Source organism: Zea mays, chromosome 8 (genome assembly GCF_902167145.1).
Source record: "Zea mays cultivar B73 chromosome 8, Zm-B73-REFERENCE-NAM-5.0, whole genome shotgun sequence".
NCBI classification, from domain to species: Eukaryota; Viridiplantae; Streptophyta; class Magnoliopsida; order Poales; family Poaceae; genus Zea; species Zea mays.
Genome location: NC_050103.1, coordinates 27528727 through 27589674, shown reverse-complemented (window position 1 = coordinate 27589674; position 60948 = coordinate 27528727). Strand labels below are relative to the sequence as shown.

General features: G+C 52.6%; 3 protein-coding genes and 1 non-coding gene across 4 annotated transcripts; 2 read left to right on the top strand and 2 right to left on the bottom strand.

Annotated features, from left to right (window-relative positions):
* Window positions 1–9133: 9133 nt before the first annotated feature.
* On the bottom strand, window positions 9134–9207 carry TRNAP-UGG (transfer RNA proline (anticodon UGG)). Its single transcript has one exon. It is a non-coding gene; the product is annotated as a tRNA-Pro (tRNA).
* A 3545-nt stretch (window positions 9208–12752) lies between these two features.
* On the bottom strand, window positions 12753–15713 carry LOC103634994 (G-type lectin S-receptor-like serine/threonine-protein kinase At2g19130). The gene has a single exon (XM_008657567.4). It carries the CDS (start codon window positions 15266–15268, stop codon window positions 12863–12865), a length of 2406 nt encoding a protein of 801 aa, XP_008655789.1. The 5' UTR covers window positions 15269–15713; the 3' UTR covers window positions 12753–12862.
* Window positions 15714–18163: 2450 nt separating this feature from the next.
* Window positions 18164–20333, top strand: LOC100383812 (uncharacterized). Its single transcript, NM_001176444.1, has one exon. It carries the CDS (start codon window positions 18325–18327, stop codon window positions 20128–20130), a length of 1806 nt encoding a protein of 601 aa, NP_001169915.1. The 5' UTR covers window positions 18164–18324; the 3' UTR covers window positions 20131–20333.
* A 1543-nt stretch (window positions 20334–21876) lies between these two features.
* On the top strand, window positions 21877–25977 carry LOC100382649 (putative leucine-rich repeat receptor-like protein kinase family protein). Its single transcript, NM_001175373.1, has 2 exons — window positions 21877–23382; window positions 25063–25977. The coding sequence occupies exons 1-2, from the start codon at window positions 22056–22058 to the stop codon at window positions 25752–25754; spliced, it is 2019 nt and encodes a 672-aa protein (NP_001168844.1). The 5' UTR covers window positions 21877–22055; the 3' UTR covers window positions 25755–25977.
* The last annotated feature ends 34971 nt before the right edge of the window (window positions 25978–60948 follow it).

The following is a 60948-nucleotide window of genomic DNA, read 5'->3' as shown; positions in this document are numbered from 1 at the left end:
TGAAGCTTTCTTCGGCGCCATAACGAAGGTTTATGATCGCCGAAGGTGTTCCGAAAACTCAAGAGTGTGGAAGTGAGTTCACCGGAGGTGGGCGCCAATGTTGGGGACTTGTTCTCAAATACTATGAGTCAAGAACAAGGCAACATAGAAAATGTTAATCGGTAAAATCCTTCGTCCTTCGAAGCATTATTCCCCTTAGGATATAATGGTTTTCGGACGAAGGTTATGAAGGGCGTACCTTCATAAATACATTATATAATGACGAAGGATGAATTGTAAGGAATATAATGAACAACATAAACAATTATATATTATTATTATGTATAAACAGAAATAACGTTGGATTACAAATGTACCTTCAACTTGAAGGAGATGAAAGTACAAGCGTGACGCAAAAGTGAATGCCAAATCAGCGTGAACAGTACAGGGGAACTGTTCACCTATTTATAGGCACAGGACACAGCCTATGCAAAATTACATTCATGCCCTTTACATTTGATAATAATACTATTGTAATCTATCGAGGTCTGAATAGCCTTTTCATCTTTAAGTCGGTTTCATTTTGTTGCTATCATGCCGAAGCTTTCCTGCTCACACCTTCGGCGCTGTATCAACCTTCGTATTATTCTGGTCTGCTGTGATACCGACTCGAGTCCGAAGACGCCTGTTCACACATTAAACTCCAGAAATACTGTTAAATCCTGTTTTTGAGGACCTTCGTAAGCCGAAGGCCCCCAACAATGCATCAACCCATTAATTCAAGATCCAGAGCCCAGGAAAGCTTTCCGGCCCCACCCAGGAGGCCAGAAAGAAACGATCAAACCTATGACCCATATAGGGTAAATGAAAATGCACCACGTAACTCAAACCAATGGGGGGAAAGACAACATGCTAATATCCAGCCAACCCCACCTATGTTTGACCAGAGAGCCGGTGGTCTTGCACCGGCTGCCATTGATATAGTAAGGGAAGAAATAGCCGGGGCGTTCCGAGATAAGCTCGGAGTAAGCATGGTCCCTGGGGGGCAATCATATCGGAAACCTTATGACAGCCGATTTGATCACCACCCATACCCACAGGGAACCAGGATACCCGAATTCGCAAAATTTTCGGGTGATCAAGGGAAAAACACACGCGAACATATAGGCCAGTTCTTAGCACAATTGGGAGAATTGGCCGACACAGAGGCATTTCGCATACGTTTATTTTCATTATCGCTAACAGGAACCGCGTTTGCATGGTATGTCACTTTACCTCCTAATTCCATTTCATCATGGGGGGATCTAGAACAAAAATTTCATGATCATTTTTTCTCCGGTGACTATGAGTTGGATTTGGTAGATTTAGTGTCGTTGCGACAGACAAAAGATGAATCGGTTAATGATTACATCCGGAGATTCCGAGATACAAGAAACCGATGCTTTCAAATTCATTTAGCAGAGAAACAGCTAGTAGGATTAGCCTTTAATGGTCTGCGATATTATTTAAAAGAAAGATTAGAAGGCATCCAATTCTTTACACTAGCACAATTACACCAGAGAGCTTTGGCTTGTGAAAGCCGAAGCAAAGAAACTGCTAAAACAATTCGTCACAACGTACATGTAGTAGAATGCGACCAAAGTAGCTCAGAAGACGAATCGGCAGAGGTGTATGCTGCCAAAATGGTTTGGCCAAAGCAGACCAAATCTTCGGCTTGTGCCTCCTTACAGCCGGTTCAAAAGAAACGGCAAGAGGAGGTTAAGTTTACATTTAATGTTGGTAAGTGTGATAGAATATTTGATGAATTACTTAAAAATGACAACATTAAAATAAATCACACTGTTCCATCCGCCGACGAGCTAAAACGTCGTGCATATTGCAAGTGGCATAACTCATTTTCTCATGCCACTAATGATTATAATGTATTCCGTCGACAGATTCAATCGGCCATTAACGAAGGACGATTGAAATTTCAGGAAATGCAGGTGGATACAGAGCCCTTTCCGATGAACATGATTGACTTCGAGGGCAAGAAAGTCCTAGTTCGGCCAAACACAGCCGATAAAGACAAAGGCAAAGAGACAATCATCGGCAATGCTAAATAGGCCGATGGGGATCGTAAAGTTTCTTGCAGGAAAGTGGTGGCCGAGAAGACTCCCGATGGAGGGGAGACCCTAAAGGTGACCATCACAGCCTCCAGTACTGGGGGGCAAGCGCAGACAGGGAGACAGATGTAGGAGCCCGTGCTGCGTATCCCGGACGGTCCGGCACGTAGGCGCGGACGGTCCGGGACCCCACCGGACGGTCCGGAGAGCTCCGGCGGACGGTCCGGCCGTACTCAGGATTCACAACGTCCACGTACTTTCAAACCACGACGACCAGAGATAGGTACGTGGAAAACAAATACATTCAAAGCAGCTGGTCGGTTGGTTAAAGCCGGCCCAACTTTTGATCAATTATTGTCTAAATACGTAAAAAAGAAGGCCGGCCCCAGTGACCGGCCAGCAAAGCGACCCCGCTCACCCATTCATGAGCAGCGTCAGGTCAGGCCGATTGGACCACCCCACCAATCGGAAGAAATGAAAGGTCATACTGTACAAGTGAGACCTAACGTACCTGCATGGACACCTCCACCTCCATATCCACCTATGCCATATCCATACACATATTTACCTCTGCCATATGTCCCAAATCAAATGTGGGGCATGCCACCATATCCATTTGGGATGCCACAGTACCCCGCCTGGGGGGCACCCCAAACATCTGTTTTTGACAGGTTGACGCCACCAGTACAAGACCGATTGAGCACTGCTCAATCCGGTCACCAGGCACAAACCCAACAGGATTGCCGGACTACTCGGCCTTCCAGGCCGACCAATCCGGCAGGGGGGCATATGCCTGTAGCAACTCAAAGAACAACAAAAAAGGACATCATCAAAATAGGCACTGCAGATGTTGTCATACGAGGAGACAATAAAGGGCCGATGATTTTCGGCGAATCGGCCAACACAACCGAAAAGGATACGACTACCATCAAAACAGCCGATCCAAAATACTCCATGCCTCGATGGTGCCCAGCGGGATTGACACGATCCCAAAAGAGAAAATTACAGCGCCTAAGAGCAAAGGAGAGCCAGGAGAAGGAGGCGGAAAAGACATTTAATGACACACATCCACTATACCCGCCACCACAAAAGAAATGGAGACCGAAGGCCGTTGAGAAAAAACAAACGGCCACAGAAATAGAAAGTCAACCTGCACCAGGCGCGGACCGTCCGGCCCCCGCGCACGGACCGTCCGCTGTTCACCAGGAAGCCTCTGGACAACCTGCACCAGGCGCGGACCGTCCGGCCTCCGCGCGCGGACCGTCCGCCGTTCACAAGGAGGCCTCCAACGACACGACAACATCAATGGAGGAGGACGACCTGCTGGGAGAAGACCTGGTCGACTATGAGGCTTCTCCAGAACGCCCAGGTATGGATGTAAATATTATTACATTTTCTGCCGATTGTACTATTATCAGCGACGATGAACCTGTTGTTGCCCAGTTTGATTTTGGTCCTAAAGAAGTCGCCTTTACTAAACCAAAAGAATCGGTAAATCATTTAAAGCCGCTCTTCGTGCGCGGCCACATTGATGGGATACCGATTGCTAAGATGTTGGTAGATGGAGGGGCGGCTGTAAATCTAATGCCTTATTCATTATACAGAAAATTAGGTAAACAAGATGACGAACTTGTCAAGACCAACATGACCCTCAGCGGTGTTGGAACTGATAGTTCGATCAAAGCCAGGGGAGTCACGTCCGTTGAATTAACCATCGGGACTAAGACCCTTGCTGCTGCATTCTTCGTCGCTGATGTAGAAGGAAATTACAGTTTAATCCTAGGCAGAGATTGGATTCACGCCAATCAATGTATACCTTCTACATTACATCAAATGCTGATACAATGGGTAGGCGATGACATAGAACAAGTACATGCTGATGTATCGGCCTGCATCGCTGTGGCCGATGCCCCAGTACTCTGGACTTATGAGACTGCTACATGTCTCACAGGAGTAGACTTTTCTGATTATCAATTCATAAGTATAGATAAGAAAGGTTTCATTCCTGTAATGCTAGAGCCGATGGAGAATCGGCTAAATCCTAAATAAAGTTAAATGATGAATACACACAAAGTTCTTGAGTCTTTGGTCACGGATAGTTCGGCCGCCAAGGCCGGATGGTCTGGTCTTTCACAAAAGAGTTCGGACTTTAAGACCGAACATCTACCACAGCGAAAAGACAGTATTACGGATGATCCGGTCCCCGAGACCGGAAAGTCCGCCATCACACAAAGATCATCTGATGCCTCTGTGGGGGACATGATAGAGGAATTCAGAGATCTTGATAAACTAGGACATGGGTTTACATCGGCCGATCCTTTGGAGGAGATTGATATAGGAGATGGTAAAACTCCAAGGCCGACTTTTGTAAACAAGACCCTGGAGATCGATTCTAGGAATGAGATGATCGGTCTATTGAAGGAATATTCAGATTGCTTTGCTTGGAATTATACTGAGATGCCTGGATTAAGCCGAGAGATCGTAGAGCATCGGCTGCCTATTAAATCTGGTTTCAGACCTTTCAAGCAAAGAGCTAGAACATTTCGTCCGGATCTTCTCCCACGCATCAAGGACGAAATCCACCGGCTGCTAGAAGCTGATTTTATCAGACCATGCAGATACGCAGAGTGGGTCTCCAATATTGTGCCGGTGGAGAAGAAGGAGACAGGTAAACTTAGAGTATGCATTGATTTTCGCAATTTAAATAGAGAAACTCCTAAAGACGAATATCCCATGCCCATAGCCGACACATTAATCAATAATGCATTAGGAAATAGAATTATTAGCTTCCTTGATGGTAATGCCGGATATAATCAGATTTTTATGGCCGAAGAAGATGCGTCTAAAACGGCCTTTATATGTCCAGGCTTCATTGGTTTATTTGAGTGGGTTGTCATGACATTTGGCCTGAAAAATGCTGGTGCTACTTATCAGAGGGCTATGAATTTGATCTTCCATGAATTGTTAGGAAACACTGTGGAAGTTTACATTGATGATATTGTAGTCAAATCGGCTGAGTTTAGTTCTCATATAGCTGATTTGCGCAAGGCCTTTGATAAAATGCGTCAGTATGGTTTGAAAATGAACCCACGTAAATGTGCTTTTGGAGTGTCGGCTGGTAAGTTTTTAGTATTTGTCATACATGAACATGGTATAGAGATAGACCCTGGCCGAATCAAGTCTATTCGGAATGTGGGGCCTCCGACCTGTAAAGTCGAGGTACAGAGGCTCCTCGGCAAGGTGAATTATTTACGAAGGTTTATTTCTAACCTAGCCGGGAAGATTGACGCGTTTACCCCTATTCTTCGGCTTAAGAATGATGCCGAATTCGCTTGGGGGGCAGAACAACAAGAGGCATTTGATCTCATCAAAAAATACTTATCTTCGGCTCCCGTATTAAAAGCACCACAAGCAGGAGTGCCATTTCGATTATACATTGCAGCTGAGGATAAGGTCATTGGGGCTGTTCTGACACAAGAAACTGAGGGGAAGGAGCATGTGGTGGCATATCTAAGCCGAAGGTTGGTGGATGCTGAAACAAGGTACACTTTTATTGAAAAGTTATGCTTATGCTTGTTTTACGCATGCACCAAATGTAGATGTTATTTACTATCTAGTCATTGCACTGTTTCTGGTCAAGCCGATGTGATCAAATACATGTTGCATAACCCAATTATGAGTGGTAGAATTGGTAAGTGGGCTTATGCACTAATAGAATATGACTTGGCCTATGAACCATTGAAATCTATGAAAGGCCAAGTCGTAGCGGATTTCATTGTAGAACATCGGGTTAATGATATTCATGAGCTAGACATGTCATACCTCACTATTACTCCTTGGACTTTATATTTTGATGGATCGGTTTGCAATGAAGGGCAAGGAATTGGCATTGTACTTGTTTCACCAAGTAATGTCTCCTTTGACTTCTCTAGCCGATTGAAAGCTTATTGCACTAATAATCAAGCTGAATATGAGGCCCTCCTATTCGGTTTAGAACTTTTAAATGGTATGTGAGTAAAACATGTGATGGTATTTGGTGATTCTCAGCTGGTTGTCCAACAAGTGTTAGAAGAATATCAATGTTTTGATGGTACTCTAAATAGTTACCTTGAGAAATGTTGGAGCATAATCCATTCTTTTGACGAATTCAGTATTCGGCATATCTCTAGAGTTGAGAATCATAGAGCTAATGATTTGGCACAAGATGCATCAGGTTATCGGATAAAGAGAGGGAAGTTTCACAAAACTGAAAATCTGATAACCAGTGCAAAGCCAAATTCCCAGGTCGCGGACCGTCCGCGTGATGACGCCGGACCGTCCGGGGTTACCAGAAATGTTCTTTTCATTAATTCGGCTGACAATGAAGCCGATGCAAGTGATTGGAGGACACCTATACTTAATTATTTACGAAATCCCAATATCAGGACAGCTAAAAACATTCGGCGAACAGCTTTCAAGTATGTTTTGATGAGTGATGAACTTTACCGCCGAACAGTCAATGACATCCTGCTTAAGTGCTTGGGCCCAGATGACGCTATATTAGCCATGGCCGAAGTACATGAGGGAATTTGTGGTACTCATCAATCAGCTCCAAAGATGAAGTGGTTGTTGCGAAGGTCTGGTTTTTATTGGCCTAGTATGATAGCTGATTGTTTCAAGTACTACAAGGGTTGCCAAGTGTGTCAAAAATTCGGCGACCTACAGTTGGTCCCTGCAGCCGAATTACATCCTATCATCAAGCCTTGGCCGTTCAGAGGATGGAGATTAGACTTTATTGGGGAAATTCATCCTTCATCATCAAAGGGGCATCGGTTTGTGTTAGTTGCCGCTGACTACTTGACCAAATGGACTGAAGCCGTTGCTCTAAAGAACATGACACACAAGGAGGTAATTGAGTTTATAACTGAGCATATCATTCATAGATTCAGCATTCCTCAGACCTTAACTACAAATCAAGGTACTTCTTTTATGTCAAAGGAGGTACGTGAATTTGCTGAATTATACAAAATTAAGTTGCTTAATTCATCTCCATATTATGCTCAGGCCAATGGTCAGGCCGAGTCTAGCAATAGGACATTGATTAATTTGATAAAAAAGAAAATATCTGATAATCCTAAACATTGGCATAAGATTTTGTCTGAGGCTTTATGGGCTCATAGAATATCTAAACATAGGGCTACTAAAGTATCTCCTTTTGAGCTTGTCTATGGGCAGGAAGCAGTGTTGCCTGTGGAAATAAGTTTGAATGCTATCAGGTTCGCCAGACAAAATGATCTAACTGCTACCGATTATTATGATTCAATGATGGATAATATTGATGAGGTGACTGACAAAAGGATGATAGCTTTGGGAGCTATAGAAAAAGACAAAATCATGGTAGCCAGGGCCTACAACAAGAAGGTCAAAGCAAAATCTTTTCAAGTAGGGGACCTGGTGTGGAAGACCATTCTGCCTCTAAGGAGTAAAGACCGGAAGTTCGGGAAATGGTCACCAAGCTGGGAAGGACCTGGTGTGGAAGACCATTCTGCCTCTAAGGAGTAAAGACCGGAAGTTCGGGAAATGGTCACCAAGCTGGGAAGGCCCTTATAAAGTAAAACAGGTGATGTCTGGCAACGCCTATTTGCTACAAACATTACAAGGCAAGGACTTGCCTAAGGCTTTGAATGGGCGTTTCCTCAAACAGTACCATCCTAGTATGTGGCAGGATGCCTAAGAAAACCGATGTAATCACATCGAGTTAGTTGCTTTTGGTTTGCTCAACTCCACCAAAAGGCAGGGGGGCATATGTTGAGCGCCATATTGAGCGGCCGGACGGTCCGGCCCTGAGGCCGGACGGTCCGCGGTCCGGACAGTCCGCGCCTGTGGGCCGGACGGTCCGCGCATGCGCAGAGCAGTTTAGGGTTCCGAGTTTTGTGCTATGTTTGTTGGCTAGATTTGCGGAATTAACCCGGAATCCAGTCGTGTAAAGGGTCCAGCCCCCCTCCTCTATATAAAGAGAGGTCTACGGCCGATTTGGAATCAACAATCGAATCAATACAACTTCTATTCGCATTTATTTCCAGTACAATTAGGAGTAGTTCTAGTCTAGTTCTAGTTTAGACTCTCGATCCCCAAATTCTCCGCCTCTCCTCGACTCTACGTCGATTAGAGGAGTCTAGGTCGGCCGGCCCGAGCCTAGACAACCCCTAGGATCTCTCCTCCCCGACGGGGTCCCTCCCGGGAGCGAGATCCAGGCGCCGCCGGCGATCTTCCGCCGCCCCTGCACACGCGCGGACCGTCCGGCCCCAGGGCGCGGACCGTCCGGACGTTAGGCAGGAAAACCTAGCCCCTGCGCCAGGTCGCGGACCGTCCGGCCCCAGGCCGAGGACCGTCCGCGCCTGACCAGAGAGCACCGCCGCCGGTTCTTCTTGAGTATTTGGCGCTCCGAAAAGGCGTCAACAATCACATTTGAAAATGGAACCATGTACATGCATAACTTCAATTCGAAAAAAAAAACCTAAAGATTACAACGGCATCGGTCGCACGATGATCGTTATCGCGATCAAACAAGAGGGACATACGTGCAAAGCTCCGAGTGGGGAAAAAACAAGTATTTACTAATATGGGGCATTAGTTTTATGTATTCGATATAATTAGTCCACGAGGCCTAGTGCAAGAGCAAAACGACGAATATAAATATCCCGAATCATTTGTTTTTTTAGCATTTCCACGGTTATCCACGAGAAGCCGCAGTGCTTTGGAAACGGGACACTTCTGTCTCTATAGCTTGGTCTCATTTCCTTCTCTTAACGTGGGGCGTTCTTGCTGTCTGTCCTGCCAACATTGCATTGCCCAGTCTAAAAAAGAAAGAAAGAGAAAATTCCGACCATCTATCTCAACGTTCTCTTGGTTTCTCCCATACATCTTTTCCGGTACATTTGGATCAATGCCTACCGGTACACCATACTGCACCTAGAGCCATGTAAAGTCGTCTGACTCTCAGTGCTACTATACTCCTATTGATCCTTCGTTACTGCCCATAGAAGTAATAAGTAAGGAGAAGTAATAAGTAGGGATGACAGGATTTGAACCTGTGACATTTTATATCCAAAACAAACGCGCTACCAAGCTGCGCTACATCCCTTTTCCAAATTGTTGTACACTGTCATTGTACAAAAAAACACCGTCTTGTTTTCCACATCGTAATTTTATATTCCATCTATATACAACTTTCTTGTCATTTCTTCTTTTTGGTTCCATATAAGAAATGATATACATCGTGCGTCCGATTTTTTTATTTTTTGGTAATTCTTCTGAATTTTTTTTATGTTTAGACCCTTGAACGAATTATTTCTGTGTTTGGACCTTTTGCTCGGCGTCGTAGTCCATAGCGTCGAAGTAAGACATCTCGATGTCACAGTCTATGGTGTCGTTGTATCTATCTCGCTGGCGACAAGGGCTGATGCAAAGGCCTACGTGGTACCTAGTTTGGTGCCACATATCTTGGCGCCGAGCTAGAAAGGCCTATAGATCGACCATTTCCTCGCCGAGAGCTCCATCTAGCCATTTGAATCCCTTGTTTCAATCTGTTTCCATACCGCCGCAAAGTGCTCCAATCTTCATATTGGAAAATTGTTTGTTACGTATATTACGTTGTATGGTTCCGGATAATTAGTTTTGATTGGTTCATATATTGCTATTAGTTATGATTCATAGGATATATGGTTCATATGATGACTACAATTTGTTAGATAGTTCGTGAAAGACATGTTTTTATAAGTTAAAATTATTTATGCTATTTCTATATAGTTGTGTTAATATATAATCGTTTGTTAGATGAAAGAAATGTATCGGGAGTCGTTGTGCTAGAAGATAGGTTGTCCTCGGGAGTTTATATCCGGATGTATTTAGTAAGGATGCTCCTATTCCTCTTGATCTTTCTGTGTCTAATTGTGACTGTGGTAGACCGGCTTGGGTATGTCAATCCAAACATCGGGACATGGTTGCTCGCTGCTTCTACACTTGTGGCGGTTTTAACGTACGTGGCTTAAGACTTGTGTGTTATTGATGTTTACTAGATATGTATTAATGCTTCGTTCCATTCTTGTAGCATCACTTGAGGTGTTTTTTCCCGTGGATCGATGGCCCTGATAAATTTGACCCTCGGTATCTACTTTTTTCTAATTGGTTGTGCAGAAGGAATACACATGACCATTTTAAGCGTTGGATGCCTCCTCCCGCGAACCCGATTCCTGTAGGATCACTTGAGGTGTTTTTTTCCCGTGGATCGATGATTATGATAAATTTGACCCTCAATATTTATTTTTTTCTAATTGGTTGTGCAGAAGGAATACACATGAGCATTTTAAGCGTTGGATGCCTCCTCCCCAAACTCGATTCCTGTAGCATCACTTGAGGTGTTTTTCCCCGTGGATCGATGGTCCTGATAAATTTAACCCTTGATATCTACTTTTTTTCTAATTGGTTGTGCAGAAGGAATACACATGAGCATTTTAAGCGTTGGATGCCTCCTCCCCGAACCCGCCACCAATGACCGATGAGGAGAAGAAATTAGCCACATAAAGACGAGTGGAGTCTGGTGAGATTGCAGATATCATGCTATGATATATGAGGACACCGCGAAGTACTTCATGTGTCCCAACAATAATTATGTGAGTGCATACTAAATGTCCAGAATTTTGTTATTTTTTCCCACAAATTTACTAATTTATTCTTCTGCAACCATACGGTGGGCGTAAGTGTAATTTCAGAGAGTGGTTGTATGGTCTTAGGTCCCATTGGCCTGAGCTAGAGGCGAAGGAAAAGAAAAAAATGATTGGACGGAAGAGTTGAAGTGCGATCCTGTACTTTGCAAATGTGGTATTGAAGTTAAGTATGGATTAGTTCTTCCGAGCATGGTGTGGGATGTTTTTGTAGACATATGGTAGATTACGATGAGGTTGGTATTTCTTTTTTATTGCATGAGCTATAATGTTGTGTTCATACTTAGTTTTGCATGAGTCGTAATGGATTAGTTCATTCCGAGCTTGGTGTCTGGCCTCCGGGCGTGGCGAGCTGGCGAAGGTGCAGCGCGAGCGGCACAGGCTCCGGTTGCGGCGGCGAGCGACGGCGCGCGGCTCGAGCAGGCGGCAGTGAACAAGCGAGCGAAAGAATGGGGAAAGAATGTCGGATCCTAGCTCGGCACCAAGATCTGTGGCGCCGAGCTATGTGTCACGTCGGCGCCGTATCAGCCCTTGCGTGCCAGCGAGTCAGGTATCTCGGTGTCATAAGCTGTGGCGCCGAGCTGTATTAAGTCGGCGTCAGGGCCTACTACGCCGAACAAAGGGTAAAAAAACATAATTAAATCGTTCAGAGGTTTAACCGTATTTTTTTCCGGAAAAATCGGAAAAAGAACTAAAATACAAAAACTTTTTTTTTCAGGAAAACCCAAAATACAAAAAAAAATCGGTACGTACGTGTGAGCCTTCTGCGGTTTTTACTCAGCTCGCTGCGACACCGACTTGCAGCCGCAGCGTGGGCACACAGTAGTCTACTGGCCCGCAGGCTCCAGCCTCAACATCGCCGTCGTTCTAGTCGTCGTCAAAAATTGCGAGAAGATGGATGCGGGTCGTATCTCCGATTCTCAGCTGCAGCCTGCAGTCAGTCAGGTCCGATCCGTGCTCGCCGGCGGCCTCGTCAGCTCGATCCAACAGAGCTGAGTGCTGCTCATGTGAGGTGAGGAAGGGAAAGAGCACGCAACGCAACGCAACGCAACGCAACGAGAGGTATAGGTGTACATTTGGGCCGGGCCTGATGGGCCGGCCCGAAGCACGGAAAAAAAAACACGGCCCAGGCACGACACGGCCCGAAATAATTTAGTGCCGGGCCGGCACGGCCCGTTATATCGGGCCGGGTTTGGGCCGAGGTCACGGCCCATGGGCAGGCACGAGCACGGCCCGTTTAAGGCAGGCACGAAAAGGCCCATATATTTATCAAAACACACTTCATTCCACACTTTCATATACTTGATAAAAAAACACAAAGCTAGAGATAATGCTAGTTAGATGTTTTTTTTTTATCTTTGAATTAGAGTGTGTGATGTAATTTTACTTTTGTTATGAACATTAGACAATAAACTGAACTTACGAACTTTGTATAGAGCTGATTATACTCTTTTTCTTCTAACAAAATGATTTATAAATGAGGTAGTCATTGCATAGTTGTGGTAACTTTAATACAAATATTAAGTTTAATTTTGTTCAAATTTATTTGTCTTATCTTTTATTTGTTTTATTATTTTTTTGAATTTAGGGCTCTAATGTGAATTTCGGGCCAAAAACTGAATTTCGGGCCAAAAATTGAATTTCGGGCCCTAATGTGAATTTCGGGCCAAAAAATGAATTTCGGGCTTTTATAATTTCGGGCCGCCCGAAATAAGCCCGGCACGTTTAAGCAATTACGGGCCGGGCCGTGGGCCGAGGGCGAGGCCCATGGGCCGGCCCGGCACGGCCCGAAATTCAAACGGGCCGGGCCAGCCCGAAATTCAAACAATACGGGCCTTTTCGGGCTTGGGCCGGGTCGGGCCGGGCGGCCCGAATGTACACCTATAACGAGAGGGCATCTTCCAGGATACATGCAGAGAACTAAACCCCTAAATTAGGCTAAGCGGTGTTCGTTTTCACAGGAACATTACGAAATGCCCGCCCATGGATCGTGTATATTTGCAGCAAAAACTATTTAGAACTAGCGCTACGGTTCTGTCTGTTTGCCTTGAATTTATTCATCCCTAAACAGAGCCCTCATTCTTCGTCAGAGTATATGACGCTGCCCTCGCCCTCCACGAGGTTCTGAAAGGAAGACGGGATCGGAGGGACTGCAACGCTCACGACGCCTTCCAGCATGCGAACGACCTGCCCCATCGACGGCCGGTCGCCCTCATCGTCCTGTACGCACCAGCAGGCGACTCTGCAGGCGACGTCCAGCTCCTCCACATCCGCGTCTCCTCCCAGCCTACTGTCCAGCAGGCACAGCACGTCTCCCTCGCTCACCCGCGCCGCCGCGTGGAGAGGGAAGTACCGGTGGCTCCCGGACCCGGACCTCAGCCTCGCCGTGCTCCTCCTCCCCGAGACGATCTCGAGGAGCACGATGCCGAAGCTGTAGACGTCCGCCTTCCTCGTGACCGGCCGCCCGGAGATCCACTCCGGCGCGAGGTACCCCATGGTGCCCCGGACGGTGGTCAGCGCCGAGTCGAACTCGCGCCCGAGGAGCTTCGCCATGCCGAAGTCGGCGATCTTGGCGCGGAGCTCCGAGTCCAGCAGGATGTTCTCGGGCTTGATGTCGCAGTGTATGATGCGGTCCTCGCACTCCTCGTGGAGGTAGGCGATGCCCTTCGCGATGCCGAGCGCGATCTGGTAGCGGAGGCTCCAGCTCAGACGAGCGGATCTCTCCGAGAAGAGGTGCGCGTCCAGAGACCCGTTCGGCATGTACTCGTAGACCAGCAGCCTCGTGTCTCCTCTAACGCAGAAGCCCAGGAGGCGGACGAGGTTGGCGTGCTTGATCACCCCGAGCGTCTGCACCTCGGCTCTGAACTGCTTGTCCGCCTGCCCGCTGCGTTTGAGCCTCTTCACGGCGACGGCGGTTGGTCCTGCCATTGTTCCCCTGAAAACGCTTCCAAACCCTCCCTCGCCGAGTTTGTCGGAGAAGTTCCTTGTAGCCTTCTTCATCTGCGCGTAAGAGTAGAACGCGAGAGAACCTCCTGCTTCAAACTCTCTGCGACTGCAAGTAAATACACCTCTCCAGGTCCGGGATCGCCATAGGAGCGCCAGTATCACTATCACGGCAGCCAACGCTACTGACCCGACCACCATGGATACAATCAGCCCTGTGCGCAGACCACTCTTGGGCCTGAGCTTGGAGCCCCAACGAACATAAACCTTGCTGTATGGAGGAGGTCCTCTGGAAGCGAAGCTCAGGTTGTACAGGTTGTAGTACCACAGCTTGCATCCGGAGTGATACGCATACGCGACGCAGTAGCATCTGCTGAGACAGGCTTGTTTGCAGTCTTCATCAGTTGCTGCTAAACCATCCTGGGGATTATACGGGAGCCCCTGCAGCTTGTCTAGCAGGATAAAGGAGTCGTCTTGTTCAGTCTGGCCGTTCGTCTGGCAGCTCAGCGGAAGAGATCTCGGTCTCGAGCAACCGGTTGCGAAGTATCCGAGGCTCCACTCCGCTGGATAGGAAGGCTCAAATCCGCGGACACAGCTGCATTCTCCATTGCTCCTGCAAGCACCAAAGCTACCGCAGAAGAAGCCACTGGATTTGCAATCCGACGGGAAGGTCCAGCGAGCCACCCAGCCACTGCTGTTCGTGTTCGCCGCTGCAGACCACCGCATCAGGCTCACTTGCCCCAGGCTGAACTGCAAGAACTCGGTCAGGTTAGAGCTGTCCGGAGGAGGGTTCAGCACCAGCGAGGTGCCGTTGTCCTGTGACGTCACCATCCAGTCCGGGAAGGTCCCCAGGCTGCTGGGATGCCCGTCGGTGCTGAGCACGAAGCCGTTCCTCCTGCTCGGGTCCACGCTGAGGCTGCCGTTGTGCGAGAAGTCCCTGTACGTCAGCGAGACGTTGGCCCCCGTTCCCGCGGCGAGCCCCAGCCGGGCGCCGGGGAGCAGCGAGTCGCCGGGGTAGTCGAAGCTCTGCCACAGCACCCGCGACGATGCGTCGTCGGCCTGGTCCCTCACCACCAGGTTGCCGTTGCCGAGGAGCACCGCGGCTGCGGCGGCGGACGGCGGCGGGGGCCCCGGCCCGGCTCCCGCGACGGACGAGCACCAGAGGGTAGACCCGGCCTCCGTGATGCACAGACTGCCGCCGAAGACCTCCAGCGCCGCGGCTGAGATGTCGGAGATGACCACCCTGTCCCCGACCCAGAACGTGGGGCTGGTGCCCGGCATCTTCTTGAAGCGGACGCCGAGGAAGCGGTGGATGCCGGCGCCCGGCAAGAAGAAGCCCAGCTCGAAGTCGCCGTTCTTGGACACCAGCGTCTGGTTCCCGGAGATGCCCGCGCCCGGGAGGATGGTGTCCGTCACCGAAGCAGCGACTGCCAGTGCCAGCAGCAGGACGATGGAGAAGAGGAAGGTGGGCGTCGCGCACCCACGAGGCCCCGACGGGGAGCAGCTACGCTTTGGTGCCTCCATTGCGGTACCGGGCATCACTTGCAGGGGGGGACGAGCACGAACACGGCAGGGAAGAAGAAGTCACCAGCGAGGTGAGCAAGAATGAATGAGGTGACCTGAAGCTGAGTGCTCGTGCTGCCGTACACGATAGCTCCGAGCTCCGGCGAGAACTGCCGCCTCGCCTTTGACCAAGCCTTTTACTTTAGTGCGACTTCACCGCTGGATCTCCGACCTCGCGCCACGCCACGCCACGCCGTCGTTTCTCTTTGACTCCCTCAGAAAAATGACACGGGAGGAACAGGTTAGCAATGAATGCCGCGACTGGATTTTTCTCCTCCGACGGATGTGTGCACGTTTCTAAAATCTAGACTAGCTAGTGTATCCTTATGACCTTTTGGAAAAGTTGTGGCCATTTGACACCAGTAGTTACACATAGATACTATCACATGTTAGAAATGATTTTATGATTTAATTAATATTATATTTATATGGTCTTTGCTTTATATTTTAATCGACAATCTTTCTTTTTCATTACTTCTAGGCCTCCTAATGGTTTGGGCTGTAATAGATTTTATGGGTCGGTATTGATATAACTTTTAAACTATGGTATATGTGTAAATCTTCAAAAAAATCAATATAGTTTAATCAATTGTTAAACTAAGTCATTCCAATAAATATTGGTTGATTTCGAGAAAATTTTAAGATATGAATGCAAAGCTTAAATTTTAAGGTCATGCTTTTTAAAAGTGGGTTCATCTGTTACACAAATTAGCAAAATATCATTCTTAATCATTTAAAAAATAATCAATTTCGTAAAATTTTTAAGATGTAAACGCGATGTTTTAATTTTAAGGTCGGACATCTAAGTTGGGACCCGCACATGAATATAACCATACCGTTACACACAAATTAGCATATTATCGTTCTGACTCGTTTCCAAAAAAAGATCGATTACTTTTGTGAAAATTTTAAAGTATAAACACAGCGTTTTAATTTAAGGTTCGACTTGTAAGATGAGACACAGATGAATCTAGCTATACTGCTACGCATAAATTGAAATATTATCATTATTACTCGTTTCCAAAAAAACAATTGATGCTGTGAAAATTTTAAAGTTAGAACATGGTAGTGAATTCACTCTAGTATATATGGGTATGTGATTGTGTAAGATAATGGAGATAGCCTAATAAAATGCTACTATAAAAGCTTTCAAACAAATAATGGATTCCAGTGTGATCGATGCACATCTCTCTATATATGTTTTTAACTACATGGTGTCCGGCTTTTGTGAAAGCGGGAAGTAGCTTTCACTACTAGTTAGGTAAAAATGCCAAAGCTTGTTGTGGAGCAGCTTCCCCGTTAACCTTTTGCTGTCAAATGTGGAGGCAGGCAACGCAACATGCAAAGTGTGGCTTTAGTGGAGGAAAAAATAGTAGATTAGTAGGGGTGGAAGCATGAAAAATGGCTACGGCTACAAATCAAAAGCGAACCGACCAAACAACATTTATTTGTTTTGTTTTTATTCGGTAGACCCAGAAAATGCAGAGACGAGACGATAGGAAAGACGTGATCACGTGAACAGAGGTACAAAAAAAAATACAAAAAGAAAAACTGGCAGTGGCAGTGTGGACAGAGCGCAGTTTTTTTCTTTGTTGGGCCTGGGGACTTCTCTTGGGGCTTTCTCTCGGTTGGGCCTAGGGTGGGAAATGGATGTGTGTATCTTGCTGGGCTAAATCGGTAGTATTGGGCTGAACTATTGGTGGTGGGCTCGTCAGGCACGAGGCCTTGCGGTTCCATGCGCAACTGGCATAAAAAAACCAATTTACCTCCCTGGACCATCTCCGTCGTGGTACCGATTTTTTATTTTTAAAAAAATGACTCTGTACTTTCATTTATAGACAACATTTTTGTGAGTACACTGCCATGTGGTGTCATGTGGGCCCTTGGAAGGTGGCATGGGGTATTCTCTGCTATAAAATGGAGAAGCTGCGCAGACAATAGGCATCAATGAAATATTCAGAAGACATCCATTCCATATTGTGCTTCTACCTCTTCAGTCTCTTCCTCCTATCTTCTAGAGTTCTACTTCTCCGTATAGATCCTTAGCTCGTTGCAACTTTCCTTTCCTATCGTCATGTACTCATATCATAATTGAATCCAATTATCCAGTGTTTGGTTGAGAGATGTTGCTAACATTTGGTATCAGACTACTCGCATCCTGGAAGATTGCACGCATGGAGGCGGCAATGCAGCAGATTCTCGACGCGATGGCGTACATGGAGCTCCGCTTGACAGATGCGCTGGTTGGCCGTGGTGGCGACAGGGTGGAGGACACGGTCTCAGGGCTGCAATCCTCCAACTCCGCCACCTCCTCCGTCGCCACGCCGATGTACGACGACGTGTTCGACTCTTCGGTGGCCCCGATGTACCCAGGCGATGTGTTCGGCTCTTCGGCGGCCTCACCCCCAGGCTTCGATGGCGAGCCTACTTTCGACGAGGAGCACAACAACTCCATCACCGAGTACGTCGACGTCTCGTGCCACGACCATCTCTTCCTCCTCGACACCACCTGGGACTCCTCGCAGCAGCACAACGCCAGCATCCCAGGACGGCGCCAACATCCCGGTTGCAGCGCGCGGCTGCAGCGCCGACCGCTCCAGCACCTGACCGTCGACCCCGTCAGCGCCGTGGACACCATGCCTCTCGATTTCAATCTCACTCTCGACGAGTTCAACCAGCGGTTCGACGCGTCCGCTAGCGTGCCGCCTAGCCCGGTCGCAGTCATCGCCGACAATTGGGGCGGGTGCTTCGACAGCGAGCAGTACCACACGAGACCATCCGTCGTCGCTGATAGTTGGGGCGGATTCTTCGGTGGCGAGGACCTCGCTTCGTCAGGCAACGCCACGAGATTCGTCCTCCCCATCGCCTCCACCGACGAGCCCAGCATCGACATCGCGCTAGCCCGTGCCAACTCCGAAGTCACAGATGACTCCGTGTTCGTGACCACCGAACCTGCCGGCTACGACGACTCCGAGCTGCACGCCACCGCCATCCTCGACGTGCTGTCCCGCGTGCACACGCTGGACAAGTGCATGACCTCGCAGGACAAGCTCGTCATCGACCTCGATCCAGACGACATGGAGACACCATTATCGGAGTCGGCCCTTCCCGTCGTTCCCAGTGCCAATGAAATGGAGACGCCCACCACCTGTTCGACTCCGGTCCTCACCGAGCACGCGCCGGCCGAGGCCGCACACAACTGCACACTGCGGGTGCCCCGTGGAGAGCCGCTTCCGCGCCTGCTTCACGCGTTCCTAGCGCACGATTGGCTCGACCACTCCGCCGACACAGACGACTCCGTGCTAACATCCATGTCTGGGTGCACCAAGCTCGTCGAGCTGCAACCGAGGGGCGTCAACCTCAGAGGCTGCATTCCGGATGCTCTGTTCGATGTCGAGCTTGAGACGCTCAACGTGCCGTCGCACGCGCTCTCGGGCATACTTCCCTTGGGCTCCACCAAGCTGGCGGAGATGCTACAATCGCTCGACCTCTCCGTCCACCAGCTCACCTATGGCATCCTCACCGAGATGTCGCTCTTCTTCAAGCTGCGTGTGGATCTGTATTGCGCCATACCTGTCGACCTCTGCGAGTCTGTTACCCAAGGGGTTGTTCCAGCAGGAGAAGACGAGGATGACCCCAAGCAACTCTGGCACCACCTGCACGCTCGCTGGCCAAGCGACCAACAGAAACAGCACCTGCGCTCACAGACACAACACACACAGAGGCATCACAGAGCAACGACAGCCGAAGAAAGAACCAACTATCTCTCTGGCCTCATTCCAAAGCTCGTCAAGCCCAATTCGGTAGCCATGGTGACTATTGCAAGCAAGCCTACATCAGATTCAATTGCTGCTCAAGTGGTGTTCGATGAAATGCAGCAAGGGTTTCGAACATGGATCCAACGACAACCAGATACATGGTGCCAGAGTTGTTGCCCTTCTTCATTGATTGATGCTCTGCTTGGTGGGTGTTCTAGCGTTGGTGCTCATTGTGTGTGTTACCTGCTTAAGGTATATGCTCTTGCTACTAAACTTCCTGATTGGATTGGGCGCACACAGTCACAAAAACTAAGAAGCTACAGAGGCAATATCCCTGGGTTAAGACCAATTCCATGGCCATCCTTCATTTTACTAAGCAGAGAGAATAAGCTTACCAAGTCATCAGTCATGGTCACTGCTAGTGCGATTCAGGCTTTTGTGAATCTGGTCCTCACTTCTTGTGATGCTGGTTATTCCATTGTCATGTTTACACCAAATTATTTCATCACCTACATGTCGTTCCAGATGACAGGTGCTACCGACATATTAGTTGGTGGTTGCGATTCCAGGACACTTCATTATGATGTTGATTGGTTGGAGAAGGTTCTGAAAGATAAGGAGCATGTCCCTAAACTTGTTACTGTTTTGAATTCGAGGAACCCCTCTAGAGCTTTTATTCCCAGGCCTATGCTTGAGAGAATTTCAGATCTGTGCAAAAGTGTAGGACAACATACCGGTCTGTGTTTCCATCATCGGATAACGCCTGCCGTGCTGCTCGCTTTCATATTAGTTGAATTTCCTACAATGAGGTATTTTTGTAGGTCAACTAAGCTTGCATGGGCAGTATTACCTTATCATTATTACAACAGTCTGTTGGTTGGTGTGGAGTTCCTGAAACACATGATACTTGGATTGATGTACAACAAAGAGCTCTATGGCCACCACGGATCCACCAGTCATTGTCTACACTATCAGCGGCTTGGGGGCAAGCCGCATTTCAAGCGGTGGGGAATGTCAGTACACTGCCATGTGGTGTCATGTGGGCCCTTGGAAGGTGGCATGGGGTATTCTCTGCTATAAAATGGAGAAGCTGCGCAGGCGATAGGCATCAATGAAATATTCAGAAGACATCCATTCCATATTGTGCTTCTACCTCTTCAGTCTCTTCCTCCTATCTTCTAGAGTTCTACTTCTCCGTATAGATCCTTAGCTCGTTGCAACTTTCCTTTCCTATCGTCATGTACTCAGATCATAATTGAATCCAATTATCCAGTGTTTGGTTGAGAGGTGTTGCTAACAATTTTCGTTGACTGCGAGGTAGCTTTAGCGACTTTGACTATCGTATCTCGAGAATTTACAAGCCCAGCCATGTATGTATGGTATGAGCAGCCATGTAGGGCGCTAAGACTGTCTTCAGCGGTTGCCCCTAAATTTGGCCCCCCTATATCCCACTCACGTGCCACGTCAGCGTTCTCTTTCCTCCTATATCTCCACCCTGTACAGCGGTTCCCCCTAAATCCTTCCCCTACACCCCACTACAACCATAAAATATCATTTTCTATACCTACTTTTCATCTCTTGTCAATTTTTATTCTACTAACAATTAATTCAACAGTACAAGCACAGTGTTTAGAGGGCTTGCCACAGTCCTCCACATCTAGCGGAGCACTGCTCCCAGCGCTACCACTGTTGCTTGTAGGGGAAGGTTTAGAGGTGGCCGCTGCACCCATCTCGTCACCCTAAGGGCATGTTCGGTTACACTAATCCAGAGGGGGATTGAAGGGGTTTAAATCCCCTTCTAGTCATTTTTGACTAGGAGGGGATTTAATCCCCTTCAATCTCCCTCTGGATTGGTGTAACCAAACAAGCCCTAAACGTGCACAGTGCAAGGGGAGGGGGAAGGGCGCGGCATGCGCTGAAGACAGTCTAATAGTTGGCTGACACGCGTCTGCTGCGTCTTGGCACTTGGCAGCATGCTCCTCGCCCATCGTCGTCCTAGTCCTGCCTACGTGATGGTCGGTGAGCGGTGAGCCTGCCTTCTTTTCCTCCCCACGTCGCCCGGCCGGCGAGCCCTGTGCTCTGCTGCATTGCATGCCCCCCCGGCCTCTGCATGCTGGAGCTCGACCACCGAGCGGCAGAGGCAGACACAAGACACGTCCAAAGCTAGCCTGTCCTATCTCCCTGCTCGGCTGTTTGCTTGTCCGTATGGACAGAATCCGCAAAACAAGCACAGGCAAAGCATGGCCAATGTTGTCAGCTGTCTTGGCTTGGGGGCCTTGTGCATGGCGTGGGGACGTGGGGTGCTCTCGTTCGTTCAGTTCAAAGTTTGAATTCAAAAAAAAAATGAACTTGGCAGGAAAAAGGTGCAAAGCGAAAGAAAGCCAAGTCCTTGCCGTGCTGCGTGCAAAGCAATCATCGTCGCCCACACACTGCAGTGAAGTCATTCACGGCCCATCGCTTTCCTCATTCCCGCCGGCCTAACCCAAGTGTCGGCTGACGAGACTGTGTGAGAGTTGGAGAGCTGCGGATGGATCCGTCGGTCAACCGCTGCCTGTAATAATAATTAACAACAAGTTTTCTAATTCCTAATAAAGTGCTGCTACAATTCGATTGCCAGCAGAGGCTCACATGGGAATTGAAGGCGCAGATCGCTGACCGCGCCGCCGTCACTTGCCGAGCACGCACCGCGGTAGTAGCCGACACCGCCGCGCACAACGTTCCGTTCGTCTCCCCTCGAACCAGTCCTCCCACCAAAAACGCACTCCCGAACCCGACTCTCCTCTTGCTCGCTCTCGGTGGCGTCTCCGCCTCCGCAGTCCGCACTCGCGCACGCTTCCCTTCCCTTCCTCGCCCACGCGGACGCGGCCACGGCCGCTCCAAGCTAGCAGCAGAGCGAGAGCAGCCAATTTTGGCGCACCTCTCTCACTCTCCCTCCCTCCGTTCAGCAGCGTTCGTTTCGTTGCTCACTCAGATCCAGCCATTCAGGTGAGAGAGTAGGGGCAGCGATGCCCACGCCGCCGCTCCGTGGGGCGGGGCTCCTGCTCCGTATCTGCCTCTTCCTCTGCCTCTCACTCCGCCCCCGCCTGGCCTCCTCCGAGCCCGACGCCGACAAGGCGGCGCTGCTGGCGTTCCTCTCCGGCGTGGGCCGCGGCGCCACCGCCCGCGCGCGCATCAACTGGTCCACCACCCACCTCGCCTGCAGCGCCGACGGCCCCGGCCCCGGCTGGACGGGGGTCACCTGCAGCGCGGACGGCGCGCGCGTCGTGGCGCTGCACCTCCCGGGGCTGGGCCTCTCGGGCGCCGTGCCGCCGGGCACGCTCGGCCGCCTCACCGCGCTGCAGCTGCTCAGCCTGCGCTCCAACGACCTCTCCGGCCCGCTCCCCGCCGACCTCCTGCGCCTGCCCGCGCTCGAGGGCCTCCACCTCCACCGCAACGCCTTCTCCGGCGCGCTCCCCGCCGCCCTCGCGGGGCTGACCGCGCTCCAGGTGCTCGACCTCTCTTTCAACGCCTTCGACGGCGCCGTCCCCGGCGCGCTCGCCAACCTCACCCGCCTCGTCGCGCTCGACCTCTCCAACAACTCGCTTTCCGGCCGCGTCCCGGACCTCGGCCTCCCCGCGCTCCGTTTCCTCAACCTCTCCAACAACCGCCTCGACGGGACCGTGCCGGCGTCCCTCCTCCGCTTCCCCGACGCCGCCTTCGCCGGCAACAGCCTCACGCGCCCGGCTCCGGCTCAGGCGCCGCCGGTTGTTGTCGCTCCGCCTCCTGGCCTCGCTGCGCCTCCCCCCGCGAGGCGGCGGCCCAGGCTCAGCGAGGCGGCCATCCTCGCCATTGCCGTGGGAGGGTGCGTCCTCGGGTTCGCCGTCGCGGCGCTGCTGCTCCTCGCATTCTGCAACAGCAGCAGGGAGGGCCGCGATGAAGAGACAGTAGGCGGCGGCGCGGCTGCAGGGAAGGGCGGGGAGAAGAAGGGGAGGGAATCGCCCGAGTCCAAGGCGGTCATCGGCAAGGCCGGGGACGGCAACCGGATGGTCTTCTTTGAGGCCCCGTCGCTGGCGTTCGACCTGGAGGACCTGCTCCGCGCCTCCGCCGAGGTCCTGGGCAAGGGCGCGTTCGGGACGGCGTACCGGGCCGTGCTGGAGGACGCCACCACGGTCGTCGTCAAGAGGCTCAAGGAGGTGAACGCCGGGCGGCGCGACTTCGAGCAGCAGATGGAGCTGCTCGGGCGGATCCGCCACGACAACGTCGTCGAGCTCCGCGCCTACTACTACTCCAAGGACGAGAAGCTGCTCGTGTACGATTACTACAGCCGGGGAAGCGTGTCCAACATGCTCCATGGTATGATCCGCGCTGACATCTATCCTTCGTCCTGTCACTCTCATAAGTTCAATGCTCAATTTGGAATTCTCAATTTGCAATGGGCGTCATAATAACTACCCATGTCTGTTTGTGCGTTTAGAATGGTAGCAATCGTTATAATTATAACGAGACATGAGTGGTGGGGTGTTTGTTTGGGATTATAATCTGCTCAGATTATAATATATAATCTGAGCAGATTATAATCCCAAACAAACACCCCCTTAAATGTGGCAAGAAGGAAGAAACTTTGAGTAACATTATGGTGACCTGGCTGGAGATGCCGTGTTGTTTGTTGTTGTTTGGGAATGGGTTCATAACTGTTTGTTTAGTGCAAGCAACAAACACTGCTTGACTTTATCAGATTGCTATAGGTAGGATAGACGATTAGGATTGGGGGTTAACAGTAAATAAAGGCAATGCAGAATCAAAAGGCTACCAAGTGTGGAAAAGGTCCTTGTTTCTTCCCTGCTTTCTGTCTAGGTTCACATTTTAATCTTCTGATGACTGTAGCACTTGAAATTTTTCTCTTCTTTCGGCCTCGTATGTTTAGACCAGACCAGTCAATGTCTGCTCCCTTTTCTGCTTTGACAAAAATTCATTGTGTGGAGCATAACCTTCAGTTGAGAGGAACAGAAATTTTCAGTATTGCTGAACTGAACATGCCACTTTTGACCCTTTTTATGGACAACTGGACAAGGCGAACTTTATTGTTCTGTGCTGCTGATTTCTTCCTTAAATTTGGTTTGTTGACTTGCTGTCCTGTTTTTAATTTCCTGTGACCAGTTAGATCTAGCTGTTTGGTGCACTATGCTTAGCTGGGGGTGTTTGAATGCACTAGAGTGTTTGGATGTATTCAACTAATTTTAGCAGCTAACTATTAGCTATAGTGTATTTAAACACTCTCTAACTATTTGATCTAGTGCATTCAAACACCCCCATAATCTATCCTCAAGCATTATGCCATTTCAGTTCGATGTGTGGCGGTCAACTCTGGTCACATCAGTGCCATCTTAGCATCAAGACAATCTGTCTCCTATCTCGTCCTATGAGGTTAAGCGGACCATGAAATGCTGTTATGTTAACAAAGTGTGTTTAAATCACATGATGCCATGGAATCTGAATACCAAACCGCATAGTTAATTAGAGTTTGTAAGCATGTAACGTCTGAGAATATTACTATATAAAAAGAAAAGACTGCAGCTATAAGTGGTGGCAAGTATAGAAAAATGGCTGGCGGCTGTGAAAGAAAACTGCATGACAGATCCACATAGAAGCAGACAGTAGTTGAATGCTGTCACCTAGTACTATAAAGTTTTGGTTTTACTCAAAAAATTGAGAATTGGTAAAATCCTTCAATGAGTTAGCGTTGGTGTTCCCTATCATGGCCCATTCCTCAATTTCAGTGTCAGTATCTGGACCAGGGACCGCTGCTAGATGGTACTATATGCGTCAACTAACTGCAATCATGTTAGTTATATATCTCCATCATGATGAAGCAGTACAAACCTGCACCCCATGTAGTAACACTTGGTTACTTCTGTTATCCAGAAAACAAGCATCAATTATTGAACTGTGGTCTGATGGTTAATATCTGATGTTTAAACGCTTCACACGATTGAAGAAGACACGCGCATCTCATAATTCTCTTTTCATTTTCAGGGAAGAGGGGAGAGGACAGAACACCATTGGACTGGGAAACCAGGCTAAAGATCGCCCTGGGAGCAGCACGAGGAGTGGCACACATCCACACCGAGAACAACGGGAGGTTCGTTCACGGCAACATCAAGGCCTCCAACGTGTTCATCAACAAGCACGAGCGCGGCTGCGTCTCGGACCACGGCCTGGCGTCGCTGATGAACCCGGTGACGGTGAGGTCCCGTTCTCTCGGGTACTGCGCGCCGGAGGTCGCTGACACGAGGAAGGCGTCCCAGTCCTCGGACGTCTACAGCTTCGGCGTCTTCGTGCTGGAGCTCCTCACGGGGAAGTCGCCCGTCCAGATAACCGGCGGCAACGGCGGCGACGTGGTCCACCTGGTGAGATGGGTGCAGTCGGTGGTGCGGGAGGAGTGGACCGCCGAGGTGTTCGACGGCGAGCTGCTGCGGTACCCCAACATCGAGGAGGAGATGGTAGAGATGCTCCAGGTCGCGATGGCGTGCGTGTCGAGGTCCCCCGAGCGGCGTCCCAGGATGGCGGACGTGGTGAGGACCATCGAGGAGGTGCGTCGGAGCGGCAGCGGGACCGCGACCGGGACGGGGACGCGGCCGTCCACCGAGGCCTCCACCCCGGCCACCGCCGCTGAAGCGGCCCAGAGCAGGGCGGAGGAGGGCGGCTCGTCGGCGGTGGCGCAGTGACCGGACGCGACGCAGGCCGAGCTGCTTGCTGGTGGCTCGTAGCTTGGATGATCCTGTGCTTTATTTTGGCGGGTGCTGTACCATTCGTTCTTTCGTGTTACGAAATCGTAACAGAATGTCACGTGGACGTGGACACGGTGGTCGGATTTTTGGCAGCAACTGCTCGCTGCTGACTATTGATTGACTCTTTGTACAAGTGTGAAGGAAGAAAGGCAGCTGTCTCATCTGTTGATCAAGGATATGCTTGAGTACAAGAAACATCTTCTACACTTACGTTTAGGTCGGCCCATAAGAACAATTACTAAGCCCAGGGTCAGATAGTAGCAGTAGAATAGCAGTTCTAAAACAACGATAGATCAGACTGTGGCTAGTGATGATATCTAGCTAGGCCAGCTAGAAGAACCCAACAGAACTTGGGGTAGATGCATTGCAATCCGCAGTGACGATAGTCCAGTCCATGCAGTACTTCTGATGACACGCCAAGTCAGCAGCACAAATTGATAGGAATCGGCAGGGTAATCTTCAAGATGAAGAACCTAAAGGGATTATCATCTAGGGTTTTCTAGAGTAGCAGCTCGATGGAAAGGTAATCCACGAGCAAACAAAGTCCGACTTTCAAAAATGTCGGCCCGCCTGAATATCTTGAGCTGAGGAGTGCTGGTCTGCTGGACTCATTATTCAGTTCCCTCAAAATTAAAGAAAGAAGAAAGGCATCCCCTACTTAGAGAACATCAAACTGTTTTCACTCATACAGGACATCCACATAAGTTAATATAAACTCTCAGAGAACTTTTCGAAACTGCGGTTACTATTTACTCTACCAGTACGTCAAATTTTGAAGTTTAATGTATCCATATTTAAGTATACAAAGAACAAAAAATTTATTATTTAATATACAATTTTCGCTTTTTTTAAAAAAAAATAGAACAGATTGGAACTTAAGGTTTAATATATCAGTAGACGTTACAGAACATTTTCGGCGGCTAGAGACCGCCGATAATAAGGTCATCTCTGGCAAACAAATTTAGCCGAAAATAAGATGATATTTTATGCGGTCTGACCCCGGCCGCCGAAAATAACTATTTTTCATCGCTTTTATCTTGGCCGCCGAAAATTAGAGTTTATTTTCGGCACCCTATGCTGACCACCAAAATTAATAGCCGACGAATACTATATGGGCTTATTTTCGGTGGCCAAAAGTAGGTCACCGAAAATAAAAATATTCATAACAAAAAGATATGAAAAAGGTAAAAATAACAGCAAATTCAAATAATAAACATCACAACACATCATTATAGCATCAACCTAAATTTTCACAATTACACACTGACCACAATTCCTCACAAATACATGAAAGTCAAGCAAAGTACCTCACAAATCCATTACAATCCAACACAAACTCACAAAATTCATCACAAATACATCATAATGACAGAATCCATCACATTTCATATCAAATTCATCGCATTAGCCAAATTCACCACAAGAGATAAATCATCACATATAGAGGTCGTTTGAGTTGTGACCACTACCTCCAGAAGCGAAGAAGTTGTTTATGAATTCGTCTATCTGGTTTGGAGTTTGAAAGAAAGAAGAAGACATTAATAACTACAATATTAAGTTGACCACTATTCAAACGAATTGTTTGTCAAACTAACCTCTTCTGTAGTAGCTCCCTCCCCTCCAGAAGCTCCTCCTGGTGCTGGTATCACCGGTGGTGGGTGTTATGGCCCATAACCTCCGATCCCTGTAAAATCATGTTCGGTCAAGATTTGAAGGTTAATACAAAAGACAAGTTTAAACTAAATTGAATTTGATCGACGCACCAGAGCTGGTTCATATTAAGTTCTTATTCATAATACATTCAAGTAGAGATACTTATCGACGCACCTGAGTTGGAGGTGTTGGAGCATGTAATCCGCACTGAGGCATCGAGGGCTGAAATTGAGAGAAAACGAATGGTTGCTGATGTGCCTGCTCTGAAACCAAGATCGTTGCAAATACAATATATTAGTTATAGGACAAATATACAATTGTGTTGATAATAAATAATAAATAAGACACTCACGTTCATTGCTTGTTGTGCCTGTGCGTTATAAGAAGCCATATACTCTGATTGTGTTCGTGTAACGACTCTTCAGAGTCTTTTAGTAGCTTAAAAAATCTCGAAACCTTTGGTGTGGGAGGATTCTTAGAGCTTAGGTTTAACTCTGGACGTAGCGAATCTAGCTTCTCATGCATTGCATCACCGCCAGCCCATTCATTGTTCTCCTCCTCTTCTACATTCGGGTTGGATATTACCTCACTATGATGTTCCCACACCTCATATCTAAGCATAAACCAAACTAACAGAGATCTAGGCTAACTCTTTTCTTATTAAGGAATATATTGTTTTCGTGCCGCCTACAAGGACATCTAACTGCTGGTTAATGACAAGGAGAACGCACGTTCCACAAAATCTTTGGTCTTGGCTACCCACTCATCAGAATGTCATCCATTCATACTCCAGCTATTGTACATCCATGCACGATCTTCAGCTATGCCTGAGACTGTTAAAGTGGACCATATCGTAAAAATATCATTTAACTTTCTCAAGGGTATCGGTCCTACATCTATAGGCAAGGAGAGGTCATAAACTCACCCAAGAGTGTCCGATAGAACACGGATTTATGACAAGCCTAGCAGGATCCGAAAGAAATTTCGGCAGCATAACCTCGATGTTCTCCAGTTGCACGCTAAATATGGTGCATTGGAGAACATGGAGGTTATGCTGCTGAAATTTCCTTTGGATCCTACTGGCTTGTCATAAATCCGCGTCCTGTCGATCACTACAAGGATGTCCATAATAGGGACAATTCGATACGGGTATGTCTCACGTGCGTTGAGCACATGAGACAAACCTGTCTCAAACAGGTGACACATATGTTACACTACTACAAAATACTATAACACACTTATGAAACTAAATAATAATGCATATTAATATAAAATAAAAGTAAAATACCTCTTACCACTAAAACCAAAACATGTGCTTGTAATGCAATCAAACTAAACAAAATTACATTGAAATACAAAGTACTACATAATACTATAACACACTTATGAAACTAAACAATAATGCATATTTGTCGGCGTTTCGAGACCGGGGGGTCCCTGGGCCGACGAGTGAAATGTCGCTGCGTGCCCCAGCCCAGATGGGTCGGTGCGAGGCCGAGCGCGAAGGGGGGAGAAAGGTGGCCGGAGACGGGCGTGAGAGAGGTAGAAATCCCGCGGCCTTCGTGTTCGTCCCGCTCCCAGGTCGGGTGCGCTTGTAGTAGGGGATTACAAGCGTCCACGCGGGAGAGGGAGCGAGCGGCCTCACGCGAGCGCCTGTCTCGTCCTCGTCCCCGCGCGGCCAACCCCCTGTAAGAGGGCCCTGGTCCTTCCTTTTATAGACGTAAGGAGAGGATCCAGGTGTACAATGGGAGGTGTAGCAGAGTGCTACGTGTCTAGCGGAGGAGAGCTAGTGCCCTAAGTACACGCCGTCGTGGTAGCCGGAGAGGTTTTGGCACCCAGTTGGTGTGATGTCGTGGCCGTCGGAGGAGCGCTGGAGCCTGGCGGAAGGACAACTATCGGGACGGTTGAGTCCTTGCTGACGTCCTCTTGCTCCCGTAAGGGGGCCAAGAGCCGCCGTCGTCAGGGAGCGTGCGGGGCGCCATCATTGCCTATCTGGCGGAGCGAGCCAGATGGGACGCCGGTCTTGTTCCCCGTAGCCTGAGTCAGCTCGGGGTAGGGTAATGATGGCGCCTCCTGTTGACGTGGCTGGCCCGCGCCCTAGGTTGGGTGATGTGGAGGCTCCTCCGAGGTCGAGGTCGAGTCTGTCTTCCGTGGCCGTGGTCGAGTCCGAGCCCCTGGGTCGGGCGAGGCGGAGACCGTCGGCTGAAGCCAGGGCTGAGTCCGAGCCCTAGGGTCGGGCGAAGCGGAGTTCGTCGTCTTCTGGGGCTAAGCCCAAGTCCGAGCCCTGGGTCGGGCGGAGCGGAGTTCGCCGTCTTCCAGGGCTTAGCCCGAGTCCGAGCCCTGGGTCGGGCAGAGCGGAGTTCGCCGTCTTCCGGGGCTTAGCCCAAGTCCGAGCCCTGGGTCGGGCGGAGCGGAGTTCGCCGTCTTCCGGGGCTTAGCCCGAGTCCGAGCCCTGGGTCGGGCGGAGCGGAGTTCGCCGTCTTCCGGGGCTTAGCCCGAGTCCGAGCCCTGGGTCAGGCGGAGCGGAGCTTCCTATGGCGCCTGCGGCCGGGCCTGACTGCCTGTCAGCCTCACTCTGTCAAGTGGCACCGCAGTCGGAGCGGCGCAGGCGGCGCTGTCTTTCTGTCAGGCCGGTCAGTGGAGCGGCGAAGTGACGGCGGTCACTTCGGCTCTGTCGACTGAAGGGCACGTGTCAGGATAAAGGTGTCAGGCCACCTTTGCATTAAATGCTCCTGTGATTTGGTCGGTCGGTGTGGCGATTTGGTCAGGGTTGCTTCTTGGCGAGGACATGGCCTCGGGCGAGCCAGAAATATGTTCGCCGCTGGAGGGGGGCCTCGGGCGAGGCGGAGATCCTCCGGGGTCGGCTGCCCTTGTCCGAGGCTAGGCTCGGGCGAGGCGTGATCGAGTTCCTCGAATGGACCGATCCCTGACTTAATCGCTCCCATCAGGCCTTTGCAGCTTTATGCTGATGGGGGTTACCAGCTGAGAATTAGGAGCCTTGAGGGTACCCCTAATTATGGTCCCCGACAGTAGCCCCCGAGCCTCGAAGGGAGTGTTAGCACTCGCTTGGAGGCTTTCGTCGCACTTTTTTGCAAGGGGACCAGCCTTTCTCGGTTGCGTTTTGTTCCGGTGGGTGCGCGCGAGCGCACCCGCCGGGTGTAGCCCCCGAGGCCTCCGAGGAGTGGTTTGACTCCTTCGAGGTCTTAATGCCTCGCGTAATGCTTCGGCTGGTCTGGTCGTTCCCTCATGCGAGCTGGCCGTAGCCCGGGTGTACGGTCGGGTCCCAAGTTCTCGGGCTGGTATGTTGACGCTGTCAACGGTTTGGCCGGAGCCGGGTTTGCGAGAGCAGCCCCCGAGCCTCTGCACAGGGCGAGAGGGCGATCAGGGGCAGACTCGACTTTTTTACATACGCCCCTGCGTCACCTTTCCGCAAGGAGGAGGGGGGAAAGCGCCATGTTGCCCTCGGTGGGCGCCGAACATGGTGTCTCCGGTGAGCTGCAGGCGGGTAATCCGAGCGGACGTGCGTGCCCCATTCACTAGGGGTCGGCTAGAGGCCCAGAGGCGCGCCCAAAAATACCTGCGGGTGATCTGCCGGACCCGGTCCCCTGTCGACGGGGTCCGAGGGCTCGATGCCTCCCTCTGATGGGATTCCGTTACAAGATCGTTCCCGCTGGTCACGGAAATGTCCTAGGGTACCTCGGGAGCACAGCCCGAGCCTTGGTTATGTATCGAACGTACCCATGGTCATCCCTCGCTCTGTGTCTGAGGCGGCTGTGAACCCTTCGGGGGCCAGCCTTCGAACCCCTGATCAATAGTGGGCGCGGAGCCCGAGTAGCCTGAGGCGGCCGTTGAACCCTTCCGAGGGGCTGGCCTTCGAACCTCTGACCAGTAGTGGGTGTGGAGCCCACGTGCTCTGAGGCGGCTGTTGAACCCTTCCGAGGGGCCAGCCTTCGAACCTCTGATCAGTAGGGAGGCTCGGAGCCTGGTTCCTTCACGGGGAAGGATCCTTTTCGGGGTATCCCCCTTTCCCGGTCCCTGTTGTAAGAGAGAGAAAGAGGAAAAAGGAAAAGGATACGAAATCGAACGACGCGGCGTACCTTTTTTGACGCGGTCATTATGCCGAAGGCGAAGCGTCGCTCACTTCTCCTGCCAGAGGCGCCGCCTGTCCCGCCGCGGAGTTAATGCGACGGGGCGAGTGGTTCGCGGGGCGGCCGTTGCGCGTGCGCGGGCCGTTCGAGGAACGGAACACGGGCGCATCGTCTTCACGCCGTGAGAGAGGGTTCTCTCGCTGCCCCCGGATGGGACGTAAGCTTGGCTGACGACGTGAGCGCTGCTCCTGCCCGCCTGCCACCGCCATTACTGCCGGCCCATTTTTGGCCGCATTGACCGTCGCGCCAGGCTGGCGGTGCTGGGTCGTGCGCTGGGTCGCCTCGAGTCGCGGTATCGGTTCCGCAGTCGAGGAGGCGCGGTAGTGGTGCAAGTGGCGGTGCAGTTGCTTGCACGAAGCATCCGGCGCGCCGGTTGCATGACGCGTGGGCCTGGGCCTCCATGCTGGGCGTGCTGGAAGTCGGAGAAGTGCGCCCACTTGGCGCGGTTGCATGCCGCCTGCATGGCTGCCCGCCCTTTCGCCCGCTGGTCTGGGCAAAAGTGGAGAGCCGCTTGTAATCCGCTGGGCGGTTGCACGCACCGCGCGCGGCGGTTTGGCTTCTTCTGCTCTGGGCCGGCTTGTATGACGTGTGGGACCCAGCCCCCGCGCCGTAGGGAGAGGACCTTGGAGCGTGTCAGAGAAGACTCAGCCCCCGACGTTTGGGGACGCAAGTAGGGAGAGTCGCCTTTAAAAGGAGGGTGACCCCCTTGAAAGACGACCATGTCTTCGCGCTCCCTTATGCATCGTGCCTTTCCTCCTTCCAAGCCCCCGGATGGGGGATACCCGCAATCTTTCCGCCTTGTCGTTGGGGGAACGCAACTCCGTGGGAGTTGGTACCTTTCAGCCATCATTCAGCTTCAAGGATTTTCATCATGCAGCCCGGTTGCACCCCTCCGCCGGCGGTCACCCAAGACGGTGACCTCCAGCCCCTGGATGGGGAGAGGCAAGCCGGGCTGTGATCCTGGTCCCGCCCTCATCTTCAAGGATGTTCATCATCCTTGCTGGGGCGGAGAGCGAGGCGAGCCAGGGCTCTACCTCCCGCGCGGGCCGGCGGGCCACCTCTTCTTCCAGCTTCTGGTGGTGGCAACCATCCTCCAGCTCTGCGGAGGAGGCGTCCTCCAGCCATGCCGGGGAAGGCGAACTGTTGCTGCCTAGCTAGGATGCAACATTCCGCCCTCTTCCTCGCTTTCGTGGTGAGGACGAGAACGAGGACCTGCCGATGCGCTTTGGAGCGGCCCGCTCTTTGGCTTTGATGGTTGGTTCGCGTCCCTTGAGCGGGAACGCGAACGAGAGCCTTCCGGTGGCCGCGTCCGTCCTGGGACCATGGATGCTGCTGCAGAGGTCGCTGGCGAGCCACCCAGAACTCGTCGCCCCGCAGGCTCCCTGGTGTGGAGGTTGTTCATACCCGCGGGGACGGAACCGGAGGTCCGTTTGTAATGGCACTTTGAATGCCAGTGTTTTTGTTCATTGTGGCTGTTGAGGCCTGAACATGTATGTAATTTCGGCACGAAGCCGTGTTTTTTCCTTATTTTCGAGCACTAAGACTCGCCTGTTGGTTGTCTGAACCGCTTCACCAAGCGTGAGTCGCCCCGTGTAAAGGTGACGAGTGAGGCATCCGTATCCCGGAGGCGTAGGAGTCCCTCGGCTCGGTCGGCCTTGTTGTCCGAGGCTTCCCTTGCTTAGTTAAAGGAACCCCTCGGCCGCTCTTCGATGAGTCGAGGCCAGGGGTAGCGGTGTCAGCATGGACAGAGGCAGAGTTGGCTCGAAAGGAAGACTTGGTTGGCCGAAGCCTGGCCAGGTCGTCCGCTAGCGGGACCGACGCCGGAGTTGATCTTCCGAGGTCTCGGGCCGGGCTGATGTCTTCGGGGGACAGCTGGCCGAGGCCTCGGGGCGACCAGCCAAGGCACCTGCCTGAGCCGGATTCTCGGAGAAGACCCTGGCGGCGATGGCCCAGGTGTGGTGATGACGCCGTCCTTCGGAGTGGAGATCCCCGGACCGCGTCGCCGTCCGAGGCTAGGTCGGACCTCGCCGAAGGTGTTGTCGACGCCGAGGGTGCTGCGGCCCCCTCAACTGTCTGGATCCGAGCCTGCAGGATCGGATTATCTTGTAGCGTGTGTTTTATGCGGCCGCCGAGGCCAAAACACACCCTCGCCGTGTTGTAAAGCTGCGTCTCTTTTCCTCTTGTTTCGAGTATCTGTACTTTTTTGTCGGTAACAGAATTGTTTGTGCGAGCGAGAGTTGCTTCTCACGGAAGGTGATGAGTGAGGTATCCGTATCCCGGAGGCGTAGGAGTCCCTCGGCTCGGTCGGCCTTGCCGCTTATGCGCACTCTTACCCGTCCATGGGGTTCTGTCACCGACGCAGTCGAGAAGGCTCGAAGAATCGCTCCGGCAGAAGAGCTTCCGAACGTGAAGACTTGTTCGGTCCGCGGAATCACTTATCCGAACGTGAGTTACTTATCGCAGAAGGTGATGAGTGAGGTATCCGTATCCCGGAGGCATAGGAGTCCCTCGGCTCGGTTAGCCTTGGCTGCTTACGTGTACTCCGTCGTTTTCAGGATCCACTTTCGAAGTAGTCGAAAAGCACGAAAGACATTCTGGCAGAAAGGATCTTTTTTCGAGGAAAAAATTCGACGCAGAGGGGGTTCCCCCCTTTTAGCCCCCGAGGGAGGGTCGGGCTTTGCCGAGACGAGGCCGACCCTTCCTTGATGACTAAACTTTGCGTGGGAGCGAGGTATATGAATGACTTGAAAGCATCTTAAGGGTAGAAGCGACGTAGCTGTTGGATGTTCCAAGCGTTGTTGTAGACCTCGCCTTGACTGTTGGCCAGCTTGTACGTTCCGGGCTTCAGAACTTTGGCGATGACGAACGGCCCCTCCCAGGGGGGTGTGAGCTCGTGCCGCCCTCGGTCGTCTTGTCGCAGCCGAAGCACCAGGTCGCCCACCTAGAGGTCTCGGGACCGGACCCCTCGGGCGTGGTAGCGCCGCAGGGACTGCTGGTACCGCGCCGAGTGTAGTAAGGCCTTGTCCCGAGCCTCTTCCAGCTGGTCCAGCGAGTCTTCTCGATTAGCTTGGTTGCTTTGGTCAGCATAGGCCCTCGTCCTCGGGGAACCATATTCTAGGTCTATGGGCAAGATGGCCTCGACCCCATAGACTAGAAAGAACGGCGTGAAGCCCGTGGCTCGGCTTGGTGTTGTCCTCAGACTCCATACCACCGAGGGGAGTTCCTTCATCCATCGCTTGCCGAACTTGTTGAGGTCGTTGTAGATCCGAGGCTTATTCCTTGCAGAATCATGCCGTTGGCACGCTCTACTTGCCCATTCGTCATGGGATGAGCCACAGCGGCCCAGTCCACCTGGATGTGGTGATTCTCGCAGAAGTCCAAAAACTTCCTGCCGGTGAACTGGGTGCCGTTGTCGGTGATGATGGAGTTCGGGACCCCGAAGCGATGGATGATGTTGGTGAAGAACGCCACCGCCTGCTCGGACCTGATGCTGTTTAGGGGTCGGACCTCGATCCACTTGGAGAATTTGTCGATGGCGACCAACAGGTGCGTGTAGCCCCTGGGTGCCTTCTGCAAGGGACCGACGAGGTCCAGACCCCACACAGCAAAAGGCCAGATGATGGGTATCATCTGCAGAGCCTGAGCGGGCAGGTGGGTCTGCCTTGCGTAGAACTGACACCCTTCGCAGGTGCGGATAATTCTAGTAGCGTCGGCCACCGCCGTCGGCCAGTAGAAGCCTTGTCGGAAAGCATTCCCGACAAGGGCTCGAGGCGCTGCGTGATGGCCGCAAGCCCCCGAGTGTATCTCTCGCAGGAGCTCCTGACCTTCGGCGATGGAGATGCATCGCTGGAGGATGCCTGAGGGGCTGCGGTGGTAGAGCTCCTTCTCATCTCCCAGCAAGACGAACGACTTGGCGCGCCGCGCCAACCGCCGAGCTTCGGCTCGGTCGGGGGGGGGGGGGGGTAGCTCTCCTCGGTGGAGATATTGCAGGTACGGGGTCTGCCAGTTTTGATCAGGCGTGACCCCGCTTCGCTCCCCCCGACGTGCAGCGTCTCGCCCTCGGGGGCCAAGGGTACCTCGGGCTGAACCGAGGGTGCCTCGGGCCGAGCCGAGGGTGCCTCAGACTGTGCCGAGGGTACCTCGGGCCGAGCCGAGAGTGCCTCAGACTGTGCTGAGGGTACCTCGGGATGGGCGGAGGGGGCCTCTGTCGGTGTTTTGGGTCCGACCGCACACCCGGGGTTGCCCCTCAAGGTGTTTTAGGAGTAGGACGGTGTCGACAACTGTAGCAAAATGGTTCGTGCCGATCGCACGAGGGACAGTGGACAAAGTTTACAGGTTCGGGCCGCTTAGAGATGCGTAACACCCTACGTCCTGATGAGTATGCTTGGTGAATGTGGTTACAAGAGATCTCTCTGGATTGAGAATACAGAGAGTTGACGTGGGTGGCTAAGTAAAGGGTCGATCGTTCTGAAGGGGTGCCCCCTAGGCCTTATATACTCGACCGTGGGGCAGTACACGTGGATAAGATAACAACAAGTAGCTAAAAGATAGTGAACCTCTTGAGATTATCTCTACGTAACCCTCGCCGACTTATCCTCGCATGGCTTCGTTGCATGGAGGCTCCAGCGCGGGAAAGTCGGATCTCTGTTGCGGTCATTCGCTCGACGCTGTGGGCAGTCCGGGTTTGCACCAATCCGGCCTCATGTCGTTCTGCTTTGCTGGTTGTTTCTCCCCAGGCCCACGAAAGAATGACCTTACGATTTATTGGGCCCTTGGGCCTTTCGTGAGGTCCTTTACTCTTTTAGTGGACCCAGGGGATATCTATCCCCCACAAGCCCCCGATCTTTGGGTTAATTTAGAGGTAATCAACCCGAAGATCCCAGGTCTAGCTTGCAGGTAATTTGAAGAAAGATGGCTTCCTGTTGTCTTCTCCTGCTCCGATCACTCGTTGACCAAAACCTAGTTTCGTGCCTGTGCCTTAGAGGTCGGCATTCCAATTTGTAGGATTCTGAACTTCATTGGGTGCACCGGAGGTGCACCCAATGGGTGTAGCCCCCGAGCTTCGAGTAGATTTTAGAAAATAATCTACTCGAAGGTCTTCAGTAGAGATTATTTCCATTTGTGTTCATTCATTTTGGTTGAGGGTTGGCTTTTTTAATCTTGTCCCACGCTTTAGAAATCGGCACTATCTCGGTTTGGAATGATAATCCATGGGGTGCACCAGAGGTGCACCCAATGGGTGTAGCCCCCGACCTTCAAGTGGATTTTTGAGGATAATCCACTCGAAGGTCTTCCTTTTGTGTCCTTTTGCTGAAGATTATCCTTTCTGCTTGTAAAAAAGTTGGCATGATGTCATCCGCGCTATGTCATCAATATTATGCTTTAGAGGTCAGCATGTATTTTGTCTTTTGCAGCCGAGTTCGCAATCCATCCACATCTTCCTAGGTAGTGCAATTTATTTGCTCTGTGACTGATTGGACATTTGATGGACGTTCTCTGTCTAGTCTTCAAGTCGTTTCTGTCGACCATATTTTGCACTCTACTGGCTATATTTGGCTTCCCTCTACACTACAGGAAACGCCTAAATTTTCGTGGGCCAAAAACCCACGAAAATAAGCCTAAACCGACGAAAATAGATAATTTTCGTCGGCAGGCCGACGAAAATAGCCGCCGAAAATAAGTTCGACGAAAATAGGCGGGTATTTTCACAAAACTCTAGTCCATAAGTCCATAAGCTACTAACTACTCACAACTCACTCCTCACTGATCACTCCGGCGGGCTGTGGGAGTTTTGGCCACTCCCTCCTCCGCCACCAGGAAGGTGGCCACTCCCTCCAGCACCATGGACGAGGAAGTCTTGGACGTTGACACCACCCTCCGATCCATGAGCATGTGACGCTGAACCCTGCAATTCATCAATCATTCAAATAAGGCTGTATACATATACATTGCTGTGTTTGGTCAATATTTGCATAAAACTAAACATGGAATGTCACCTGTGATCCATGGTGAGGAGTAGGTTGTGCATGCATCCACGGGTACTGTTGTGCTGACCACCCCATAGGTGGTGGCACCCACCCCGTCGGTGGCGGTGCCATCCACGCTTGAAATGGCTGAGAGCCCGCCGGTGGCTGGGAGACCGGTGGCACCCATCCCGGGACTGGCTGCGATCCTTGGGGTGGAGGCGTCCAAGTGCCTGGAGGTGGCTGCGTCCATCCAACACCGGTCCATTGTGGCTGCGACGCTGGAGCTTGTCCTGGCCACTGTCCCCATCCTTGTGCCTGCGAGCCATTTTTGATAATAAAGAAAGAGTTGCTATGGAATTGAAGTGTTCAGATAGTGTTACCTGGAGAGGGCGAAAAGCGGGCAAGTTCATATCAGGGCCGAGTCGAGTAGTCATTTCCTGCAAATGGATGCAACGTTAGAATCGCAACATTATACTTTGAATTCAAAGACGACACGTGATGAGATAGACGAATTACCTGAAAATAAGAAGCCATATATTGCGTGGAAGAATTCTTGACATCGGAGTGTGCTCGTGCAGTCTCTCTTCTCCCGCGGCGAGTAGCCGGAAGAATTCTTGAGCATCGCGTGGAAGCTGCCCCGCCTCCTCAGCGTTCATTTCAACCTCCCTACCAAGATCATGCAACATATCGTCCATCCTATCATGATCGTCATCAAGCTCCACCTCCGCGTCAACGTGTCTAATAGACTCTCCATGCTGGTACCATACAAGGTAGTTCGGCATAAACCCACTTTTGCAAAGGTGTTTCTCCATTTCTTCCTTCTTCTGAGGCCACTTGTTCTCGCAGCGATTGCAAGGACACTTCACTAGACGACCAGTTGCATCTTTGAAAGCATGCTCAAGAAAAGCCTTTGTTACACCCATCCATGCATTCGAATGTGCCCCATCCTTTCTCCACCCGTCATACATCACCCTCCGATCACCGTCCATTTCAAAGGCTAAACAAAAGTAAAAAACATCAACGACCGTCCGTGGCTTAATTAGGTGAACTCCCTATTAGGTAAAGGCCCTAAACCCACCCAAGAGTGTAGGCCGATGCTTGTGATTTATGACGTGTAGCCTACGATTGCCGCGAAATTTCGGCAGCATAACCCCGCTGCTCTCCAAGCACACGCCTGAACATGGTGCGTTGGAGAACAACTGGGTTACACAACCGAAATTCCGCGTCAATCATAAGGCACATGTCACAAATCAAAAGCATCGGCCTACACTCTCAGACTGTCCAAAATACGTGGACAATTCCGGAACGGCGAACCTCACAAGCCAATGTGACGTTCGCCGTTCCCGAACGGGTGACGCATACGGTTCGCTACGGTTAACGATCAAAACTAAACTCTAAACATTAAACTAAACTCTAAAATTAAGATAATAGAATGAGACATTGAGGATAATGAGGCACTGATCACTGATGATTACTGATCACCACCGATCTAGCATGCACTCTTCACTATACAAAACCAATTCACCACCGCCTTAACAATCTGTATAACGGTTAACGGCCGCCACGACCGCGCGCACGGCACGCCACGGCCGCCATGTGCATCAAATTAAGAAGGGAGACGGGGAGGCTCACCGCGGGGAACGAGGGCGGCGTCGACGGATGGCGAGCGCGGCGTGGACGGACGGCAGACTCCCTTCTTCGCGACGGCGGCCACGAGCTCCCTTCTTCGCGGGCGGGCGGCGCGTCGAGCGCGGCGAGGGCGCGCGGGCTGCGTGCGGCAGCGTGCTCCCTTCTTCGCGGGCGGGCGGCTCGGCGAGGGCGGGCAGGCGCGCTCAGGCGGGCAGCGAGAGGCTCGGGCGAGGGCGGACGGGCGGCTCGGGCCGAGGGCGGTGCGGCGAGCGCTGGCGCTCCGGCGGCGCGGCGGGCGCGGGCGCTCCGGCGAGCGCGGCGCGGCGAGGCGGGCGCGGTGACGGCGGGGCGAGCGCGGCGACGGCGGGCGGCGGCGGCGCTTCTAGAGACGAGTGAGCGAGAGAGAATATGCGCGCTGAAGCCGGATGGAGGTTAACGGGCCTTTATTTTCGTCGGCCTCATTGAGGCCGACGAAAATACAGGCAGGTTAATGACTTATTTTCGTCGGCCTGGATGCGGCCGACGAAAATACGCCACGTATTTTCGTCGGCCTAGCTGCGGCCGACGAAAATAGCACACAGTTTCGTCGGTCCCCGATGCCGACGAAAATACCTTTCGTATTTTCGTGGGCCTGCCGACGAAAATTTTCGCGGGCCCACGAAAATAGGACACAATTTCGTCGGTCACTCTTGCCGACGAAAATAACATTGTATTTTCGTGGGCCGGCCGACGAAAATAGTCCGGCCCACGAAAATTTAGGCGTTTCCTGTAGTGCTAACTCTCATTGATATCTCATTTTTGTCTTGAGGCATTCACTGCGTGCCCTGCACAGATGTGACCATTTTGAAAAATATACTGATAATTCCTGGGCGTCCCCCCCCAATGGGTGTGGGCAAGGGACGTCTTGGTACGCTGAGTGTTTTAGCCGGCTGCTTCTGAGTAGTAATGTGATGTGACGGCGAGTGTAATCATATCCTTTGCGCTGTTGACTGGAGTCCCAATGGGTGTAGAGTTGCATGAAACGGCGTCAGCCGCCTGACGTGTCTTCAGACGAGTGGAAGTGCTTATTGAATGCTTTGCGACTGTTCAGTGACCGAGGTTGGAGGTGAGCGGTTGCCTTCTCCCTTTATAAATAACGTCGTTGCCTTTCTGGTTTTTTCACATCTCCTCGCTGTCCTTTACTGCTTCCTTCTCTTCTCTCCCGTCTGCTTCCGCCATGGGCAAGAGTAACAAGCGCAAGCGCAAATCGACTCCTCCATCGGAGGATTTCGGTGACTCGGAATACTCGGAGGAGGAGTTCTCCTCCGAGTCCGAGGGATCTCCGGCTCCTGTCTCTCCCCCGGCGTCGTCCGATGACTCGGACGACTCCCAGGGGATAGCCGCGGAAGTCTGGACATACATCCGGGTCGTCGAGCGCTCCGGGCTCGAGGGCTCGGATGAGTCGGAGTACTCCTCGGATGAGGAGGACTCGGACGGCGGTGGCGAGGACGAGGACGACGACGACGATGACGACGACGGTGACGACGGTGACGGCAGGGGCAGCGGCGACGGCGGCAGGGACGGTGACGGCGGCGGCAGCAGGGGCAGCACCAAAGGCGGCAGCAGCAAGGGCAGCACCAAAGGCGGCGGCGGCAGCAGGGGCAGGGCCGGTGGCTAGACGCCACTGGTCTTCTTAGATATTAGTATAGTATAGTATAGTTAGAATAATGTAGTAGTAATGTAGAGTAGTATAGCGTAGTGTAGTAGTAGTAATGTAATGTAGTAATAGTAGGGGGGTATCAACTCGTGAAGAGTTGATTTGTAAGTTTATTAACTTCCCTTTGAATGAAAGAATGACGTTTGACTTCTCTTTTGATGACTGTCCTGCTTACTTGTGAGTCTAATTCCTTTGAAAGAGTAAGTGAAATACTCGGGCATTGAACTGATGTTTTCTGAAATGGTTGCCGAGTAACTTTGTAGGTGGTGTCGGCGCTTGTAGAAGTAACTGCCGAGTAACTGAAGATTGTGTCAGCGTTTTTAGAAGCAACGCCGAGCAACTGATCATTGTATCAGCGTTTTAGAGGCAACGCCGAGTGACTGAATATGATATCAACGTTTTAGAAGTAACATCAAGTGATTGGAGGTCGGCATCGGCATTTTAGAAGTAATGCCAAGCAACTGAGCATGAAAACAACATTTTAGAGGCAACACCGAATGACTGGAGGTTGACGTCGTCATTTTAGAAGTAATGCCGAGCGATTGAATACGAAATCAGCGTTTTAGAGGTAACGCCGAGTGACTGGTGGTCGACGTCGTCATTTTAGAAATAATGCCGAGCGACTGAATACGAAATCAGCGTTTTAGAGGCAACGCCGAGTGACTGGAGGTCGACGTCGGCATTTTAGAAGTAATGCTGAGCAACTGAATACGAAATCAGTGTTTTAGAAGCAACGCCGAGTGACTGAAGGTCGACGTCGGCATTTTAGAAGTAATGACGAGCAACTGAATACGAAATCAGCGTTTTAGAAGCAACGCCGAGTGACTAAATATGAAATCAGCGTTTTAGAAGCAACGCCGAGTGACTGGAGGTCGACGTCGGCATTTTAGAAGTAATGTTGAGCAACTGAATACGAAATCAGCGTTTTAGAAGCAACGCCGAGTGACTGAATACGAAATCAGCGTTTTAGAAGCAACGCCGAGTGACGGCAGGCCGCCCGAGCCACTTTGAGGATGGTGGCCGAGTGATGAGGTGGCGCATCGGTGTTCTGGGGATAACTGCCGGGTGATGACTGGGCACTTTTTGAAACGGTATCTGGCTCGAGAATATCCCATAAGAGCTGCGCTTTTAGCTGCCTTTGCTTTCCGTGCCCTAGTTCTTGCATTCCCGCTTCCGAATCCTCTCTGCCGCTCGCCTCCACTCTGCTCGCTGGTAGAATCGAGATGGCGCCCAAGAGGAAGACCGCGAGCTCGTCTGCTGTGGTGATTCCTCCAATCGATCCCAACAGCCAGTTGCCTTTTGCAGGTAACCACATGTCCATCATTTCCGAAGCTGAACTCCTCCACCTCGTGTCCATCGGGGTTCTTCCTCCGTGGGAACTCTGTTCTTGGCGGATTTGCCACGGGACTACTGTCCCGATAGAGGATACCCACGAGTCTATAGTTTATGCCCCTTTTCTTCTCCGCGGCCTTGGCCTTCCCATCTCTCCCTTTTTCCGCGGTCTCCTTGATTTCTACCACATTAACCTGACCCATCTGAACCCTAACTCAATTCTGCAAATCTCCATCTTCGTTCACTTATGCGAAGCCTTTCTTGGCGTGCTGCCGCATTTCAGCTTATGGAAATACCTGTATCATTGTCGCCCTGGGATGGCCGAGGGACAACATCAGTTGGTCGGAGGTGCCAGTTTGGAGATGCGCCGCGGGCGAAAGACTGAGTATCTTGAGATTCCCCTTAAAGACAGTATTAAGTGGTGGCGTCTAGAGTGGTTCATAGCTGATAATTATGGAAATTCTCTCCCCTCCCGGTCGGGAAGACAGCCAGACGTTCGCACCCCAAGCTGGACCGAGTCTCCCACAGATGAGGAGGTAGCTGAGGCGGGTGTGTTGCTAGCTGAAGTTGGACTGCTGAAAGAGAGAGGTCTAACTGCTGAAGCTGTGGTCACTGACTTTGTTTTCAAGAACATTCAGCCACTGAAAGATAGGGCCTACCCAGCTTATCTGTATCGAGGGCTAGCCGACTCAACTCGGGTTACCAACAAGAGAATCCCTTCTGCAGACTTGGTGAGCCGACTTGAAATGATTCTCAGGGGCAAGGTGTCCAATGTTGGTGCTCCAGTGGCGTACTCGGCCTGGAACTTGCCTCCTCCCAAAGCCTTCACCCTTTTCGTGTCAAATCCACCTGTGACTGATGGCAATTTGGGCCTTAGAGTGCGACCCTCTGCTGAAGAAGTCAGTGCTTTGGTTGCTTCGCTTGGGGCGATTCCTGATGACGAACAGCAAGTCCATTTTGAGGTGCCCCTGAACCCTAGTGATGCAGATATAAATGCCATGCTTGATCTGCTAGCCGAGGATTCTTCCGACGCTGCTCCTGCTAGTACATTGGCAGTGGTGCCCCTCCCAGAGGTTGATACAACTTTGGATGTTCAGAAACCTGTCAGTACTCGCCCGAGGCGCCCTAGCCGAACCAATCAGCCTGAGCCTTCTGCTGATGAGCAAAAGAAGAAAAGAAGACGCCTCCGGTGAGTATCCAGTTTTGATGAGGACGCTGGTACCTCAGTTCCTGCTGCTGAAGAAGTGCCTGCGACTGGACTTACTGACGCTGACCCCAATGGGTGTACCCAAACTGCTACTGATCCCAATGTGGGTGCTCCACCTGTTGCTGATCCCAATGGGTGTGCTGCTTGTGTTGTCGGTGTGGATGACGAGGGGGAAGAGAATGAGGTTCCTTTGACTCGAAAGAACAGTCGGCAGTTCATCGCCAGTGGTGAGAGTAGTGGAGTTTCCTCTCCTGCTTTGTCTACCCTCATTGGTCTACAAGAACTGTCTCTGGCCAACTTTGATCAAACTCTTGAGGATATGGTCCCAGAGGACTTGTTATTGGAGCCAGTGGATGATGGTGCAATGGAGGCTTGTGCTGACGTGCCCGATGCTAGGTTGAGGTCATCCCGTGCCTCGTCGACCTTAGAGCGCGATCTTGAGGGCCGGGAGACTGACTTGAATCGTCCTGGTCCTATGGAGGTAGATGAGGGCCCATCAACCTTAGAAGTGGTTACTGCAGAGAGCTTGGACCTCAAGAGTGGTGCTGTCACATGCCCAGCCCCCAAGGATGTCGCCGGGGATGACTTAGCTCGGGTGGAGAGTGTAAGCCACTGCCCAGCCCCCGAGGGTGCTGCCGGGGATGATCCGGCTCAAATGGGCAGTGCCAACTATGACCCAGCCCCCGAGGATGCCCGAGCAGGGTCTCCTTCCTATACCTCCATGGACGTTCACGCGGGATCTCCTCCACACTCTGGCTGTATGGTGGTAGCCCAGAATTTGGATCAGGGAGTCGCTTTAGAGGGCAGCGCCCCTGCTGACCAAGTGTTGGGCTCTGTTGAAGGTACTGAGTTGATCTCTGCTGATTCGTTGCAAACTGCTCCGGGTGGTGGCCTTACATCTGCTTATCAACTGATCTCTCCTGATTTGGGGATCCCTTCGTTCTTCTCCAACCTCCAGGTACTGTGATGTATTTTAACTTGACTTTTACATTGCCTAAACTGCTGTCGTCACACTCGTCTGTTTTCCTCATCAGGCTTTGGTGGATGGGATGGCTAGCCAGCTGAGGCTTCAGGGTGCTTCCACCCCAGAGGTAGCTTCATCTCTTGCATGTTGGAATCCAGTGTCACTTCAACGTCGCGTCTCTGAATTGGAGGCAACCAACGCTGGTTAGTGCTTTTTTGCTTCTCTCTGCCTTCGCTGTGGACTGCCTTACCTTCTGACCCCATTTTGTTTGATTATCTCTCGTTAGGAGTGACTCGGCAGATTTCAATTCTTGAGGAAAAACACTCTCGAGATCTGGCTGAATTGGCTCAGCGGTGCACTGGCTTTGAGGAGAAGTACTCTCAGGGCCAAATTGAACTGGGTCAAGTCTCTGCTGCCTTGGATGACGCCAATGCCCTGAATTCTTCCCTTCATGCTCAGCTTGATTCTGAAAAGGTAATATACAAAACTGTGCCTTGCCTTGCTGTGCTCCTATTACTTGCTTGGTTTTTGAAGGAGCTGACTTTTGCTCGCAGGAAGAAAAGCGTATCCTTGCTGCTTCTCGTGACAATCTTGACAGGTTGTATCGTGATTCTAGCAATTCGCTGACTATCTTGGAGAGAAGTCATCGCTTCACCATGGAAGAATTAGACCTCCAACGTTGTAAGCTGCAGGAATCCATGGATGAGGTAACCCGGCTCAAGCAGTTGATATCAGCAAAGGATGCTACTATCAAAGAACTCCGAGCTTCCAAAAAATCCATTGCCCAGGAGTTAGAGACTGCTCGACTGGCTGCTAAAGTCGCTGAAGAAACTTCTGTTACTCTCAAGGCCCAGCGCGACAGAGCCATGGATAAGGCTATTCGGGCAGGACGAATATTGATGAGGAGACCCGGCGTGGTTGTTCCTGAAGACATAAGAGCTGATGTGAATGCTGCCCCTGATTCCTCGAGTCGCCCTTCTTCGTCGGTCGCTCCTGAGAAAGACTTTGCAAAATAAAGAAAAACTTTTGCATGCTCTGAGTGCGCGGTTAGCGTAATCGAGTATTTGTCCGAGGACATTAGTTCAGCACTCGGATGATATAATGACTTTCTTATTGTATCAGAATTCATCAGTTCGTAAATTTATAGTAATGAAATGACGTATGATGATTATGAAATTTGTTTGTGGGACATGGAAGTCATCCCCTGAATTGTGAAGGCATGTTGCATCGGCTTAAATCGCCACTGACTTTTAGTCGATGGCTTCATTAGTAGGGCATAGTGGTCACCCCAGGTTAAGTAGGCGTGAGCATGCTGCACTGCCTTAAATCGTTGCCGACTTAAGTCGATTGCTCCGTTAGTAGGGCATAGTGGTCACCCTGAGTTAAGTAAGCGTGAGCATGTTGCACCGCCTTAAGTCGTCGCCGACTTAAGTCGATTGCTCCGTTAGTAGGGCATAGTGGTCACCCTGAGTTAAGTAAGCGTGAGCATGTTGCACCGCCTTAAGTCGTCGCCGACTTAAGTCGATTGCTCCGTTAGTAGGGCATAGTGGTCACCCTGAGTTAAGTAAGCGTGAGCATGTTGCACCGCCTTAAGTCGTCGCCGACTTAAGTCGATTGCTCCGTTAGTAGGGCATAGTGGTCACCCTGAGTTAAGTAAGCGTGAGCATGTTGCACCGCCTTAAGTCGTCGCCGACTTAAGTCGATTGCTCCGTTAGTAGGGCATAGTGGTCACCCTGAGTTAAGTAAGCGTGAGCATGTTGCACCGCCTTAAGTCGTCGTCGACTTAAGTCGATTGCTCCGTTAGTAGGGCATAGTGGTCACCCTGAGTTAAGTAAGCGTGAGCATGTTGCACCGCCTTAAGTCGTCGCCAACTTAAGTCGATTGCTCCGTTAGTAGGGCATAGTGGTCACCCTGAGTTAAGTAAGCGTGAGCATGTTGCACCGCCTTAAGTCGTCGCCGACTTAAGTCGATTGCTCCGTTAGTAGGGCATAGTGGTCACCCCGAGTTAAGTAAGAATGCAAGTCAATCGTGAATGAACTGAGTATCCTTGAAACCTCTTTTTTATTGATGACATATTTCCACTTTACAGAGTACATCATCATCCCAGCAGTTTTGAGATACAGCTAGGGATAAAACTTTCTGAGGTGTTCTATGTTCCAGGAGTTCCCAACTTCTGTGCCATCCATCTGAGTGAGGCGATACGATCCGGGCCGAGTGACTTCTGCTACCACGAAGGGTCCTTCCCATAAGGGTGATAACTTGTGTCGTCCCTCCCCCGTTAGAATTTGGCGGAGGACGAGATCTCCTACTGAGAAGAATCGTTGTCGCATAGCCTTGTCGTGATAGCGCCTTAGAGTCTGCTGGTACCTTGCTGATTGGATTACTGCGTTTAGCCGTTCTTCCTCAAGTACATCTATGTCCTCCAGCCTGGTGGCCTCAGCTTCTGCTATGCTTTCGAAGATCAACCTTGGCGCCCCAAACTTGAGATCAGCAGGTAGCACTGCCTCCGACCCATAGACCATGAAGAAAGGAGTGTTTCCATGCAAGGCTCGGCTAGGTTGGGTTCTTAGGCTCCAAACGACATAGGGCAATTCCCTTATCCACTTTCCTGCGAATTTTTCATTCTTATCGAAGACCTTTTTCCTGAGTGCCTCCAATATCATCCCGTTGGCTCGCTCAACCTGCCCGTTGGCTCTTGGATGGGCTACAGATGCATACTTGATCTGAATGCTCTTTTGCTCGCAGAAGTCAAAGAATTCTGAACTTGTGAAGTTGGATCCTAAATCAGTTATGATGCTGTTTGGTATCCCGAATTTGAATATTATGTCTTGTATGAATTCCACGGCCTTAGCAGAGGTTAAAGAGGCAATGGGCTTGAACTCTATCCATTTAGTGAATTTGTCAATTGCTACCAATACATGAGTGTATCCCCCTTGAGCTTTCTTGAAAGGTCCAATCATATCCAGTCCCCAGCATGCGAAAGGCCAAGTTACTGGTATGGTCTGCAGTTGCTGTGCTGGCATGTGTTGTTGCTTTGACAAGTATTGGCAGGCTTCGCACCTCTGAACTAACTCGGTTGCATCGTTCTTTGCTGTTGGCCAATAGAATCCTGACCTGAAGACCTTCCCGACTAGTGTTCTGGAAGCTGCATGTATTCCACATTGCCCAGCATGAACCTCCTCCAGAAGTTGCTTCCCAATGGACGGGAGAATGCACCTCATGAGGACGCCTGATGCACCCCTTCTGTATAATGTCTCCCCAATAAGTGTATAGTGAGCCGACTGTCTTGCAATGCGCTCTGCCGAATTCTTGTCGTCTGGTTCTTCTTCATTCTTTATATACTTAATGATCGGCCTTCTCCAGTCATCAGGGTCTGACTCGGGTTGGTCTATGATGTTGCACTCTTCTGTTTGATCCATTGAGATACTCGGCTGTAGAATTTCTTGCACGAAAACTCCGGGTGGGACCTGAGTTCGACTGGACCCTAGCTTGGACAGTACATCGGCTGCTGTGTTCCGATCTCTTTCTACATGATGAAATTCCAGACCCTCGAATTTATCTTTCAGCTTTCGGACGGCAGTGCAGTATTTTCCCATTGAATCGCTTGAGCAATCCCACTCCTTTTTTATCTGGCTGATGACTACCAGAGAGTCTCCGTATACCATTAATCTTTTGACGCCCAACGATATGGCAATGTTCAATCCATGGATCAAAGCTTCATACTCGGCTGCATTGTTGGAGGCTGGGAATAGCAACTGGAGGGCATACTCGAGGTGTTCGCCTCCAGGCGCAGTGAAGAGAATCCCTGCTCCTGCTCCCTGCAGCTTCAGTGAGCCATCAAAATACATTCGCCATACTTCTGCAGTCTCCGGGTTGTCTGGTACTTGTTGTTCGGTCCACTCTGATACGAAATCAACCAGTGCTTGAGTTTTGATGGCAGTGCGAGGTCGGAACTCGATGTCATGAGATCCTAGCTCACAAGCCCACTTGGCTATTCGACCGATAGCTTCCTTGTTGTGAAGAATATCCCCTATTGGAAAACTTGTAACTACTATGACTTTGTGGTCGTCAAAGTAGTGACGCAGCTTGCGGGCAGTTAGAAGTACTGCGTATAATAGCTTCTGAACTTGAGGGTACTTTTTCTTTGAGGGGCCTAGGACTTCACTAATGAAGTAAACAGGATGTTGTACTGGATAGGCATGTCCTTCTTCTACTCGCTCGACTACCAACGCGGTGCTTACCACGTGAGTCGTGCAAGAGATATACAGTAGCAAATCTTCAGCTGGTTGAGTTGACGTAGCTCGCCGGGGTGGTTTCAGTACTGGTGGTGTTGTCAAGAATTTTTTCAGAGCATCTAGAGCTTCTTGTGCTTCTGAAGTCCATTGAAACTTATCCACCTTCTTGAGTAACTTGTAAAATGGCAAACCTTTTTCTCCTAGTCTGGATATAAATCTGCTCAGAGCTGCCATACATCCAGTAAGTCGCTGAACCTTCTTTTGCGATCGAGGTGCTTCTATCTTCATGATAGCTTCAATCTTATCTAGATTAGCCTCAATTCCCCGGTGGCTGACGATAAACCCAAGCAACTTTCCTGCTGGTACCCCGAAAACACATTTCTCGGGATTAAGCTTCCATCTATACCGCCTCAGACTGTTGAAAACCAGTTGTAAGTCTTCGATGAAGTTTTTTGAGTCCTGTGTTTTGATTACCACGTCATCCACGTAGGCCTCCACACGCTTGCCCCAGTGATCGGCTAAGCATGTTTGAATGGCTCTCTGGTAAGTTGCTCCAGCGTTTTTGAGGCCAAACGGCATGGAGGTATAACAGAAAGCACCAAACGGAGTAATGAATGCCGTTTTTTCTTCATCTTCCTTTGCCAGACTAATCTGATGGTATCCAGAATAGCAATCCAGGAAAGACAGCATAGAACATCCAGCGGTGGAGTCCACCACCTGATCTATCCTCGGGAGCCCAAAAGGATCCTTCGGACAGTGTTTGTTGAGATCAGTATAATCAACACACATGCGCCAATCCACTTTATTCTTTTTGAGTACAAGAACAGGGTTGGCTAACCACTCGGGATGTAATACTTCTCTAATGAATCCAGCCGCGACCAAGCGCGCTAACTCGGTGCGAATGGCCTCTCTCTTGTCGGGCGTGAAACGACGTAGTTTTTGCCGAATCGGCCTTGCCTGGGGATATACCTTCAGTTTGTGCTCGGCCAGTTCTCTTGGGACTCCCGGCATATCCGCAGGTTGCCATGCGAATACATCTCGGTTATCTTGCAGAAACCGGATGAGCGTGCTTTCCTATTTGTCATCCAAGCTGGAGCTGATGATAGCCGTCTTGCGCTCATCAGCGAACCCCAGGTTGATTCTCTTGGTTTCTTCAGTCGGCCGCATAGAGGTCGCGGTCTGAGCTTCGCTTGCCGGAACTGCGAGGTCCTCCTCAGGCTTAGAGTTCGCCAGTGTGGAAGGAACCGTCGATGGCTTGGCGGTGAGGGCTGCTTGAATGTCCACTCGGAAACACTCTGCGACGCCTTGGAAGTCGGCGCGCACAGTTATGATCCCTTGCGGTCCTGGCATCTTCAGTATCATGTATGTGTAATGCGGAATGGCCATGAACTTGGCCAATCCAGGCCTCCCGATGATGGTGTTGTACCCGCAGTCGAAGTTCGCCACTTCAAACCTCAGGAACTCGGTTCTGTAGTTCTCCGGAGTTCCGAAGGTGACTGGCATGTAGATGTGGCCCAGCGGGTTTTCCCCTTCTGTCGGCACGATGCCGAAGAAAGGGGTGTCCGACTCGTGGAGCTCTTTGAGGTGAACTCCCAAGCCTTGGAGTGTCCGGGGGAAGGTGACGTTGATGCTGCTCCCCCCGTCCACTAACACCTTCTTCACCCGGCTCTCTCGGATCACCGGATCGACGAGAAGCGGGTATTTGCCCGGATGGTCGAAGTTGAGCCATTGATCTGCCCGAGTGAAGGTGATCGGGTGCTCCGACCACCGGTATGGGGCGGGAGGGCCGGTGGTCGCCACCAGTATCTGGCGATCGTTGAGCTTTTGCTGTCTTCTGTTCTCCTGCGATCCGTGTCCGCCGAAGATGACGTTGACCTCCCTGTCAACGCGTGGGAAAGCTCCTCCTGCTGATGGGATTGTCGTGGTTCATCTGGTCCTCCCCTCGGTGGAGGAGGAGGTAGAGGTTGGAAGGGTCGGCCGTGTCCGACGGAATGCTTGAAGTCTCGGCAGTTACGAAGAGTGTGGCGCATGTCCTTGTGGTACGGGCACTGGGCGTCGAGGATGTCGTCCAACGTGCGTTCGCCTCCACGAGGTCCTCCTCGGGCGCGAGAGGCAGGTGGTCCAGCGGCGTGCACTTCTTCGCGAGGCCTCTTCTCCCATCGTTTGTCGGGTTGCTGGTTCGTGTCGCGTCGTGGTGCTGCCGGTGCGGGCTTTACTCCTCCGATGAGGTCCTGGGCCCGCTCGTCGGCGGTGATGTAGAGGTCGGCTTCCCGAAACAGCTCCTCGGAGGTAGTCGATGCCTTCTGTAGTATGGCTCGGACGAAAGCCGAGTCATTGGATCCTCTGTAGAAATCCTCGATCACGGCCGCCTCTGTAACCTCGGGGATACGATTTCTCATGGTCTGAAACCTTTTGAGGTATGACCGGAGAGTCTCGTCCCCCCGGCGCTTGATGGATTTGAGGTCCCACGGTTGCGCCGGCTTGTCGGAGAGGGACTGGAAGTTGGCGGTGAAGCGTCGACTGAAGTCGCCCCAGACGTCGATGCAGTGTCGGGGTAGATGTCGCAGCCATTGCAGCGCGTCTTGCCCAAGGACAATGGGTAAGTACGCGGTCATCACATCTTCGGACGCCCCGGCAGCTCGAGCAGCGGTGGTGTAGACGGCTAGCTAACCCCCTGGATCCTGCTTAGGTTCATATTTGTCTACATTGGATACCTTGAAGTTGGGAGGCCATTGGATGGCCCTAAGGCGCGGAGTAAGAGCGGACACTCCGCACGTGTCCTCCTGTCGTCGGGGACGATGTCCGTTCCGGGGAGGGGAGTTGTGATTGTGGTTCCTCGACCATCCCCGGGTGGTTCCGCCAGTTGAGGCCGTTGCCGACTCAGTTCCGGTGGCTTGGCTCTGAGTCGGAATGCCATGATCCCTGTCGTACTCCTCCCGACGGCGAATCTCATTCTCATGCCGCCGCTCGCGCGAAGCATTGATGGAGCTTCGCGCGTCTCGGCGACTGTTGATGGCGTGTCGTAGATTGTTCGGCGGGTGAGCAAGCGGTAGAAGATGGTTGGCCGCCTGGGTGAACAGTCGTCGGTAGCCCTCGGCGTCAGGAGTCCGAGGAAGTCCATCAGCTATCCGAGCCAATACCCCTCCGACTTCGCTCGGCGTGTTCATAGCTCGGGCAAAGTCGGGATTCAGGTTGCGCCCGAAGAATGGATTCTCCCGGCGCTGCCTTGCATCTTGCTCAGCCTGTTCCTGAGCTCGTCGGTGATCACGTCGTCGGGAGTTCCTTCGTTCTCTGAAGACGCGTTCTTCCGAAGTTTCTCCTATCTTCGAGACCTCGTCTCGCGAGACAGGCTACTCCGGATTCCGCTCTCCGGCCGCATGATGTCGTCGAACGTTCCTGCGCCGGTTCCTCCGTCGTCGGGACTCTCGTTGAGGCGGTTCTTCCCCGGGTACGGTCGGCTCGTCGTCGGAGACGATAGGCGACTCCACTCTCCCGATGAAGAGGACGTCGGGGTAGAATGGTGCTGCTGTCGTGGTGACCTTCTTCTCGTTCTCCTTTGAAGCATGAGGAACGGAAAGAGTGACTCGCTTCTCCCCGGTTACCTTCTTCCTTGCGATCTGTGTCCACTCTTTTGTCGGAGAGGTAGGCAGTGGAGTTCTCCGGGTCAGCGAGCCCTCGGCCCCCGACTTTCCGGAGACGATCTTCTTCCGGAAAGCTGGAGGTTGTGCTTCTCCGGTATTTTCGGAGTTCATTGGGGGAGACTTCTTTTCCGGCGGATCCGCGATACGGTGCAGAATTCCTTCTTTATCCGCTACAGATGAGATTGTTCCGAAGCAGAATACGGATCCGGGACGCAGGGTGATCTTGCTGTAGAAGGTGACGGCCATTGAGCTAGCTTGGATCGTCGACACACCCCCTACCTGGCGCGCCAGCTGTCGGTGTTTTGGGTCTGACCGCACACCCGGGGTTGCTCCTCAAGGTGTTTTAGGAGTAGGACGGTGTCGACAACTGTAGCAAAATGGTTCGTGCCGATCGCACGAGGGACAGTGGACAAAGTTTACAGGTTCGGGCCGCTTAGAGATGCGTAACACCCTACGTCCTGGTGAGTATGCTTGGTGAATGTGGTTACAAGAGATCTCTCTGGATTGAGAATACAGAGAGTTGACGTGGGTGGCTAAGTAAAGGGTCGATCGTTCTGAAGGGGTGCCCCCTAGGCCTTATATACTCGACCGTGGGGCAGTACACGTGGATAAGATAACAACAAGTAGCTAAAAGATAGTGAACCTCTTGAGATTATCTCTACGTAACCCTCGCCGACTTATCCTCGCATGGCTTCGTTGCATGGAGGCTCCAGCGCGGGAAAGTCGGATCTCTGTTGCGGTCATTCGCTCGACGCTGTGGGCCGTCCGGGTTTGCACCAATCCGACCTCATGTTGTTCTGCTTTGCTGGTTGTTTCTCCCCAGGCCCACGAAAGAATGACCTTACGATTTATTGGGCCCTTGGGCCTTTCGTGAGGTCCTTTACTCTTTTAGTGGACCCGGGGGATATCTATCCCCCACAGCCTCAGGCTCGGGCGTGTCGTCGATCTTGACGGAGGGTTGATGCAGATCTCGGGAGAAGACGTCCGAGGGAACCGTTGTCCGCCCCGAGGCTATTTTAGCCAGCTCGTCCGCAGTCTCGTTGTAGCGCCGGGCGATGTGGTTGAGCTCGAGCCCGTAGAACTTGTCTTCCAGGCGCCGAACCTCATCGCAGTAGGCCTCCATCTTCGGGTCACGGTAGTGGGAGTTCTTCATGACTTGGTCGATGACGAGCTGCGAGTCACCGCGAGCGTCGAGGCGTCGGACCCCTAGTTCGATGGCGATCCGCAACCCATTGACCAGAGCCTCGTACTCAGCCACATTGTTGGACGCCGGGAAATGGAGGCGTAGCACGTAGCGTAGGTGCTTCCCGAGGGGCGAGATGAAGAGTAGGCCTGCGCCGGCTCCTGTCTTCATCAGCGACCCGTCGAAGAACATGGTCCAGAGCTCTGGTTGGATCGGAGCTGTTGGTAGCTGGGTGTCGACCCATTCAGCCACGAAGTCCGCCAAGACCTGGGACTTGATGGCCTTCCGAGGGGCGAACGAGATTGCTTCGCCCATGATTTCCACCGCCCACTTTGCGATTCTACCCGAGGCCTCTCGGCACTGAATGATCTCCCCCAGGGGGAAGGATGACACCACAGTTACCGGATGAGACTCGAAGTAGTGTCGCAGCTTCCGCCGCGTCAGGATCACCGCGTACAGCAGCTTCTGAACTTGTGGGTAGCGGATCTTGGTTTCGGACAGTACCTCGCTGATGAAGTAGACTGGCCTCTGAACGGGCAATGCATGCCCCTCTTCTTGCCTCTCAACCACAATCGCGGCGCTAACCACCTGGGTGGTCGCGGCGACGTAGATCAAGAGGGCTTCTCCGGCAGCTCTTTCGCCGAGGCGTGAGATGAAGCGGCTCAGAGCCGCAAGACATCCCATGACCCTCTGCACGCCTTTCAAGTCCTTGATGGGCCCCATGCTGACGATGGCTGCGATCTTCTCCGGGTTGGCTTCGATGCCCCGCTCGGAGACGATGAACCCTAAGAGCATGCCTCGGGGTACCCCGAAGACATACTTTTCGGGATTGAGCTTCACGCCTTTCGCCTTGAGACATCGGAATGTCACTTCAAGGTCGGAAAGGAGGTCGGAGGCTTTCCTCGTCTTGACTACAATGTCATCGACGTAGGCCTCGACCGTCCGACCAATGTGTTCGCCGAACACATGGTTCATGCACCGCTGGTACGTCGCGCCCGCATTCCTCAAGCCGAACGGCATGGTGACATAGCAGTACATGCCGAAGGGTGTGATGAAAGAAGTCGTGAGCTGGTCGGACTCTTTCATCCTGATTTGGTGATACCCTGAGTAGGCATCGAGGAAAGACAGGGTTTCGCACCCAGCAGTGGAATCCACGATTTGATCGATGCGAGGCAGAGGGTAGGGAACCTTCGGACATGCTTTGTTTAGACCAGTGTAGTCTACACACATCCGCCATTTCCCTCCTTTCTTTCTCACAAGCACAGGGTTGGCAAGCCATTCGGGATGAAATACCTCTTTGATGAACCCTGCCTCCATTAGCTTGTGGATCTCCTCGCCTATGGCTCTGCGCTTTTCTTCGTCGAATCGGCGCAGAGGCTGCTTGACGGGTCGGGCTCCGGCTCGGATGTCCAGCGAGTGCTCAGCGACATCCCTCGGTATGCCGGGCATGTCCGAGGGACTCCACGCGAAGACGTCGGCGTTCGCGCGGAGAAAGTCGACGAGCACTGCTTCCTATTTGGGATCGAGCTCGGAGCCGATCCGGACTTGCTTGGAGGCGTCGCTGCTGGGGTCGAGGGGGACGGACTTAACCGTCTCCGCTGGCTCGAAGTTGCCGGCATGACGCTTCACGTCTGGCACCTCCTTAGAGAGGCTCTCCAGGTCGGCGATGAGGGCCTCGGACTCGGCGAGGGCCTCGGCGTACTCCACGCACTCCACGTCGCATTCGAACGCGTGTTTGTACGTGGGGCCGATGGTGATGACCCCGTTGGGGCCCGGCATCTTGAGCTTCAGGTAGGTGTAGTTGGGGACGACCATAAACTTCGCGTAGCATGGCCTTCCCAGTACCGCGTGGTAGGTTCCTCAGAACCCGACCACCTCGAACGTCAGGGTCTCCCTTCGAAAGTTGGAGGGTGTTCCGAAGCAGACGGGAAGGTCGAGTTGTCCGAGGGGCTGGACGCGCTTCCCGGGAATGATCCCATGGAAAGACGCAGCGCCTCCCGGACCGAGGACAGATCGACACGCAGGAGCCCGAGGGTCTCGGCGTAGATGATGTTGAGGCTGCTGCCTCCGTCCATGAGGACCTTGGTGAGCCTGACGTCGCCGATGACGGGGTCGACGACGAGCGGGTATTTCCCCGGGCTCGGCACGTGGTCGGGGTGGTCGGCTCGGTCGAAGGTGATGGGCTTGTCGGACCAGTCTAGGTAGACTGGCGCCGCCACCTTCACCGAACAGACCTCCCGACGTTCTTGCTTGCGGTGCCGAGCCGAGGCGTTCGCCGATTGCCCACCGTAGATCATGAAGCAGTCGCGGACCTCGGGGAACTCTCCTGCCTGGAGATCTTCCTTCTTGTCGCCGTCGTGGGCCCTGCCACCCTCCGCGGGTGGCCCGACCCTGTGGAAGTGGCGCCGAAGCATGACGCACTCCTCAAGGGTGTGCTTGACGGGTCCCTGGTGGTAGGGGCACGGCTCCTTGAGCATCTTGTCGAAGAGGTTGGCACCTCCGGGGGGTTTTCGAGGGTTCTTGTACTCGGCAGCGGCGACAAGGTCCGCGTCGGTGGCGTCGCGTTTCGCTTGCGACTTCTTCTTGCCCTTCTTCTTGGCGCCGCGCTGAGTTGACGCCTCGGGGGCATCTTCCAGTGGGTGGCCCTGGGGCTGCTTGTCCTTCCGGAAGATAGCCTCGACCGCCTCCTGGCCCGAGGCGAACTTGGTGGCGATGTCCATCAGCTCGCTCGCCCTGGTGGGGGTCTTGCGACCCAGCTTGCTCACCAGGTCGCGGCAGGTGGTGCCGGCGAGGAACGCGCCGATGACATCCGAGTCGGTGATGTTGGGCAGCTCGGTGCGCTGCTTCGAGAATCGCTGGATGTAGTCCCAGAGAGACTCTCCCGGCTGCTGCCGGCAGCTTCGGAGGTCCCAGGAGTTTCCAGGGCGCACGTACGTGCCCTAGAAATTGCCGGCGAAGGCCTAGACCAGGTCGTCCCAGTTGGAGATCTGCCCCGGAGGCAGGTGCTCCAACCAGGCGCGAGCGGTATCGGAGAGGAACAGGGGGAGGTTGCGGATGATGAGGTTGTCATCGTCCGTTCCACCCAGTTGGCAGGCCAGCCGGTAGTCCGCGAGCCACAGCTCCGGTCTCGTCTCCCCTGAGTACTTTGTGATAGTAGCCGGGGGTCGGAACCGGGTTGGGAACGGCGCCCGTCGTATGGCCCGGCTGAAGGCCTGCGGACCGGGCAGTTCGGGCGAGGGACTTTGATCCTCCCCGCTGTCGTAGCGTCCTCCCCGCCTAGGGTGGTAGCCTCGGCGCACCCTCTCGTCGAGGTGGGCCCGACGGTCGCGGTGATGGTGCTCGTTGCCGAGGCGACCCGGGGCCGCAGGCGCTGTGTTGCGCGTGCGCCCGGTGTGGACCGAGGCTTCCCGCAAATCGGGAAGTCGCGACACGATGTTCCGAGGGGTACCCCTGCCTTCGGGAGGCGGAGCTCTCGGCCCGTCGGACCGCGGCGCATTCCAGGAGATTCTTGAGCTCTCCTTGGATTCGCCGCCCCTCGGTGGTTGATGGCTCTGGCATCGCTCGAAGAAGCATTGCTGCTGCAGCCAGGTTCTGGCCGACCCCACTGGATGCGGGTGACGGCCTGACCCTGACATCATCGGCGATGCGGTGCTGGAAGCCCTGGGGTAGATGACGTATTCCTCCGGCCGGAGGCTGGCCTGCCCATTCCTGCCCGACGTCTCGGCGGATCGGCTCAAGTGCTCCTGCCCCCTCGTCGAGCCTGGCCTGCACCCCACGAATTTGCTCGAGCTGTGGGTCGTGACCCCCCGCCAGAACGGGGACCACAACTAGCTCCCGTGGGATGTCAACGCGAGGCACCGGCCTAGGGAGATCACCGTCCTCCGGCATGCTGAGATGGTTGCCTTCGGAGGGACCCCCTAGATCAACGTGGAAACATTCGCGGCTTGGGCCGCAGTCCTCGTCGCCGAGGCTGCGGCTACCGTCGGAACAGTCGGAAAGGCAGTAGTCGCATGAGGTCATAAAGTCCCGCATGGCACTAGGGTTGCCAAGTCTAGAGAAATCCCAGCAGAAGTCGGGCGCGTCGCCTTCCTCGGACCCAGAGGGCCCGTAGGTCGAGACGTCCGTCAGACGGTCCCAGGGTGACCGCACACGATACCCCAGAGGGTTTGGACTCGCCTCTACGAGAGCGTCCGCCAAAGCGGGGTCGCTTGGCGGTTCGAGGCTGAATATGAAAGGCGTGAGATGGGAATCGGTCGGTACCTCTTGGTCGACAGGCGGTGATGAAGTCACGTCGGGGACTGACCGCACCGTCGTCTCAGGTACGAGGGTGACGTCCAGCAAGCCTTTCGCGAGCGCGCTGGCGTCGTCCGTTTGCTCGGAATCGGCGTGTTGCGGGGAGACGACGCTCGTCTTCGTCTCAAACGCGAGGTCGATGTCCGACGCGCCCCCCGTTGGGGCGCTGGCGCTGTCGACTCGCTCGACAACCGACGAGGCGCTGCCTCCTGCTTGGCCTTGGTTGCCCCGCCTCCTCCTCCGTCGGCGGGGGAGAGGACGGGGTGAACTCGAACGTTGTTCTTCCACCACGCGGGGAAGACGTCGTCGACTCCGCCGCCGGCGGGCGGGCTGTCGGCCGCCATTGTCGCTGTCGCATGGCGGTGGAAGGAGCATCATGTCGTAGCTGCCGTCGAGGGACACGAACTCAAGACTCCCGAAACGGAGCACCGTCCCGGGTTGGAGAGGTTGCTGGAGACTGCCCATCTGGAGCTTGACGGGATGCTGTTCGTCAACACGCAGCAGGCCCCTACCTGGCGCGCCAACTGTCGGCGTTTCGAGACCGACCGGGGGGTCCCTGGGCCGACGAGTGAAATGTCGCTGCGTGCCCCAGCCCAGATGGGTCGACGCGAGGCCGAGCGCGAAGGGGGGAGAAAGGTGGCCGGAGACGGGCGTGAGAGAGGTGGAAATCCCGTGGCCTTCGTGTTCGTCCCGCGCCCAGGTCGGGTGCGCTTGCAGTAGGGGATTATAAGCGTCCACGCGGGAGAGGGAGCGAGCGGCCTCACGCGAGCGCCTGTCTCGTCCTCGTCCTCGCGCGGCCAACCCCCTGTAAGAGGGCCCTGGTCCTTCCTTTTATAGACGTAAGGAGAGGATCCAGGTGTACAATGGGAGGTATAGTAGAGTGCTACGTGTCTAGCGGAGGAGAGCTAGTGCCCTAAGTACACGCCGTCGTGGCAGCCGGAGAGGTTTTGGCACCCAGTTGGTGTGATGTCGTGGCCGTCGGAGGAGCGCTGGAGCCTGGCGGAAGGACAGCTATCGGGACAGTTGAGTCCTTGCTGACGTCCTCTTGCTTCCGTAAGGGGGCCGAGAGCCGCCGTCGTCAGGGAGCATGCGGGGCGCCATCATTGCCTATCTGGCGGAGCGAGCCAGATGGGACGCCGGTCTTGTTCCCCGTAGCCTGAGTCAGCTCGGGGTAGGGTAATGATGGCGCCTCCTGTTGACGTGGCTGGCCCGCGCCCTAGGTTGGGTGATGTGGAGGCTCCTCCGAGGTCGAGGTCGAGTCTGTCTTCCGTGGTCGAGTCCGAGCCCCTGGGTCGGGCGAGGCGGAGACCGTCGACTGAAGCCAGGGCTGAGTCCGAGCCCTGGGGTCGGGCGAAGCGGAGTTCGTCGTCTTCTGGGGCTGAGCCCAAGTCCGAGCCCTGGGTCGGGCGGAGCGGAGTTCGCCGTCTTCCGGGGCTTAGCCCGAGTCCGAGCCTTGGGTCGGGCGGAGCGGAGTTCGCCGTCTTCCGGGGCTTAGCCCGAGTCCGAGCCCTGGGTCGGGCGGAGCGGAGTTCACCGTCTTCCGGGGCTTAGCCCGAGTTCGAGCCCTGGGTCGGGCGGAGCGGAGCTTCCTATGGCACCTGCGGCCAGGCCTGACTGCCTGTCAGCCTCACTCTGTCAAGTGGCACCGCAGTCGGAGCGGCGCATGCGGCGCTGTCTTTCTGTCAGGCCGGTCAGTGGAGCGGCGAAGTGACGGCGGTCACTTCGGCTCTGTCGACTGAAGGGCGCGTGTCAGGATAAAGGTATCAGGCCACCTTTGCATTAAATGCTCTTGTGATTTGGTCGGTCGGTGTGGCGATTTGGTCAGGGTTGCTTCTTGGCGAGGACATGGCCTCGGGCGAGCCGGAAATATGTTCGCCGCTGGAGGGGGGCCTCGGGCGAGGCGGAGATCCTCCGGGGTCGGCTGCCCTTGTCCGAGGCTAGGCTCGGGCGAGGCGTGATCGAGTCGCTCGAATGGACCGATCCCTGACTTAATCGCCCCCATCAGACCTTTGCAGCTTTATGCTGATGGGGGTTACCAGCTGAGAATTAGGAGCCTTGATGGTACCCCTAATTATGGTCACCGACAATATTATTATGAAATTAAAGTAAAAATGTGTGGTTAATAGAACCGAACTAAACAACCGTGTGGTTAATTGTGTTTTTTTAAATACATAAACATATGACTAATCATAAGTCATGAAATACAATATAATGAAACAAACAATTAAACAAATTAATTCCTCTAAACCGTAATAAAACTGTTAATTCGAAATTTTGTTGGCTAATGAATTACGACCACCGGAAAAAAGAAATAAAATACACAAAAAAAAACTAACCTCTCCCCTTGAGGATGGCTGGCGATGAGAGCTCGACGCTAGGGTGGTGACTGGCCGTAGACCATGAGGACGATAGGGGCCAAGGAGGTCCGGCTAGAGGCCGCGTGACCTGGCTGAAGATGGCGGCGTGGAGGCGCCGTGACTGCCCAGCTAGGCCCGGCAGCGGCACGGTCGGCAGAGAGTGCGGCAGCGGCGCGCAGCAGCAGAGATAGGACGCGCGCGGTGAAAGAGAGCGCACGAAAGAGAGAGAGAAAAAGCTAGATCGGGTAGTGTTAAAAGCTTTATTTTCCGCTGTCTCGGAGATTTGTATGGGCTCAAGTACGTTTAGACAACTGTGGAAGCAGATGTTTTGGTACTTGTGTGCTCTTATAGATTAAGAGGTATTGTCATACTAGTGGCTCCTCTCCTACTATAACTTACCCTTCTCTCCTGTTAAGAGAAGTCGTTTTGCTAAACATTTTATTAAAGAAACAGTAGCTCCTGTAGCTGAGAAGCTGCTTTTGAAGAGAAGTCATTTTCGGATTAGTTGAAGCCATGCCCTAAAGTTTCCGAAGACACCGCGTAGGCGTAGCAGCTGAGGAAATCATATTCGAATTGGCACTTGGCAGTGATCTTACTGTTGTTCATCAGTTCAGTTCAGTGCGGCACTGTGGTTGTCGTTTTCTGGACACGGGTGAGTGAGTGAGCAGGCCAGGGAGACATGGACATGGCGTACGGTGATTGACGCTGGATTGACCGATGGACGCGATGCATGGCTCACACCGTGTTCGGCCATGATTCGTGCGTGCCGTGGATGCGCTTGGTCGTGCAGGCGACTTGCTGTTGTATTGCTTGGCAAAATGTTCGTC

What these genes read in the sequence shown, in the direction of transcription:
- LOC103634994 (XM_008657567.4), bottom strand. Translation starts at nt 15,268, where the DNA reads ATGCCCGGTACCGCAATGGAGGCACCAAAGCGTAGCTGCTCCCCGTCG.
- LOC100383812 (NM_001176444.1), top strand. Translation starts at nt 18,325, where the DNA reads ATGACCTCGCAGGACAAGCTCGTCATCGACCTCGATCCAGACGACATG.
- LOC100382649 (NM_001175373.1), top strand. Translation starts at nt 22,056, where the DNA reads ATGCCCACGCCGCCGCTCCGTGGGGCGGGGCTCCTGCTCCGTATCTGC. An exon ending in CGTGTCCAACATGCTCCATG is followed by an intron (nt 23,383 to 25,062) that starts GTATGATCCGCG and finishes TTTCATTTTCAG; the next exon opens with GGAAGAGGGGAGAGGACAGA.